Source organism: Myotis yumanensis, unplaced genomic scaffold, assembly GCF_028538775.1.
Source record: "Myotis yumanensis isolate MYYU_CA2020_CCGP unplaced genomic scaffold, mMyoYum1.0.hap1 SCAF_11, whole genome shotgun sequence".
NCBI classification, from domain to species: Eukaryota; Metazoa; Chordata; class Mammalia; order Chiroptera; family Vespertilionidae; genus Myotis; species Myotis yumanensis.
Genome location: NW_027223762.1, coordinates 18,575,149 through 18,647,237, shown reverse-complemented (window position 1 = coordinate 18,647,237; position 72,089 = coordinate 18,575,149). Strand labels below are relative to the sequence as shown.

Sequence of the window (72,089 nt, the reverse complement as noted above, 5' to 3'; positions counted from 1 at the left end):
TGCTACAAAGGGGCGTGTTGATTGGATTACTTGTAGGTTATAAATCATGCTGATAAAACAACATTCGAGTTCAGTGGGATCTCAAGAGGTCACTGGGCAGTTTCCTCTTTTACAGATAAGGAAACAGAGCATCACAGAGGCTGTGAAACCAATTATGATCTCACCACATCCTCCCCTTCCATCTCCCTCCAAATCCTTAGTCTGGTGGAAGAAAATGGAAAAGATTTCTTTCCTTAGGAGTTTACTTCTTAGACTATATTGACTCTATGAACAGGATTCCAGAAGCAACTCTTAGATTCAAACTCTTTTTGCTTATTCCCACCATCGTACTCCACCAGCCATGTGACAAGAGTAATGTGCAGTAGGAAGAAAAGATAGAAATGGGTTACAACAGCCTCTCTACACTCTCCTGCCCTCACCCCCTTGGGTGGCCTGCAAGGTGGTGAGTGGCCACACTAGACAGTACCCCTGTCTCCAGAGGTGCCTGTGGCCAGGATGGCTGGGATTCCTCATCCTTTTCTATCTGTAGCCCGGATTCTTCCCTCTCCCTAACTTCCGCGAGAATGCAATTGTAGATCAGAACTTCTCCCAGTGAACAGGACCACAGTCCACCCGGAAAAGGTCCTGGGAATGGTGTAAATCCTACCGTGGGCGAAAACCAAATCCAATTAAGACATGAAGGGCAAACTGGAAGGGAGTACAGAAGTCACAAAGCAGTGTGGGTGGGGAACTGGACTAGTTACGCCAGTCATTTTCTTCCTACCACATTCCCTTCTTTGAGAACCTGAGGGCAACCACATGACCGATGCCCTTGGCCATCAGTAACTAAACCAGGAGTAGACATCTGGCCCAAATTAGAACTTGGTGTTGGGACACCGAGAAGCAGGCCTGGTAGTTGTCTGTGAGTGCTGGACTCATAAGATCCTGTGGCAGAATCATGTAAAGCAGGCAGTCACGTGCAAATGAAGCTTGATTAGAGGGAGAAGATGGGACAGATGCTCAGAGGCACAGACAATTGAGAGAAGGGGGAACTCAAGCTCTTCAGTGACTCAGGAATAATTCTCAAAATTGGGTTTCATAATATTACCTTATACATAAATGCACAAGCAATCCCATTTACTTCCGTTAGTCTGAGTGGGTTTCTGGTTGTAGCAACTGAAGCTCCGCCATCCTAAGATGAAATGTCTGGGGTGGAGGTGTGAGGGCTGGGGGTGAGAGAAGGAGCCAGGAGAAAAGATAACTCTGGTCACTTTTTAAAAAAGGCTGACAGATTAGACTACCCATCTTCACATTTTAAAAAACCTTTGACAAAACTCAAAGTGAAGGATCTATGTGACAGTTGGGAACCCCCTGCACTGGTGTAGATTCCCTCCAGCTGAAGATCAGACACTCCATCAAGGCTGCTAGATGGGGGTCCACCCATCTGTGGCTTTGTGGTTGCCATGACTACTGAGAGTGTCACGACCATGGGCAGCAAGACTATGATCTCTCACTGTCCCAAAATGAGAAAATAAAAGGGAAGAAGAAGAAATGGGGTGTAATGAAAACTGCATGAGAACAACAGGGAGGGGGCAAGAGCATTGCGAAAGATGAAAGAAATGAGCGGTTTATCTCTCTTCTGTTCCTGGGCCCTCTCCTTTGTGATTTCAAGGTGATGCATTAGCTCACAGAGCTGTTATGTCAGTCATGGGCTCACTGGTCATGCATTAACTCACGGAGCTGTGATCTCAGTCATGGGAGTTGCGGGAACAAGCATTAACTGAGTGGTTATGGTGGTGGCTTAGGAAGGCAGCCCTCTCCATCTGATCCCCAGCCCAAAGGGTAAATTAAATCTATTGATTATCCAAAAGGCTTCTGAACACAATCTTTAGGTCTAACATTTCCTTCCCATTCTTATAATTTCCTCTTCCCCTAAATTCCCTTCAGTCTTACCACCCACCAGAATGGAGAATTGAAATTAGGTTCTTTTACTTAATAGCTTGCCAAACGATAAACAACTCTCTCAAACTAAGCCGCATTTCATCTAGGGAGAGGGCAATAAAAATAATGATCTATGTGGTCAAGAGTCCTCTGAGACATTTTTATAGCATCGCAGATGGCTTTCCAAGTTGCAGAGCAGCTTTCTTTCTTTCTGTATATCTCAATTTCTCAGGCGATAATTTGAAAATAATACTAGCTGCCTATTTCTCGGGTGATTAGATCTTGAGGGTCTCCATATAAAGCACTTTGAATTTTAGAGAGAAGGTGGAAAAAATCATATGGAAGCCTCGTATAAAGAGAAGGCTGGGCATATTGCAATGTTTGGGGGGAAATGATTTGGCCCAGAGAACATTTAACTCCATGCAGCATAAGGTGCTTAAGAAGACTCAAGTCTAAGCAGTGCACTGTCATTTCAGATATGTCTTGGATAGTTTTAGAGCTTTGATGGTTAAAGGAAGTGCCTGTTTAGTAAGAGATGGGTGGGGTGGTAAGAGAAAAGAGATTTGCATTTACACCCAAATCCTATCAGTATTAAAAACAAAGCTGCTTCACTTAGGTTTTCATCTTGGTGACTTTCTGGCGTTGGCCTCTGCACAGAGTCTATGTTCCAATTCAATCCTAGGTCTCTTTATAGCATACCACCTTTCCTTCTCCCCAAACCAAGGGCACTGGGTCCCTGAGCTTTGACAATCCAGATCAGAGGTAGCACCAATAGTGTTGAGAACAGCAGCCCCAGGGAAAGCCTGCTTCTCTGATCTGGTCCATCTCCTCATCTGTAAAATGGGCATGATACTAATAAACACACTCAGGCTATTGGGATAATGACATGAGATAGAGCCCCCCAAATACTTCAGCATACTGCTTGGTGTAATAAAAAAAAGCCCAATTTTTATAGGCACATTGTGAAAAACATGGTGGAGATGGGCAGGGTATAAATAATTGAGCCTGGCCAGTGTGGCTCAGATGGTTGACCTATGAACCAAGAGATCACAGTTTGATTCCTGATTGGGGCACATGCCCAGTTTGCGGGCTTGATGCCAGATTTCATGCTCGATTCCCAGTGTGGGGCATGCAGGAGACAGCCAATCAATGATTCTCTCTCGTCACTGATGTTTCTATCTCTCTCTCCCTTTTCCTTTCTCTTGGAAATCTATAAAAATATATTAAAAAATAATTTGAGTTGACCACTGTAGAAAGCAGGGTGGCAGTTCCTCAAAAAGTTAAAAATAGTATTACCATAAGATCTAGCAATTCCCCTTCTGGGTATCTACTCAAAAGAATGGGAAGCAGGGTTTCAAGTAAGTATCTGTGTGCCCATGTTCATAGCAACATTGGAAGCAACCTAAGTGTTCATTGAAGGATGAATGAATAAGCAAAACATAATCAGTATATATATATGATGGAATATTATTCAGCCCTAAAACGTAAGGAAATTCTGACACATGCTACAACATGGATAAGAGGGCATTGCGTTAAATGAAATAAACCAATTGCGAAAACACAAATACTGTATGAAGTACTTAAAGTAGTAAAAAATCATAGAGACAGAAAGCAGAATGTTGATTACCAAGGGCAGTGGAGGAGGGAAGAATAGGCAGTTTTGTTTAATGGGTACAGAGTTTCAGTTTCACAAGATGAAAAGAGTTCTGGAGATAGATGGTGGTGATGGTTGTGCAACAATACGAATATACTTAATGCCACTGAACTGTACACTTAAATGGTTAAGCTGGTAAATTTCAGGTTGTATGTATTTTACCAGAATTAAAAATTTTTGAAAAAATATTGTTAGTGATTCTTCCACAGATGGCATTAAATTTTTTTTTTGCTTTTTTTTTTTTTTTCCTTGCAGGAAATTTGCTCCTTTAAGTTGAGGCCAAACAAAGAATTACTACTCATGGTTTTACAATTTGCATGGCTGAATGAATATACTTTTGATAGTTTTATCGTGTTTCTGATTGTTACCAAAAATATTTCTTTTTTTCTGGGATTCAGGACATTACAGTAGAAAATAGTTATTAAATTGAGATATGGCAGAGATCATGGCATATAGCCTCTAAAATCCATCTCCCCTATGCTTTTATATTATACTAGAGGCCTGGTGTATGAAATTCAGAGTGGGCGGAGGAGGTGTCCCTCAGCCCAGCCTGCACCCTCTCCAATCTGGGACCCGTCGGGGGATGTCCAACTGCTGGTTTAGGCCTGAAACTGGCAGTCGGACATCCTTCTCACAATCCAGGACTCCTGGCTCCCAACCACTCACCTGCCTGCCTGCCTGATTGCCCCTAACTGCTTCTGCCTGCCAGCCTGATCACCCCTAACCACTCCCCTGCCAGCCTGAGTGACACCTAACTGCTCCCCTGCTGGCCCGGTCACCCCCAACTGCCCTCCCCTGCAGGCCATCTTGTGGCAGCCATCTTGTGCCCACATGGGGGCGGCCATCTTGTGTGAGGGTGTCACGGTCAATTTGCATATTACCTCTTTATTATATAGGATTTACATTAACCCATATCTTTGAACTTGGAACAAATCATAAGATCCTCACATCTCAGAGTTCTCAGGAAAAGAACATACTAATTAAATATGTATTAAACATTGTCTGTAGCTGTGTATTGGACAAAGTGCTTTCCATGCACTGTCTCATTCAATCCCCAACCCTTTGAGGCAAGTACTATCATTAGCTCCAATTTACAGATGTACAAACTGAGTCTTAGAAAAGTAATTTCCATAGGTCACACATCCAGGAAATGATGGAGTCAAAATTTGAACCAAGGGCATCTCGATATAGAGCTCATGTTTTAGCACCTTTCTGATGCTTTAATATGGCAACTGCAGGCCTGCATGGGCTAGCCTTGAGCTCTGAGTTGCTGCCATCCCTCAGTGATTGACAGGTTCATGTGAGGCCACTGGCAGCTGGTGCCGAACAACCAGGTGCGGTATCTGTTCTGAGTCTGAAATCAATGGCATGTGGGATAGATGAAGAAAGATTGTATCAGATGGAATGTGCATGTTCAGAATATATCTATGCATTTAAAAACATACAATGCCTAATTTAAAAATTTTTTTAAATCATCACCTGAGGACATGTTTACTGATTTGAAAGAGAGAGGAAGGGAGAGAAAGAGAGAGAGAGAAAGAGACACACACAGAGAGAAAAACATCGATCAGTTGCCTCCCATATGTGCCCCGATTGGGGATTGAACCCCAAACCTAGGTTTGTGCCTTGACCTGAAATCGAACCCACATCCTTTCAGTGTACTCCAACCAGCTGAGCCACACCGTCCAGGGCCAATGCCTAATTTTTAAACAAACTCCACATGCAGAAAAAATGCATGTGGGAACATAGGTTAGCTAAGTCATTCCTTTTGCTTGATAAAATGGTTAGAATTTGCTTAGAAATGCCTTTTATCATAAAATAGAAATTGTCAGCATTAACTTTCTCATTCATCACTTACTCTGTTTCTTCTTTGTTTCTTATATTCTCATCCAGTTCTTCTCTTCCTTTGCCTCTTCTCTCACTCTACTCTTCCATACGAATTTAAGCTACTCATTTAAATGTTGAATCAGATGTTCTCCCTCTTGGATAAAGATCACTTCCCTCCCCTCCATGACTGGCTGGGCCTGTTATCCTTGGGTAACAATTTTGCCAGAGATGGTGGAGAAACATTTCTACTTAGAAATCCAGCCTGTGTGACATTTATGATCCCACAGTGGTTTTATAGAGGCCTGCAGGCTAAGCTTATTGAGCGCTCACTAGTTATTAGACATGGTGTACTTGCTTGCCCAAGGTCGCTAGTATGTGGCAGATTCATGTCTGGCTGACTTCAGAGCCTACACTCTTAACCACTGCACTATAGTATTTTTCTAGTCAAGATCAGGCTCAATATGTTCCTCTAAGGAAACTTTCTCTAGCTGGGTAGACAGTCATGATAGAGTCACTTGGTGTCACCTGCTTCTGGCTCTTGGAGAAGGCACCAGACTGTGGCTGGGCTTTCTGCTTCTTGGGCAAAAAGAAATGAGGATAGTGAGGAAGGTTCCATTTGTACAGGCTGGAGGAGACAGCAATCCCAAGACTTAGGGAGAAGAATGTGTTCAAGTATGTGGAATCTGATCATCGTATTTTAGAGCTGAGCTGGACTTTAGAGACGATCTCTATTTTCAGTTGAGGATGTTGAAGATCTGAGAGGTTAAGTGAATTGTCTAGGGACACACACCCAGTTGGTTAGATGGAGTGCCAAGACCTATTTTTTTTTAAATTCAGAATATACTGCTTTTCCCACTCTACCTTCACTCTGCTTGTTATTAAGAAGTCCCAAAGATCAAAAAATTAAATTGCTTTTAGCAATATAATTTCATAGTATACCGTTTTGCTGAAAGTAATTGTAATAATACTTCAAGCAGATCTCCAAATCCACGGGTTCCAAAATGTTTCTGCCTTTTGCTAAGGTAATATATAGAATTCCAAGGCCATATTTATACCACACAAAGTTTCCAAAGAGCTGGGCAATTTCCTATAAAAACTCAGTTGTGTCCTGATTAACTGGAAAACTCAGGGTTTCTTGGCAATTCCCACTCTCCTTGTGCTCAGGGAATGCAAACTCCTCAGCAAACAGACGCTCCTGTCTTCCTCCACTGCGGCCCTTTCTGATGTTACTGTTTACCTCTCTCAAGAGCCTACAGTCTTGCCTCAGACACTCGTTAGCTGAATAGCCTTAGATGGTAAATGACTGGGATGAAGGCTTCACATGCCTCTCACACCAGAAGGATTCTTGGACTGGAACTCAGGCAAACTCACTTCCGGTCCTGGTTCAAAACGAATCAGTACTTTCAACTCCCTGGCCCATAGTTTCTTCATGGATAAAACATGGGCAAAAATCCCTACCTATCTACCTTACAGGGTTGTTCTGCAGATTATGAAAGTTAGAGATTCCCAGAATCATGGGGACAACTGGGGCCTGAGTCTAGCTGCTCATGTTAGAGGTGAGAACACGAGACTCAGAGGTTCCTCCCTCCCCGCCCCCTCACTCAAGGTCACCAAGGATGTGGTTAATGGCAAATCAGGACCAAGCTTCAGTCCTCCCCAGATGTTCTTGTACTACTCAGTGCTGCCTGTGATGATAGATATGAAAGCATGCTTATAATTATAAAGCATGAGACTGCCAACATGTAATTATTGAGGTATTAATTAATAGACTGTGTACAGAGTCAGCACTAATCAATTTTTTTTTTTCATGCCTTAACAGGGTTGTAGATTGTCAGGAATTTTTAAAGATGGCAAGAACATCATGTCCAAAGACAATTCCTTCCTCTTCCAGTAAATACAAGAAAAGCAGCAAGTTTAACCAGAGATATTTACTCTCTGCCTCTTCCAACAGCCATCTCTTGTTGCTGTTTAAAAATTTGATATTATTGAGATGAATTCACATACCATAAAGTTCACCATTAAGGTATACACTTCAGTAGTTTTTAGTGTATTCACAAGGCTGTGTCCCACTATCGAATTCCAGAGCATTTTCATCATCTTGCTATACTCATCACATGCCAGTCTGGTCGGGTTGAGTGTAGCTTCGCTGACTTGGCTCTTGGATCAGCCATATAACACCCAGCTGTCGTGTCTGAGGTGATCAGATATCCCAAGCTTGCTCTGTGTTTGGAGAGCTCCGTGTCTACTAAAGGGCTGACTCCTTAGAGATGGGCCAGGAGTAGGAATGAGGTAAGCACCTAGCCTCCCGATGAAACTTAGCGATGAGTCTCAAGACTTGAAAAGCGAAACTCAGCCATCAAGGCTGATTGGCAGGTTGAAATAGAGACCATTTCTCAGGCCTACAGTAGACCCGAAGTGGGAAGAGTGATTGTTTTAAAGAGTCAGGGTTCAGGTGGTTCATGCCTCAGGCTTTGATAGGTGCTGAATCATCCGCCCCGCTCCCCGTCTTATTACCTGATCTAAGCCTCCTGGGATCCCCGAGCACTTCCCCTGCCAGAGCCCTTCTTGCCCTGTGTGAAGTGGGATTACCAGCTCACATGTCTGCGTTCCTGAATAGACCATAAGCTTGGAAAGGGAAGAACTCCTGTCTTTTTTTATTACCTACCCAACCTGTGCTCAGCATCCTCTGGCACCATGCACACAGATATCTTAAACAAACTATTAATTTGTCCACAAACGCAAATCTCTCTTTCTAGCTATATTCCTCTACTACTCAAATTAAAATTGAGTGCCAGGAATGTACCCAAATGTACCATGATTTTTTAACATGGACATGCATAGCGTAATGATCCTGGGTCGAAGCGGCCTTAATTTTCACTGAGTAGCCCTCATTCCGGTCCAGTGAACAAGAGGGAATAACTCTGCTCTCTTCTCTGCGATAGCACTTCAAACATTTGAAATGAGCTGCCGTGCCCTATCTTTTATTTTCCATTTTAAGCACCTGTGCTTACATCAACGGTTATGCATAAAATATGGATGCATTTACTCACTCATTCACTTAACAAATATTTCTGAGTGTGTTCCATGCAGGCACTGTGCCAGGGGCGGTGGGTACAAGAGAAGACAAGACACATACCCGGCCCTAAAGGGGTCTGAAGTCCATGCAGGTCACAACATACTCCCTAGGGTTTCTCTAACAGGTCAGCACCCCTTTCCAAATGTCCAAATGTGGTTTCCAGAACTTGACACTATTTTATTACTTCATGATAAGGACACTCTGCTTCCAAGAATTTTGATTATTTATATTATCCTTAAGAAGTGCTCAGGTGTAGTAATATAGTGAGAGAGTTAGAGAGAGAGAGAGAGAGAGAGAGAGAGAGAGAGAGAACTTTTGTTAAAATTTTTTAACGCTGTCTGCTCTTTGTGATTAAAACCAAGTGTGTGGTAGTATTTCTGATGATAAAAGTTCAAGTGAAGCACATTCCTATCCTGAAAACACACACACACACACACACACACACACACACAAACACACACAGGAAACACCACCCCAGAGGAATAAGCAGATTGCAATCTTCGTATCAGACTGAACTCATAAGGATGAACGAATTTTTTTTTTTTAAGAAAAGGACATTTCACACCGTCACTAATGGTCCTTTATGATGTTTCTGAAAATAATTGAAAGGGAAGCATGGACATCTGGCATGCGAATAAAGCTGTTTCCAATTAGGGGGAGCTGTCTGCCTTCAAAGCAGAGCAGACAGTGGGGTACCCTTGGATGTGCTCCTTTAATGATACTAGCTCAGGACCTGGCAGCCTTCCCCAGTCACCTATTTGAAGAATGTGGGGTGGGTGGGCCACTTCATTTTCACATCTGCATTTGGTCCTTAAATGCCTTCAGGCTTTGGGATTCTCCCCCCACCCCACCCCTCTTTCTTTTGTGTTTTGCTTTGAGGCTGAAAATGTGGGGTTTTGGTTGTGCTGTTGCTTGGGTATTTTCCGTACGTACAGGACACAGAATCACGGGGGGCTAGAAGGTAAACAGAAAAGAAAGTACTTCTTGTCTGTGACTACTGGGATGAATGTGGGAGAACGCCACAAGACTTGGGTGGTCAGGAGACCCAGGAATGATTCCAGAAAAAGCAGAGTGTCTGAGAGTCCTTCTGGCCTCGACCACAATATAATCTGTAGCAGGCATTGTGCTGAGTCTTTATAAATTGCTAATTTCACTGTTTAATATTTTGAAATCCATTTTCTTGGCCTAACATCTCTCCATTAACTCAATATTTATTAGGCACTGAATATGTGCCAGGAACTTTAAACTTCAGAAATAACTATTGTCATGAGTGTTGTATTAAGAAGAATCTGTAGCATTGTGTTGTCCCCAGGATTCCTATGTAAAGCTCATACTTGTGCCTCGCTCATCGGCCACAGATACAGTGACCACTCTTGGATGCAGTTGAGGGTAGAATTTCTAGAATACTCCCAAGTGATGTTTCTTACCCTAAGATTTCATCAGCGTTGAGGATACGTCTGAGGAGGCTGTTGCAGGGGCCATGGTGAGGGCTGTTGCCATTCCCCCTGACTCTGCTTCCAGAAATCTTTCGTGGAACCCTCTGGGACCTGACAGCTACGTCTAAAAATCAGTGTTCTCGTGAAAAGAAATTATTTAATTTAAAAAATATTTTTACAACTAGCAGACAGTTTTTCTGATGATAATGTTCTCACCAAAGAAATCCTTTGTTATATATTCTCACTGAAGAAATTTGGAAAATAGAGATGAGCACAAAGTAGAAAATTAAAATCATCTATGACTCCACTGTACAAGGATAAGCACCAGTAAAATGTTGGTGTACATATCTCTTCATCTATCCAGGTCTGCTTTCCTTTCACAACAGTTTTCTAGCCCAGCCTGCGTTTGTGTAACAATATATTGTGAACATTTTTCCAGGTCACTGCCTTTTCTTCTACAATATAATGGGAACAGCTGCATGATATTCCATTGTATGTATGTACTATCATTAGTCTAACTAACTGCATATTACTGGGCTCTTAGATTGTTTCCACTTTTAAGGATAGGTAGGTAGGTAGATAGATAGATAGATAGATAGATACTGGAACAAACATTCTTGTCTCTCTTAATTCTTATTTTCCCAATCATTATTTTCTTATAATCATCCTCAGAAATAGACTTTCTGGATAAAAGGATAAGTCAACATTTTAAACCTTTTGGAATGTACATAGAGAAGCCCTGGGCTCTGAGTAGTAAAGTCTTTGTCCTGAGTTCTAACCCAACTGCGTGACCTTGAGCTTAATTACCACATCTGTAAAATGGGGAACATGGTCACACATTCCATTGTATTTCAAAAGACAATTTTAAAAAGAATGCGGTTAAGACTTTTGAAATACAGCATAGGGTAGGCACACTGATGATTGTCTTCTCAGCAGCCATTCTTAGTTCATTCCAACAAATCTTGATTTTTTTTTTTTTTTCAGGTATTCACCTCTCCCTCATTGTAGGCCTTGTACCTTTTGGGTAAGCCTAAATTGTCTAGGCATAATGTCATCACATCTGCCAGTGGCAGATTCAGAAACAAGGCATTTAAACCAATTCGGCTTCATGAGACTCAAGGGGAAATTTGCTGGGGCTTCTGGAAAATTCCCCACCCTTAAAAGCGAGAGAGCCTTAGAAAGGGAGAGTCTCTCTTCTTAGACACTGTCATGTGTCAATGTCAAGCTTGGCAACATTGCTGCAGTAGCCATATCACCCCTAGCCTGAACACAGGCATCATGGGGAAGTGGGGCTGGAGCCACTGGATTAGTCAACCTTGAAGCCTGCCCCACCTCTAAACTTTCAGTTATGAGCCCCAATTTTAGTGGTGTGCACTCTTGGAATCAGTCCAACTTGAATTATAACTCCAATTCTGATGGCTGTCCTTTTCATTTTGTTCCTTAATTATAGGAAATGTTTTTTAGTATCTTACAGGTTTCCTCCCCATCCCCATTTTCCAAAAAAAGAAAAAATTAGGCCTCAAGGGAATGTTTGAGTGAAGAGGATGGTGCTTATGCCAACAATTCAGAAATGACTCATTTCAATCTGCTGAGCTGAAAGAGCCCAACCCTGGCCTCCCATTTGGTCATGGAATTCGATTTTCGAGTTGGAAGGAACCTTGGTCCTTAACACAGAAACTGAGGTTCGGAAAGATTTATGATAATTTGGTACAAAGTCCATAGCAGCTGATGCTCCCCAGATAGCAGCTGTAGGAAACTTACCTGGAGTGCCAGTTTGACTGCTGCTATATTTCAGTAGGGAATTCAAGCCAAAACATATCACACATGGCTCTTCCTACTCTGTGTGTCTTGGGAAATCAAAGTGTCCCATTTGTAGCAAGAACCCAAAGAACAATGCTTCTCTCCACCATATTGGAAATCCAGTCTTTTAAAAAGTCCAATGATTTTTCTAGAAGCCCCAGAAGAGGTCTCATGAATAAATCCAGACTTCTGCATGCAGCTCTACAGTGCCTCTGCTCTTGGTCTTCACCTCTTGCTGCTCTTCTGCTATTTTGACTACTATTTCTCTCTACTTCTGGGTTACAATCCGTTCTTCAGCCCAACTCTCCTGCATGTCATTTTTGTTCAACACATGAGTCATTGTCCATGCTCTTTTGGACTGTCCCTGGATTGCCAACTACTCCGGTTCTTCTTCCTCTCTAGCCAATAGGACGACTCTTGCTTTTCATGGCTGCTGATTCTGAGTGGGTTACCCTCAGAACTGAGATCTCTATTGGGCAGTTCCTTTGCTCTTCTCCTCTTCCTGATCCTCCCTAGACAACATGTGCACTCCGGGAATGGGTTTTGCCAGGGCTGGTCCTGACACATCATCACACTGTGTGTGGGACCACATCTCCCTCCAGCATCCAGCTCTGTTAGGCTGCTTCTTCACATGTAGTGTTTCCCAGAAATATCACTTCCAAATTATGGGGTGGGGCGAGAGCAAGAATTCTCACTCTATGAACTTTGGGGTGGGCATATGTTGGGCATCCACAAACCCTTTAAAACTGTATTCAAAATAATATTAGATAAGACAAAAGCCTCTAATTTTTATCAGAGTGCCAAGGGGTCTGTGACTCTATAATGGCAAAGAACCACTGGTCTTCAAACCAGCTGGTCTCTAAAGCTGTTTAAGTTCTACTACTCTTGACCCTGTGATTCCATAACGCAGTCTTGTAGCAAACACAAAATCTTTGTGACATTATTCCAAATGACTTTATTACATTGCTAAGTGGGTACAAGAGTTTATGAGATAATTTTTAGCCTTATTTTCACTGGAGATGTTACGTTGTTTAAAGATAGTAACAAAGGATTAGGAATTGAAGCTTTTATTAGCAAAGTATTAGTACGCTATCCCATAAAAAGACTATTTATTTTAACCTCAAGTGATATGAATATTGGGAGATCTCTCTTTTCATAGCAGCAAGATCCTGGAAACTGTACTGATTGGAAGAATTGTGGGAAATAGATGGTGCTTGGAATTGCCTACTTTTCCAGGATCTCTTTCTCATTAAGGAGTGGGAGATGTGTTAGCCAGGGGGCCTTCCTCCTTCTCCTCTGCGTGGCCTGTAGTTCCACAGTTGACCCCTAGGTGGTGTTCTAAAGGGTCATGGGAACCCCCTTATAGGAGTGCTTGTGGTGATTGATGGCTGAAACTGTCAATTGGTCATATAATAATAAGTGAAATATAGGTGATTTTTAACCATAACTGGAAGACAGAACTGGAAAAGTGACACACAACTCTTCCTAAACTACTTATTTGGAAACAGCCTTAGCCCAGGCGTGGAAAATATGATTTAAGTGTGATAGTTAGAGGAACTTGCCAATTTAAAAATTTTTTAAATTGGGCTAAAATACACATAACATCTAATTTGGCATGTTAACCATTTAAGTGTACAGTTCAGTAGTTTTAAGTACATTGTACAACCAGTCTCCAGAACTCTTTCCATCTTGTAAAACTGAAACTCTATCCCCATTAAAAAGCTCCCTATTCTCCCCTCCCTCCAGCCCCTGGCAACCTCCCTTCCACTCCCTGTCTATAAACTTAATCACTCTAGCTACCTCATATACTAGTAAGTGAAATCAGTAGCAAATTTGCCCTTTTCTACTTGCTTCTTCCACTGAGTACAATGTCCTCACGTGAAACCTGTCAACGTTCATATACAAATTATTTTTAGATTTGTAAAGAGAAGTTGGTAATTTAAAAATATGACTGGACTTTGGACTCGTGCAGATAGCTAACAGAAAAATGTTCTTGTTCAAACTACTGAAAGTCAAAACATCACCTGCTACACCCACCAGGGTCTTCTAAGGCCCTACCACACATGGAGGCTCGCAAGACTGCCCTGCCACACTGGGCACCCTTGGACTCAGAGAGGTCAGAGGCCAGGATGCAAAGTATGCCAACAGGGCACATCTGGCATTGCTCTTCTGCAAGACCTTGAAGTCGGAAGTTATTGTTGTCGGCTCCCAAGTGATGACTCAGGTGTGAAGAAATGAGATTGACACCGGGAGGGTGTGGAAGTCACTCTGGGTTCATACTCCACAGCAATTCATATCTTTTGGAGAAACTCCATGGGCATAGCTTCTGTGGTCCACACTGGATCATATCAGTTACAAGAGCCACCATAGTAAGCGAAATCCAAAGACAGGGCTACCAATGTGTATTCACAGTTATCCCAGTCCATATAGAATTCCCTACTTAGGGCTATTTTTACCAGGTTTCTAGGGAAACAGAGCTAGAAAGTTAATAAAAAATCAAATGGTTATACCAAAAGGGAAAGGGCGTTGTTCATCCTTTACTTGTAGCCCTTCAAATGGTTACATTATAATTTCGGACAAAGCATCTGTCTGGTTAAACAGCAAGGTGTCAGAATGGCAAACTTACATGAAGAACTAATTTACACAACAAAACTTGTCATCTTTATTGGTTATGGTTCTGTCCCCGACTCATAGGTTGATAGGGATGGAGCTATAATTAGAATTCAGGTCCCTGACAACATACCCGTCAAATATCACATTCTTTCCTAAGAGAAGGGAGAGGAAGCATGTGAGAAGGGAAGAAAGGGGATGCTGATCTATGGAGAAGACAGTAGAGAAAGGGAAAGGCACCCAGGCATTTCCTCCTGGTGGTGATGCTCCTGTCCAGACACCCTCACTCACGAGGGGAACCCCACAGGGAAAGACGTTTTCTGCTTTGTCACCCCAGTCCCTGGAGGTGCTTAGCATTGAGTAAGTTATTCAACACGGCTGAACAAAGATGGTCGGTAGGGAACACTGCTTGATGCCTCACATTAAGAAACCAGTTTCCCCCCAATTTTTCCAGAATATTCTTAACTTCTGACTCATGGCCAACCAATGAGCCCTCATGTTTAGTTTAGAAAGTGTTCTTGCTCTAGGGATGTAAAGAGTCATGGAGAGGCAGTCATAGGCCATGTGAGGGGCCCACAGGGTCTTTGTGTGGTGAAAATACATGTGGCATTGGAAGGGAGCAGGAATCTCTTGCCGTGTGTGTGTGTGTGTGTGTGTGTGTGTGTTGTGTGTGTGGTGTGTGTGTGATTGCTCGCACACGCAGATCTTCCTGGGACCCTGTTACATTTGTTGTTTTAGCTCGGTGACATCTGGCAGCGTTCAGTCTCTCCTCCAAGCTATTGCTCAAAAACACTAAGGTGACCCAGTGTCACTAAATTGCCACCAGCTGTGTCTGGCCTTACAATCTGTTATTAATATCAGAGCTGAATGTTACTTATTAACCAAACACTGCTTATTAATCATTTGCAGGTATGTGGTGATGGTTAGAGTGGCCCCCAAAGACAATGCCCTGGCAGTTACAGAATTTATGAGCTTTTACAAAGAGAATAACAATGGAATGGCAGTTAAAAGGATGCAAATGGAGAAGGGCATGGGAGAGTACAACCCTTTGCCTCATACACTGTGCTATTTATTTATTTATTATTTTTTAAAAAATATATTTTATGGTTTTTTTACAGAGAGTTAGAAACATCGGTCAGCTGCCTCCTGCACCCACAACCAAGGTACATGTCCTTGACTGGAATTGAACCTGGGACCCTTCTGTCCACAGGGTGACGCTCTACCCACTGAGCCAAACCGGTCAGGGCTACACTGTGCTATTTAAACTGCCCTTTAAAGGGCTTGCGGAGAGGGAAGGCACTACCCACTGAGGAAAGGAAGCAGTTAAGAAACCCAGGCCTCTGCCACTGCAGGGTCAGGCAGTTGGTCCTGGCTTCCTCCCTCTACGGGGCGCCAGAAGCCTGAGGGTGCTAGTCAGACAGTCTCTCCTTTCTCACAGTTTTAGGGGTCAGCTTAGAGGTGTCATCTCTAAAGCCTATAGAATGTGGCACCCGTGAGCCTTTCTGCCAAAGGGCATATAAACAGAGCTGCAGGTCAGCAAATCATGGTGCTCCTTCTCTTTCCCCTCCTCCATCCCCAGAGAGCGACAGTGGAGACCAGACACAGTCCTTGGGGGCCCTATTGAAGGTGGACTGGGAGGAGCCACGTACTAGAAGGCTGGGGGGACAGTACTAGGAGATTGTCCCTCCAGAAGTGTGGTCTGAGGTTGCACAGGATTTGAGGGCCAACCAGAGACAAAAAGGATCCTGGTTGAGAAGGAAGGAACAGCCCAGAGCACTGGAACACACACACACACACACACACACACACACACACCGTGTTTTTATACCACCTATGGTTGTGAATGGACATTTGTGGAGAAGTGTTCACAACCAGGGAATCAGCTCATCTGACCAAACTGTGTTCTTGCAGTTCTTGAGTTCTATTGCTCAGATTCCAGTAGGACAGTGGTCGGCAAACTGCAGCTCACGAGCCCCATGCGGCTCTTTGGCCCCTTGAGTGTGGCTCTTCCACAAAATACCACGTGCGGGTGCGCACGTACAGTGCGATTGAAACTTCGTGGCCCGTGCGCAGAAGTCGGTATTTTGTGGAAGAGCCACACTCAAGGGGCCAAAGAGCCGCATGTGGCTTGCGAGCCGCAGTTTGCCGACCACTGCAGTAGGAATATGTGATCGTTGTAGAACAAACAAATTAGAAAAGCGCAAAGAAAAAATACACACACACACACACTAGGAGAAACATTTGGCTTTTTGTGTCTGGCATTCTGGTCTTTTCATTTGACACACTGAGAGTTCTTTATTTTGTTTTTCAAAATTGGGATCCTGCTCAAATACCGTTTCATTCATGTTAGTGATGTAACTGAAACTATTGGAAGTTCAGGACGTATCGTGACCATTCCCCCATGTTCTCATGAGTTCCAGTGTTGGTTTAGGATTCCATGCCTGGTTGTACCTAACCAGACACTTTAACTACAATCAGGCTATACATGTTTAGTACTCTTTACCTTGGCTCAAGGCATAAGTAAAAGTGAGTAGCGCTCTCCTCAGGCCCTATAACCTCCAAAGTCCCACAACACCAGTATTTTCCTGAGGGTGGAGTGCAATCTTTCTCGTGAGTGTTTCTGGGAAGAGAGATCGTTTTCTTCTCTCCTGTGACTGGATTTGTCTTCTCCCCCCCCCCCCCCCCCCCCCCCCCCCCGCCCCCTTCACTTGGGGTCTGCTGTTTGCCAGACACGCCCCCAGGGGCACCCTGTCTGTTGTTTTAGCATTTCTGAGTGGTTTAGAGCCATAGGGGTGATGGGGTAGCTTCAGGACTTAGGGAAACACAAAACCCTCCCTCCAAGCGCCTGTCAGTCAGCCTGCAGGCATCCTGGGTCTGAAAAGCAGCCTGGCCCTTCCAGAGCTGGTGGCAGGGAAAAGCAATAGTGAGCCAGGGCGGCCTGGGGGTGGGGGTGGGGGTGGGGAGGGGTAGAGGGTGGGAGCCTTGACTCCGCCTCCTATCTGCTACCATTTAAAATCATCTGGGGGCAGGGAGGTAATTTGCTCAGCCTTCAACTTGTGTGACCACACATGTTCTTTAAAGAGATGTTTACTAGCTTCCCAGGAAAAGAAATTCTCCTTAGAAACGTCCAAGAAAATACTCTGTTTCCTCTTCTTCCCCTGGTCTGACTCTTACAAAGGGAATGTTGGCCTCTCAGACTCTCACCTGGGCTTTGACTTCTCTCTCACAACATCCTCTCCTTGCAGTGAAATTCTGTTGCCCAAGGTGGCTTTCCTTTCTTCCCTGATCTAGTTCCAAGGTTATCCAGGGGCGTGTCTCAGTGGGGAGAAGGGAGGAAGAGAGGGCTGGAGTCCTTCAGGGGGTCATTCTCCTGACTCTGGCAGTCCAGGCTCCTCAGCCCTGGCCTGGGGGAGGGAGCCCAGATCTCAGCGAGCGGACAGGGCCCACTGCGGAGTGTGCACATGGCCAAGAAAAGCACCAGCCCTTTTCTTTCTTAGAACCAGAACCTGCTTTTCCTTCTTGTTTCTCCCCTGTGTCGATGACCCAGGAATAGACAGATGGAGAAAGAGAAAATGTGACTGTTCAGGCCTAAGGAAGGTGAAGACAGGCCGGTTATAGCAGATAACATAATGATGAATAGCAACACATTGCAGCCCATAGTCCTTGGGTTTACAGAACAATGTCATCCCCCTGCTCTCATTAGCTCCTGAAGAGGAACACACAACAGGCATTACCAGTGTGGTCACCTCTCTAACTATAGACTAGCAACTGCAGGACTGTGATGGATGCTGTGATGTGCCACCCAAGGACCCCTCAGGACAGAGGCCCTCACTCCATCAGCTGTGGGGAGTGTGGGCTGCTGATGCCACCACTGCGTCCCTCACTGGGGATTGCCCTCCACTGAAGGGATCTGCCCCACTCAAGCTCTCCCTCCCTCCTTGGGCCATCCCAGCTCTAGAACACCCTTAGAGTCAACTGAGAACTCTAGCAACTGCTTCAGAGTTCAACAGATGGGGTTTTACTCTTTATACTGCTTTTAATACTGCATTTTTTTTTTTTTACTCAAGTCATCATGTCATCAATCCATATCAATGAATGTAAATATGTAGTCTTTAATAGCTGCAAAGTATCTCATTATATGGACGTCTCAATTTATTTATCCAATCCCTTATTGTTGAATATTTAGGTATTTTCAATTACTTGCAATCATTTATAAATACTCTGTTGAACATCTTTGTATATACATCTTCTCAAATTCATCCACCCATCTTTAGGATGAATTCCTAGAATGGGATTGTTGGGTTGAAGGATATGGCCCTCCAGAAAAGTGGTAACAATTTACATCCCCTCCCCCCCAAGTATTGGAAAAAATCACCAAATTCATCTATCTTAATTCACATTGATGATGACAAAACTCAAGTGAAATGCTTAGCACTGCAATTCTACCATACATCTCCACTGTTTGCTTTTTTTCAAGATGATTCTTTTAGATCTCTTTATTTCTCCTTAATTCTGCACTCTGCCTCCAATTCTTCATTGCCCATCTACCCTCCACTGACTCCCAGTGAGTCCCCATCAGGGACTCCAACTGCTCTTGTCTAGATCATTGATTCCTTTCATGTTGCAAATCTAATGGACATATTCCGGTCCTCATCTTAATTGATTTTTAGAGGCAGTGGCATTGTCTACAACTGACCACTCTTTTTGAAACACTCCCCCATCTTTCTCCTGAGATAATACACTCTGCTGGTTTTCCTTCTACCTTACAGGTTTCTCCTACTCACACTTGCTTGCTAGTTCCTCCCTTCTACAGAAACCCTGAACCCCAGGGCTCAGTCCTTGGCCCTCTAAGTCCATCCCCTCATTCCCTCACCTCTTCTCCTTCTCAGTAATTGGCACATAAAACCAAAACCAAAACCTGACACAGAAATCCCAGAGAGAAAAATAGAGATCAATGTTGTATCATTTGTTCATTTATTCAACACATATTTATTGAACACTTTCTATGTGGCAAGCAATGAGGGAAGAGAATGGTGAAAAAGACACACAAGATGTCTGTTCTCAAGAGACTTAAAATCTAGTGACAGAAACAGATACAATCAAGAAACAAGATAAGCATATTTTAATGGATGCCGGCTGGGAAAGAGAGGTGATAGGATTGATAGCAATGGAGTGGGGTGCGGCCCTGCCCCAGAGAGGAAGGGCAAGGAATGATGCACTGAGAGGACATACATGATGAAGCCAGCCAGGCAAAGATCTGGAAGAACTTTTCAGGCAAAAAAGAACAGCAAGACCCGGAACTGTGATGTTTGAGACCCTGTAAGGAGACCAGTTCTGCTGGCTCGTGGTGCAGGAAGCAAGGTAACAAGGGTCCAGGTGGGGTAGGCCTTGGTTAGGGGGTGGGATTCTATTGTAAGTCCATTGGGAACACATTAAAGAGTTTAAAACAACATGCTTGGAATTTCGTTTTTAAAAGATCTGTTGAGCTAACCTGAATTGAATTTTAAGGAAATTCAAACTAATTGGAAAATGGTCTTATTATTATTATTTTTATATTGAGTCATATGAAACTTCAATAATACAATGCTATCTTCATTTTTAAAAAATAGGATCCACCTAAAAGGAACATACCATGAAGTGCAAAAAATGATTTAACTACACATGAAGGCCTTTTTCTTTTTATTTAACCATTTGGCTTTATTAGCTTTTTTTTTTTTCAAGGAAAAGGGAAAACCAGGCTTATGCCTCTGTAAAAATTTTTGGCATGGGTTCTAAATAAACACACTAAAGATTCTCTAATCTTCTTAGATTCATAAATGGGCTATTTCCTTACTTAAATACAATTAGGAATGGCTTATTTTCTCAATTTTAAGTGAGTTTCTGAAACGTACCATATGACACAGCAGATGAGTGGAAATTAGAAGCTGTTGCTGCTCTTTCTAGGTCATCAATCATACCATTGTGCTTTTCCTCTATGCCTGGCTGCGAATAATGCCTGAAATCTAAGACTACCGCCATGAAGTAACTTACAATTCAGAGTTAAAAGGACATTACCCATCTCAGCGCTATAGGTGATTGCTTGCATCATGTGTTGGTGATAAGCTGGGAAATCCTTTGTGTATTTAAGATCCTCCTCTCAGAACATTTGCTGTCCGTGTAATCAGTGCTTTAGGATAAAAATGAGATGGGGGTAGGGATTGATCTGGAGCTGTTTTCAGATAACTTCATTCACCTTTGCACTAAATACTGGCAACTGTTTTTGAAGTGTGTGATGGTGTGTCATCATGAAGCAAAATTACTTTGCCGTGTGTTCTGGCCCATTCTGGTGGTTTTATGATCAAAGCCTGGTTCAAATTGACTATTTGTTGTTGGTAGCGATCAGTATTAACGGTTTCACCTGGTTTTAGAAGCTCACAATACCACACCTTCCTGATCCCACCAAACGCAGAGGATTGTCTTCTTTCCGAAGCACTTTGGCCTTGCAGTCAATGTTGATGGTTGACCTGGACCAACCCATGATTTTGTGCATTTGGGATTCTCAAAATAAATCCACTTTTCATCGCCAGTCACAACTCGATGTAAAAAAGACTTTTTTTTGTGCTGTTGAAGCAACATTTTACTGATGACTTTTCAGTTTTCCATTTGTCTTTCATTGTTCAGTTGATGTGGCACCCATTTTCCTTCCTTTAAAATCGTTCCCATTGCTTGTAAACGATCGAAAATTGTTTGCTGAGCAATGTTTAATCTTTCTGCAAGTTGTTTTTGAGTTTGACAAGCATCTTCATCCAATAATGCTTGTAATTGTTGGTCTTCAAACTTTTTTGGTTGACCTGGACGTTCTTTGTCTTTCACATTGAAATCATCACGTTTAAACTGTTTAAACCAGCGTTCACACGTATCTTGAGATGGAGCATGTTCACCATAAGCTTCCCGAAGTATACGATAACTTTCAGCAGCACTTTTCTTCAAAATAAAGTAATGAATTAAAACTTCCCGCAAATGCTCTTTTTTTGGCACAAAATTTGACATTTTTAAGCGTAAAAATATCTATGATGTTAATCAAGTATGGTAGCAATCATTTCAGATTGAAACTGTAGTTTAACTCTAACCCTGTTGTTTGGCTTAACAGTAGAAAGGTTACTTTGATTTTCTGAATTGTATAAATCATCCCATTCGATTGAATGACTATCCCATTGATTGTTATCTTACTAGTTTTAGAGAGCACATTCCTCTGTACCTGGGAACCAGGACAGCACAATTATCCCAAGACATGAGGGTTCCAGATAATGTTTCCCTGTCAACTCAGTGGTCCCAAGACCATGACAGCACAATTACTCTAAATTGCCTCGATGGCTCTAGATAATGTGTTCCTGTCAACCCAGCGGTCCCAGATGATGTGTTTCTGTCAACTCAGTGACCCCGAGACCCAAAACTATAATTAACATGCTTAATTCTGCTTCTGTAAACTGCCTTTTTGCAAACCAGGTTCCTCATTCCAAACCTTGAGATGTAATCAATACCTTTGTGATCTTTGCCTATATAAGTCTGGTTTTGCCACCATCTTATCACTATGAGATTTGGGGAATGGCCCCTCATAGTCCCGGATTGCAATAAATGTGACTCTTTAATTTTACTTCTTGAGGCGTCCTTCTGTGATTCGCGGGGTACGTTACAACATTAACACCTTCAGAAAATTTGAGATATGAAGTGGGTTTTTTTGTGTTTTTTTTTTAGACTCTCCTAGAGTACATGCCCTTGACCAGAATCGAACCTGGGACCCCTCAGTCCGCAGGCTGACACTCAATTCACTGAGCCAAACCAACCAGGGCGACATATGAAGTTTTGAAGTTTGTTCTCAATACAACAAAATAGCATACATATCAAATCGCATATATATCGACATATGTGTAACTCCATCTATTGAAAAAAATCCACATTATTAACCGATACACCTAGTATGTAGACAAATATCATGTATTTATACATGTATAAATGATTCCACCCCCAAACAGCCACGGTGATGAACGTGTTTGCATGTATGCACACTTAGTCTACTGGCTTTCTGGCTTTCTCTTTCCCTTCCCTTCAGACTTTGTGGGGCCCATTGTGTGGACACCTTGACTCATGAATTTTCTAGACTGATTATTCCAGCAGATCCAAGCATTGGGCATTGAGGCTGTGGTTGGTGCTATTCTTTCCCTAATATAAAGATTTTCTCCCATTTCCCTATGCTCAAGGTCTCTATGGAAAGGTTTTGAACTTCAAGAAGTGCCTCCTCCTTCAAACATATTCGAAGAAGAATCTGAAGTTTTTAACTTCAAGAAGTCCTCCTTCTCCCATGTCCCATACACCCTAGCAACCTCCCATTACTGCAAATTGTTTTGCAGAAATTTGCAGACAGAGCCAATTTCATATAGCGTTGATGAAACAGACATGTATCTAATGGCATTTTTAGAGCTGAGGCAAGGGACCCTTATGCACACGGTGTCACAATGTTGTAGAGATCATTGTGGGACGTTATAGGGTCGGATATCACATAAACTGTTGACATTCCTGGTGGCTTTACTTTTCCTCGCCCACAAGGAAGTTCCCTTCTCAGATTCAGAAAGGAAAACGACTTCCCCCCCACCCCCTCCCATGCCCTTTCCCCAAAGTTGTTCTGGCTTCACTTGTATTTCCCTCTCTGATCTATTGACCTGAACGCTTAGCATCCTTCCACTCCAGCCGGAAGTTCTCTTTCTTCCTCCAGCTTCCTCCAACTACCGGCTTCGAAGTGCCACGACCTTTCCCACTCCCCTTCTGCCATGTTTGCCATCATTTCTAAGATGTCTTATTAAGAAATAAAAAGCCCTTACCCTTCCATTTTGTCTAAGCCAGCATCCCTGCCTGGCTGGGAGGGGAAAGGTCAGTGTTTAGCTGCCTCACCCCTCTGGGACAGGAGATTTTAGTCACTTCTCCTCCATTTGAGGAATGTTGCTTCTCCAACTGCATTTTTGGTAGCAAACAGGTTTTATCTGCTTTGGGTCTCAAGCATTTATGTAACTTGTCTTGGTCTTCTGTAGCTCTCTTCGTCACTCTCCGAGGATGGTTTGTGAAGTTGCCTGTGCCATGCTTACCCCAATTATTAGAGAAAAAGGACACAGCTACCATCCATTGGATTCCCAGCGGAGCCTCTCCTGGTCACACAGCCTCCTCTGGCTCTAGTGAGCCTGGGAGTCATGAAATTCCCAACTCCCTTTTTACTATTGACAACTGCATGCTACAACCACACAGATTCTTCTTCTTCAAATATCTTTGGTGAGATAATACACATATTTTAAGAGAAAAAGCACCTCCAAGGACACAGTTTTCTTAGTGAATAGTTCTTTCAATATTTTTACTAAGGTGATCAGCTTTACAATTAATTTGATCCTTTTCGGAAGAAATAGTTCAAAATTTGCAGCATCCATGACATCTTTCTTGACAGGGCAACAATCAAAGATGAATTTTAGAATCGGTTTTTGTTTGCTTGTTTTTGCCACTTTTCATGACAATGTTCTTTTGTTTGCTCCTTTCCATTGAAAAAGCTTTGCTGAACCCAAAATCACCTTTCCAATAAGATAGCTCTCCCAGTGTGTTTAAAAGCACTTTTCTTCGGTAGGCCTGAGTTTCAAATCCTCATTAGTTTTAAATGAGAATCAAAGTTTTTGCAAAATCTCTACCCAGTAAACATCAAGGAATTTGTTTGAAATTAGAATTTACCTTTAGCAAGAAAAAGACAAGCCCACACAGGGCTTGAGGGCTCCAAACATGAATTTACACCAAAGGCAACAAAGGCATAGATGCATTCAAGGGTCTGCCTTGGGGAAAGGGTAGGGCAAACGGAAGTGTTCGTAAGGGAGGTGCCATAGGCTGGAAGGAAGAGCCTGTGACAAATAAACTGAGTAGCAGTTTTTCAAAAAAGTTTCAGAAATCCTCCCAACTAGTGTGAGTTGGGTGCTATTTATAAAACAGGAGGGTCACTGGGCTCTTTCTAAGCCTGGCTAAGGAGAAGAGAACATTTAACTCCTCTTATCAAGTGAGGCTGGACCAACCTTTGCCTCCCACTGAAAAGCCATCTTTCTCCAGGGCCCCCCAGTGTATGCTCCTGGGACCCCAGAACAGCAGCGCCCCAAGCCCACAGCCTCCTCTGATCACCAGCCTAACAAGGCTGCCTCCAAGGGTGAAGATCAGTGCTGCTCAGCCCTGGCTGTGAACTCCTGACCCAGAGAGCATTCTTATCCCATGTGATGCAATTCACAGGGTCCAAAAATTCAATGCTTCTATGAACAGTGAATGTGTACCAGGTGCTGGGGGAGGGAGAGATGGAGGAGAACAGAGAAGCTGGGTTGTACAGATGACCCAGTCCCCACTTTCCAGGTCCTGAGGGTCTAATTGAGCAGAGATATATTGAAGAGAAAACAAAAATAACACCAGATAGAATGAAGTCAATGGAATAATAGTGCAAAGGGCTCAAGGGATCCAGAGGAGAAAATTCATTGCACAATGGGGAGAGAAAAGGAAGAGATTTTTCACGGCACAGAAAGGGAGGGGGGGATTTGGGACTGTGGGAACAGCTTTGACATGCAGGCGGTGTTTAGAGACCCTTTCGCTGTCTGGTGTGGCTATGGGGCTAATTTGATAACTCAGTGAAGAATGAGATGGACACAGACCTCCACCTCAGATCCTTTCCAATGATGTAGGTCTTGTCTCCCTCTCTCTCTCTCTCTCTCTCTCTCTCTCTGTGTGTTTAAAAGCACTTCATCTAAACACTTCTTCATCAGATGAACTTTTCAAATTCTCATTCATTTAAAAAAGAGAATCAGGTTTTCAAAAACGAGAATCAGGTTTTCAAAAATCTCTACTTAGTTAAAAAAAAAAAAAATCAAGCCCTGGCTGGTTTGGCTCAGTGGATAGAGCGTATGCCTGTGGACTGAAGGGTCATGGGTTCAATTCTGGTCAAGGGCACAGGCCAGGGTTGCAGGCTCAATCCCCAGCAGGAGGCGTGCAGGAGGCAGCCAATCAATGATTCTCTCTCATCATTGATGTTTCTATCTCTCTCTCCTCTCCCTTCCTCTCTGAAATCAATAAAAAAAAAATTTAAAAAAATCAAGGAATTTGCTTTAAATTAGAATTTACGTCCAGCAAGATAAAGACAAGCCCACACAGGGGAGGGCTTGAGGAGGGAGTGGGAGTGGTAGGAGGGTGGTAGTGGCTAGAATCCTCCTTGTGTCACGTGAGTTAAGCAAATAAAAGTATGTTTGAAGAAGAATATTAAAAGAATTTGCCTGGCCAGCGAAGTCTTTGGGATAATGGCAGAGAATCACAGATAATAATAACAGTCATAGTTATAATAATCATAGCTGTTATGATCATTATTTTGTCAAACTGGAAGTGATTTGGGACACACATCGTCTTTTAGAGCTGAAGGAACTTGAAAGACCATCTCATTCAACTCGCTTATCTTACCGAGGACAAAATTCTCAAATCCACGGCTAGTTAGGGGCAACGCAGGGTTGGAACACAGATCTCTTTCTTTCCACAAATCACTTTCCACTAAACTGTGACCATCTGCACCTCTCCCGGCTGTTTTTCAGAGGAGAAAAAGCAGTGGTTGGAGGTTTAAGAGGTTTGCCTGCAGTCCCAAGCTGAGATGGAACTCCAACCCAGGGCATTAGGGAGATCGGGGCAAATTAAACCCATTCACGAGGGGCGAAGCACGAGACAGAAGAGCGAGCGTGCGGTTAAAGCTCATGGGGCACGTTCCTCTGCTCATGACCTGGGTGAGACACCCAGGGGCGGCCGGGAGTCTGCGTTGCCTCAGCTGCCACCCAGCCTACCGCCGCAGCAGCCAAGCTGCAGGCAGCTCTTTCCTCACCAGAGGCTTAGCTGCAATGTGGTTTAAATTAGACATTTCTTGCCTGAGTAGAACAAATTACTTAGGTTATATGCTGACAAAGAGGGAACAGTCTGCGTGCTTGGAAAGCTTAGGGGGAATTAAATCATGGGCTGTCACTGCCGGGTTGTTGCTCTGTCCTCTCCACCACCACCTCCTCTCAACTGCCCTCAGGAGTCCTGCAGCCTTGCGTGCAAGCCGAGCCATAACCCAAGGCTTAACATAACCGTCGGGCTCACAGGTCATTGGGAAATAACAGGTATATCCGGTTGAGCCTTTTGTACTTGTCTGCACGCAAATGAAAAGCTTGTGCGAAGCTGAACTCCTTAGAGCCTCTGGTTAGGGAGAAGGGAGGATTCCTTGGAAGAGAATTGTCACACGATGTTTGTTTTCTCAGGGAACAAGGGATAAAGCCTCTTTATGGGACGTTCGCACCTCTGGGAGGCTGAGCTCAGAAGGGGCAGAATGTGGCCTTGGCCTTGTGCCCGATGGTCTGCTGGGAGCAGGGCTCCAAAGGACTCCAAGTCAGACCTTTGAATGAGTGTCATTGTAGACCTTCAGAGAGGGGCTGGAGGTGGCAGGGCCAGTTCCCAAACTTCCTGGCTGCTGGCAGCAATGGTAAGACAGCTTGCAGGACAGAGCTGGGTGGGGAGGAACCTGAAACCAAGGGGCCAGGCACTGAGAACTGTCACCTCCCCGAGTCTTGTGCTGACGCCAGTACAATTCAGCTCTGAAGTCTTCAGAACACCCTTGGCAAACGAGAGGTGTGTCCACCTTGTCCCCATGTTTCATCCAATGGGAAACAGTAAACCTGAATTCAAATTTTGGCTGAGCTGCCACAGAAGCTGTGTGGCCTTGGTTAATAACTCCAACTGCTCCTGCCTTGTTTTATGTGTGGAAAAGGAATTATGGTAATAGTTACCTCAAAGGGTTGGTTGTGAGGGATTAATGGAATGATTTACATCGAGCGCTTGGCACGTTGCCTGCCTCAAAGTGCTCAATAAATGGTAGTTCTCCCATTATTTGTGGTGTATGATTATTGTCACCATTGTTATTACTGGCAGAGCAGCCATCCAAATAGCCACTGCGATTTCAGGCTGTGGATCTGATGCTCTCCTGGCCCCACCCCTGAGCAGGACACCCCCCCCCCCTTCTCTTCCACTGAGTCCGGTTCTCCCAGCCAGCCGCCCCACCCAGACACTGCCTGGGCTCTGGGCAGCAGTGAACTGGGTACCACTCTGTCTCTTCCTTCTGGCTCGGTTTGAGCGTGAACATGCATCATCCAGCCAGACACCTGGAGGCGGCACCTGCACAACAGGACCCACACTTGTCTCGGGGTCTTTGCTCCTAAAATCACTCCCTCTGAAACCTACCCCTACTCCCACCAACTTCCTACATCAAGACTATAGCCCTTTAAATATATCTTGGCTGGAGAGACTCTCCAAGAGGTAAATCGCAGTTTTAAGCTTAGAGAGTGGTACTCAGAGTGTGTTCTAGCGACTCCTAGGGAGGGTGATCCCTGCGACCCTTTTAAGGGATCCAGAAGGTTAAAGCAATGGTCGTAGGCTTTTTTGTCTCTCTCTCTCCTTCTCGCCCAAGTTTACCAGGGGTCTCTCAGGGGCTACATGACATTTGATATTACTACAGATTGCATGCAGAATCAGATATGACTATTCAGCTGTCTTCTATTAAGTCAGAAATTAAGGAAATTTGTGACAATGTAAAACAATGCCACTCTTACTATTTGTGGTTTTGGAAAATATAATTTTTCATAAAATGCTATGTATGTCAACATGTATTAGGTTTATTATTTTAAATGAATAAATATTTCAAATGTGTTCCATTTTCATTTCTGAAATTGTAAATATTGACAGATGTGAGTTAGGTTAAGCAATAGCTCTCTGGGTTCTACAGTCATCTCTAAGAGTGGAAAGAGGTCTTGAAAACAAAACATTTGAGAAGCATTGAGCTCAGATTTTGGCATAGGGGCCTATGAAATCATCGCTTTGCTCACTTCTAAAAAAAAAAATCACAACACCCTATTATTTCTGGGGATTTGGAATAGTGTGAATTTTATAGTCATTTCAATATAATGGGCTTGAGTGCAGCAGATCTGGTCACGAAGCTCGTGTGGAGGCTTCACTCCAATTCTCTGCATGTTGCAGCCACTGTTTTAAAGGAAAAGGTTCTAAACTCTCCCAAGACTGGGTGATAAATTACAGAGATTGACTTGTGCTGGGCAGATACCAGGGTCCTCTCCACTGGGAGGAGAGGGAGGGCATGGGAATCGCATCCTGCAGGGGACCAGCGGCTTTGCCTGTTGGGTGCCTGGCCCCTGGAGGGAGTCAGCTCTCCTGGCCGGGGAGAGCCTTGGTCGCCTGGACCCTTACCAGGCATAATGGTACCAGGGAGGCCTATTCTTAGTGTAGATTAGAAGGAGGGGCTTCTGTAAGATTCACGACCACAGGCAATAAGTTAATGAGCGTTTACTGGTGTGATGCAGGTGGGCTTTGGAGTCTGCAGACCTGAGTTCAAATCCCCTTCACTTGCAACTTATATGACTTTTGGCAAATAGTTCACCATTTCAGAACCTTAATCCCCTTACCTGTATTTAATGGAGGCTACTGGTAAAAACACCCATACTTTTAGGATGATAGGGAGAAATAAATGCAACACTAGGTGTAAAGCATAGAACACAGTGCCTGGCTGATGGCAAGGAATATCAGTCCCTTTCCTTCCTTGGTCCTGACTTGCTCTGTGGTGTCAAGCACCCTCAGAGAACAAAGGAGCAGCCCCTGGCCCTCTGGTGATAACAGCGCGGAGGCCCATCCTCCCATTATGCTGGGCACAGAGCTCTGCACAGGGCACTCTAAACCAGCGGTTCTCAACCTGTGGGTCGCGACCCCTTTGGGGGTCAAACGACCCTTTCACAGGGGTCGCCTAAATACATTTTGCATATCAGATATTTACGTTACGATTGATAACAGTAGCAACGTTACAGTTATGAAGTAGCAAGAAAATAATTTTATGGTTGGGGGTCACCACATGAGGAACTGTATTAAAGGGTCGCGGCATTAGGAAGGTTGAGAACCACTGCTCTAAACTGTCATTCCCTCTGAAGGGACATGTGGAACTAGGTTCTCATCTCTCCGCTCTGCTTCCAGGAGCCCCAGGAAGTGTACTCAGAGCCCTGCAGTAAAAGAGAACAGAAAGGAGGGCCCCTGCTCGTCCAGATGGGAAGTGGATTTCCATTTTGCCCCTTGGCACTGGTGACCTGGGAGCTCAGGGCGCAGTCACATCCTTATGAGGAAGTCCCTGAAAGAGCGGACAGGGAGCAAGGGCCCTGAAGACACAGCGGGTGGTAAGAGGCCCCAGCTGCGCCTGAATAGGCCAGGGTGCCACGCTTTCAATGCTCAGACACTGACAGCCCCTCCTTCCTTCCGCATCCAAACCACTAGAATGAGTGGGCCACCAGGGACCGAGTCAGCACAATGGATATGGAAAAACGAAGGCTAGTCACCACCAAGTACAGACTATTGAATTTCACTTTTCATGTTGGGTGGGGGAGTATTCTGGACAGTTTCCTCCTGGCCTGCAAGAAGGGAGAGCTGGGAGCCCCTCTGCCTTGCCTCCTGGTCCAGGCTCCCGAGATGGCCTCAGCTTCCTCAGTGGAGCTGTTAGATGTGCCAGAGGCCCCGGGTCCAAGGCCGCAGTGTCCTCTCACCCAGTCCTGTCCTGTGGGAAAAGAAGGCGGTGTCTTCTGGGAAGCTGGGCCGCATTGCCTCATGTGTGCAACTCACTGGGAGGTCCCCTGACAGCGCTCCCTGATGTTCCCTCACATTTGCACTGTGTAGCGTGGTGTTGTCTCCACTCCCCTTGGCAGGGCATTGCATGAGCGCTGTCCTGCAGCCTCATTACCGCAGGCCTGGAAAGCTCTCATGAAAGCCGCAGAGGGACTGGCCCAAAGCCTCGCGTGGAGGAAATTACCCCCGCCTGGCCTCCTCCAGGATCTTTCAGGAACGTGGCACGCTCCTGCCTAAAGAACTGCCTCTGTGCTGAAGGTCCGGAGGGAGCACGTCCGGGCGGGGGGTAAAATGAGGTGAGGAAGACGTGCTGCCCGCTACCTCCTGGGAATCAGAGGAAAACACAAGTTGGCTATTGATGTTGCGCCCTTCTGCCAAGAGCAGATGGCTCTGAGGCGACAGCAAATGGCCGTTGAGCTGATGCTGTCTGAGCCCCTATCAGGTGGCGCTGTTCTAACAGCTTTACATACTTTAGCTCATTTAGTCTGCACCACTGTGGGTTCTTGGCTTCGTGCAGTAAAGAGTCCAATTCGAGCTGGCATAGAGTTTAAAATAAAAGTGAGATTATTGGTGAAGCAGACAGAGAGTGGGCTACTCCACAGGAAGAGTAGAGCCCCTCCCCCCCCAACAGAATTTGCTTCCTTCACTGAGATTTATTTAATCGAGGATGAGGGGCGGGGGTAGGGCATTCAATGAGGGGGAGGAATAGTCAGGATCTTTCTGGAAAAGGGGTGGAGATTTCTCAGAAGAGCTCCATGGGCCATTTTTTGTCCTTATATGGGCTTTCTGTGGTTCTGGGCGTGTCGGTTAGCTTGCTGATGTATTGCAGTGAGCATATAATGAGGCTAGGGGTTACCATTGGATGAATTCGTCTCCATATCGGATGGAGCTGGTCTCTGCCAGTTTTACACCATAAATCCATAGTGGGTGGGAGGTGTCTTCCTTCTTGACAGCTCCTGTCGATTTTACCGATGGCAGCTGTTCTGCCACATCCCCCAACTCATCGGTATCCTCTCCATTTTACCTGGGCCCAGAGAAGTGATCTGCGGCAACTGAAGTCACTCAGTTATGAGTAGTGGAGGCAGACTCACACACCCTGGCTGGCTCTGGAGTTGTCTCCGTTAACCACTCAAAGAGTCATGGGAAAAGACAAGGAGAAGATGATTGGTGTCACCTTAGGCTCTCGGGAGCCTGCAGGTGGGTAAGGGTGTGTCGCCCTGAGAGCCATCACAGTGAACCAAGCAGGCCAAGTCTTTATTCCTGTGAGGTCCACGTCCTTGTGAGACTCCGATTTTACTGGACAGGAAGAAGGACTTAGTAGTAGAAGGAATAATAGTAATGACTGTTATTGAGAGCTCATGCTTTACCATCAACGTTGCTAATTGATTTCCTGACAATATCTCATTTAATCCTCACAACTATCCTCTGAGGTTAGGGTATTATTATTCCTCTTGCATGAATAAGGAAACTTGGGCTCAGAAGAGTTAACTAACAGGGCAAAGGTCACTGCTTTTAAGTTAGAGCTGGTTAATGGGCCAAGAGTGCCTGCCCCCAGAAGCCAAAATCTTAATGGTTGTGATATGTTGGCTTCATTGCTTTCAGTCTCCTCTGGAGGTTTAGATGAACCTGAAAGGCATTTGGGCCTGTGGCCAGGGGCCTGTAAAGAATTGCCATCATCTCAGAGGGGATATCCAGAGCCACTGAGGTCATTCTCCCCGCCCTGGCTCCTGTGATGTGCTCCACAGGGATGTGGAGGTCCGGAATGTACCCCTTCTAAACTCTTACAGACTTTACTCTGGGGTTTTCCCTCATTTGTCAAGAAGAGGAGCCGAGAGAGCGGGACATCTGGATTGCGAGTGGGGATCTCAGTGTCACGCGCGACTAATAAGCGATTTAAAAATGGGTGATGTTGAGAAGGGCAAGAAGATTTTTGTTCAGAAGCATGCCCAGTGCCATACTGTGGAGAAAGGGAGGCAAGCACAAGACTGGGCCAAATCTCCATGGTTTCTTTGGGCGAAAGACAGGTCAGGCCCCTGGATTTTCTTACACAGATGCCAACAAGAACAGAGGTATCACCTGGGGAGAGGCTACACTGATGGAGTATCTGGAGGTTCCCAAGAAGTACATCCCTGGAACAAAAATGATCTTCGCTGGCATTAAAAAGAGTGCAGAAAGGGCAGACTTGATAGCTTATCTCAAAAAAAGCTACTAATGAGTAATAGTTGGCAACTACCTTACTTATTACAAATGTCTCAGGACTTTTTTTATGTGTACCATATTTAAGTTGATCTCATACACCAGAATTCAGATCATGAATGGTGAATAGAGCATTGCTTTCCAGCAGTCCTGATTTAAATAAGATTGGCTTGTGGTTAAATGAATATGGTCAGCTTCTTGAGCTTTGATGGTGATTTGGGTTCAGCAAGCGCTGTCACTGTCCTTCCTTCTAAAAATATGATTGGACTTGATTCCTAGTGTTCAACTTTTCACAGAGGTGGTGAGAGCCATCTCAGAACTTGTAGGAGATTGGCTGATATTTAGATTTCTATGACTGGTTGTATTACCTTGTTTAAATTCTGAAGAAATCCTTCACCGTCTCTTAGACCTGCAAGACTTGCTTGTGTTTCAAGTTGTGTTCATTAGCCTGTTAAAAGGCAGGGCTGCAGATGGGCTGACAGTGACCATTTTATCTCCTTGGTCCCAACTATGCCAATTTAATACAATTCCCTGTATCTAAACAGTTGCCTTTTACTGAATAAAAGGCATTTTAGTGTGGTTTCTGTATAATATCAAATAAAGAGTATTTAACACTTCTACATTTTATAGATGATCTTTAAGGTCAGGTGCTTGTAAAACTCAGTGTGACAAGATATAGTAGCAAACGTTGTGAATTCTTTAAGTCAGACTAAGTTATAATTCAGGGTTGTCTGGAATCACTATTCATTGACTATACATGTGTGTGATTGGTAATGGTGCTTTTGCCAGTTCACTGGGATTAAAGTAGAGAATAGGTCATCTACACAAAATTGTAAATTATGTCATCATGAGGCTTAAGATAATTAAAAACAAAGTCGCAGATCAGTAAAAAGAAGAAGAGCCTATCTGAATACAAGCATACCCATTCTTTAAAGTAAGGAATAGGTCTGAAAGACAAGTAATATTTTTGTTTTGTTTTGTTTTCATTCCACATTTGCAAAGTTAAATTAGAGCACCAGTTCTTTAAAGAAGGAAAGGTATTTTTGGCACAGGCTACATAGTACAAAACCCCTGGTTCATGAGGATGCAAACTGGCATGCCTTTTTGGAAGATAACAAGGTGGTCTCAACACCCTTTAAAATGCATATTCCCTTGGTTCAAGTATCTCTACTGGGGAAACACTTACAAATGTATGTAGAATTGCACAGAAAAGTGAAGTCATTAGAGTGGAGTTGGAACAGCACATATGATCATCTAAGAGAAATGGTTCAATAAATTGTTATGATCAAATTACACAATAGTTTAAAAGCATGAGGCAGATCTGTACCTTCTGTGTGGACAACAAGGCAATTGTTAAGTTAGAAAAAAAAGTCACTGAACAGTACTTCTAGTGTGATCTCATTTGTATTAAAATACATACATATGTACAAACATATGCACATGCATAAATAGAAGGCACATGGTTCCCCTCGTCATGTTTGAGAAGGGCTGGGGGTATGGGTTTTCCCACTTTTCTGCATATTCTTGCATACTGATTGAACCTTTTGCAACAAGAGTCTATTCATATACTATATGTGTGTGTTTTAAGAATTTGTATCTTACCAAAACAGAAAATGATATGTATAATATTGTGGTTGTAGAATATAAACCACAGTCCGAAGATTTTTTTTGGCTTTTAAGTAGTCCAGAATGGTACGGGGTCATCTGATCACTAGACATGCTTTCCCTATATTGCTTTCCTGCTCCTGTTATGGTCTCTGGCCTTCCATGGTCTGTGACACTGTCCTAAAGCCCCAAGATGCATTTAATAAGAATAAATATAGCCAACTTTAACTGAAAAAAAGATAAATGTAAAAAAAAATGTAAAATCTCATATTTATTTTTTAAAAAATCAATGGCCAAAGTCCAATTAAAGACTCAGAATGGTATCAAGTCTTATAATAAAAGATGAAGACTTCAGTTGATCACAGGCTTAGTATGGGTACAACAGTGGAATGCAAATATTTTAAAACTAGAGGCTCAGTGCATGAAATTGTTCACGGGTGGGGTCTCTCGGCCTTGCTGGTGATTGGGCTGATTGGAGCCATCTTGTGCAGTCCTGATTGGACTGATTGGGGCCAGCCAGCCAGGGGGAGGGACCACGGGAGGTTGGCTGTGGGATGCACTGACCACAAGGGGGCAGCTCCTGCATTGAGTGTCTGCCCCCTTGTGGTCAGTGCACATCATAGCTACTGGCCGGTTGTCCAGTTGTAACAGTTGCTTAGGCTTTTCTATATATAGATAGTCCAAAAACTTAGTTTGCGTTAAAGAAACTCTGTGTGGCTGATGGGAATTAACTACATCCCTCTGGGCTAAGCAAGATGTCACCTTTGGGGTACTGTGCTCGGTTTTAGGTACATACTTAGGCACATTTAAAAACTACATGGTCTAGAAGGCACAGAAAGCCTGGGTACAGTTCTAGAAAACAAGTTATTTAAAGAACTGGAGCATTTCTTAGTTGGTGGGCTGATGGCTCGGCAACAGCACAATAGCCATCTTCAAACAGGTGAAGGGCTGTCATGTGAAAGGGAAATTGTCTTGGTCTATGTCACTCCAAATGGTAACTCTAAGTTCAGCAGGAAAGAATCACTCCAAATTTTTTCTTAATGTTGGGAAGAACGTCCTAACAACCAGAGCTTTCTAACCAGAGCAGTCCAACCATGGGACAGGCCACAGTTGAGTCATGAACCCTTCCATCATAGAACGGAAAAATCCTGTTGGAGGCTGATGGTCACAAAACCAGTGTATAATTACCCAGCCCTTGTGTTCTCTTTTGGGAATGTGTAGGGGAGGAATAGCCACTTAAGTTATCACATTACCAATTATTTTCTCAAGCCCTGGCTGTCACTACAGTTTTTGACCTGAATTTTTGTTCCTTTCTGCAAAGAGAAGAAAACCAGTGATAGAATACAGACCTACCCCTAAAAGCTAAGAGGTTAACGGAGAAAAAGAAGATTGGAATCTGGATTCTCTACCAAGAACCCATCCCAAATCTGAAAAAGGTATCAATCAACATGCCCATGGCTAGATACTGTGATTTAGCTGAACCCAAATGTGCATTCTGTTTTGTTTTTTATTGTTGTTTGTACTTTACTTCTTGTTGCTTTATGCATTTTCTTGGTAACCTGGTAAATATTTATTTTTAGGAAACAAAAATGAAAAACAATATTCTTCATCTGCCTAAAGATTTTCTGTGCCTGATCAAAGAATTAAGAAAGTAAAGTTTTTCTCTGTTGACGAAAGTAGTAGACAGAAGTCTCCTGGTTCTACTGTGAGAAAGGTGAATTTCAGGAACCAGATGGGGTGGGAGTTGAAGCACCAGGAACAAACTTGCAGAAGCAACCACAGGCCTTTCTCTCCTATGGAATCATCACTGCTTTGCGTTAGTAAGACCTTTAGCTCATACTCAAATACTGAGCAGGAGGCACTCGTGGACTGACTGTGAGACTAGACTAAATGATCACCAGTGTTACCTTTGATATTTTGCTCCTTTTTCTTTTCTTGGTTGTTCTATCTCTTTGACCCCTTTTCTACTTTCTTCACTCCCACTCTTCCTTCTCCTCAGCCCCTATTCCTTGCTCTTCTGTGAGAGAGGAAAGGCAAACAGGAGAATGTAGAGAGAACAGGAGAGAAAGGCTAGCAGGGATGGTGGCAGCAGGAGAAAAGAATGGTGGTCTGCTGAGGGTGAGGAAGAGATAAGAAGGTGAGATGCGTGGGAGAGAAGGAGAAGGAAGAAGGAAGAGGAAGAGAAAAAGGAAGAGGAAGAAGGAAACTAAAGAAAACGGGAAGAAGCCATTAGAGAAACGCACCGTTTACTACATTTAGGAAGCACAGGAGACTTTAAGTGAATCATCTCTTAGAACAGTGGTTCTCAACCTTCCTAATGCCGCGACCCTTTAATACAGTTCCTCATGTTGTGGTGACCCCCAACCATAAAATTATTTTCGTTGCTATAATTTTGCTTCATAACTGTAATTTTGCTACTGTTATGAATCATAATGTAAATATCTGATATACAGGATGTATTTTCATTGTTACAAATTGAACATAATTAAAGCATAGTGATGAATCACAAAAACAATATGTAATTATATATGTGTTTTCCGGTGGTCTTAGGCGACCCCTGTGAAAGGGTCGTTCGACCCCCAAAGGGGTCGTGACCCACAGGTTGAGAACCACTGTCTTAGAATAACACAGTGTAACTGAGGGCAGGTACTCTTTACATAATATATTTCTTCTATTTTCAAAAGGAATTGCAGGAAGGTTACCATAAAGACCACAGATACATTCAAACCATTCAAAGAGCAAGGTCATATCAGACCCTGCCGGGGAGAAGCGATTGCAGTTGAGCACAAACTTTTTCTCAGCCCTGAACTCATAGTGTTATGAAAATATTTCTCTCTCATGCTCTTAGTTTTTTATTTTTAGTAACTTTTCATTCTGATATGATTTCGAACTTACAGACAAGTTGCAAGAACATCATGAAGAACTCTCATTTACCTGGATTCTTCAGTTAGGAACCTTTTGTCATGCTTGTTTTATTATTTTCCTCTCTCTGGTTTCCTCCCTCGCTCCCTGTCTTTTTTCCTTGAAACGTTTGAGAGGAAGTTGCAGGCATTGATGCCCTTTGCCTCTAACTATGAATGGAAGTATTTGGTGAGAAATTAGAATAATACAGTGTTGCTCTGTGGCTTTCACAAATACCAGACGATATGGAAAGAGCTTGGTGGGCAATCAAGTTGGAAGGGGTGGAGGGTTGAGAAACTTGTCTTAGGCAGCACTGATTTAGCAAGTGACTATCTTTTTCTTAGCTTTAGTAGGTTGATAAAATTAGCAAAATCTTCTAAAGCAGTTTCTAGCCACACTTTACATAGGATTGGAAAAACATCAAATAATATTAACGGAAGGGTTGATGGTTTAGGAGGTAACATTCCTGACCCCAATTGCGCCATCTATGAAACCTCAGGACCACCGCTGCTTATTGCAAAGGCAGAGGGTCTTGGCTAGCATGCACAGGGCTTCATTCTAAAACACACTTTAAAAACAACATCTTAACATCTTTGAAATCCGAATATGTCTTAAAATCAAAGGCATAATTACAGTTGGCCGCCTGCAGCTTTTATATTAATTAGCATATAAAACAATGGTGCAGCCTCAACCGGTTTGGCTCAGTGGATAGAGCGAGTAGGCCTGCAGACTGAAGGGTCCTGGGTTTGATTCTGTTCAAGGGCACATGGCCGGGTTGAGGGCTCAATCCTCAGTAGGGGGCATGCAGGAGGCAGCCGATCAATGATTCTCTCTCATCATTGGTGTTTCTAGCTCTCTCTTCCCCTCTTTCTTCCTCTCTGAAATCAATAAAAAACTATATATGTAAAATAATGGTGCATCCTACAAGGATGGTTTCTTAAATTAGATGAAATAAGATCTACTTTTAGCTCTGTGGTTCTCAGCCTGTACATTACCAGTGGGAGGGAAGCAGCAGCAAGTCAGGTGGACACAAGGTTTTGGTACCAGCTCTTAAGAATCCTCTCAATTCCCAGCTTCCCCCCCTCTGTCATACTCTCGGTCAACTTGGACACTTGGTTTGTCTTCTTGGCCCTGCCTACCAGCATGTGTCTGATTGCTGATTCCTGCCCACCCCACACATCAAGTATTTGCCAGAGATTATGCTTCTACCACACTAAGCATGTCAAACTCAAAGGCTAACACAGGCCAAATAAATGAGGCATGTGGCCCTCGGGTCGCGAGTTTGACCTGCTTGCACTACACTGTCTTTTCAGAGCATGTGCATATGTGTGTTTGAAGGAGGTTCGAAGAGTTGGGTTTTATTTTTTTACCCATAAAATCAACACAGAGATTATTCTAGAGAGAAAGCCCAGGAAGAAAAGCAACTTCTAGCCTGATGACATAAGGGCTGAGCTTTCTTGGCGATTGACTCCAAGAGCAATGCATCTATCTCACTTGCTGACTGAAACTAATAAAAATAATAATAGGTTTGGGCTATCCTCCAACCCCAAAAAGAGCAGTGAACAGAAGTGGGATACGTGTGGACTAACGGAGCTGTTGTCTTGGCTTCTTAGCATGTTCCCCCCATCCGGTCTTTCTTTTTCTGATAACAGTCCTAGCCTCAGCCCCAGACAGGAATGGCCTGGTGCAGCCTGGCATGGCCAAGTCCTTCCAGGGAGCCACATAATGACTTTGGGAGAAAGATGTTCTCTTTTCCTTGGGGTGGTTCATTTGAGACTGCCCATGGCCAGCTTTCCCACCATGTGGAGAATCTGCAGAACAGAGCCCCAGCAGGTACCAACATAGACAAGAGGGCAGGGAGAGCAGCCCAGGTCCCTCCATCCTGTGAGGTACCACTGTTATCACTCCCGGCACATGAGCCAGCACATTCCTGGCCTGCTTAAACAAGCTTAAGCTGGGTGTCTGTTCTTTGAAATCAATACAATACAAGGCATTTAAAACCTCTACTTTAAGCTCTCTTCAGCTTACCTGCTCTTTTGAAAGTTATTTGCAGCAAGCAATTCAAGTTTCAGATTTAGGAGGGTGAAATCCCCATATTCTGTGCTGCTGCCTAAAAGCAGATGCATGGATCTTAGATACTGTCTTTGGTCGAGAAGTTGTGATGATAAATAAAGGGCTTGGTGTGAATTCTCACTAGAGGGAGGGGACCCACCTTGAGCTGGATCAGGGGTACCCACTGGCCACTTTGGATTTACCCTATCTTTTCATCAGGTACCAGATGGGCCCTGCAATAGAGCCTGGGAGAACCTGGGGCCTGCAGATTCCGAAGAAGGTGCTACCACAGCCAGTTATTTTCGTTTTAGTTTGTCATAACTAATAATGGCTTATCTTTCTGATGGCATTTCCTTAAAGGGCTCCTCTGCTTTTTTTTAAAGCATGTCCTAGTACAAGAGCTAAGCTCAAGGTGCCACTGTAGCATGGAGGACATGCCTGAATTATGTGCTGTGGCAGGAAGACATGCACTGAGTTTATCTAAAAACTCTAAGACATTATTCAGAAATTACACAAGAGGTCTTAGGGAACAGCCTTGCTTTATACTTTTTAAGCCAGGAATTTGCTTGGTTGCAGTGGTTCTCAACCTTCCTAATGCCGTGACCCTTTAATACAGTTCCCCATGTTGTGGTGACTCCCAACCATAAAATTATTTTCATTGCTACTTCATAACTGTAATTTTGCTACTGTTATGAATCGCAATGTAAATATCTGATATGCAGGATGCATTTAGGCGACCCCTGTGAAAGGGTCATTCGACCCCCAGGTTGAGAACCGCTGGTAAAGGAAACCTCCATCCACTCTGATTCTGGAGGAGACACTGTGGTAAAGGCTTTCAGGAATGTTGATAGCGCAGAATTGGCATTAGCCCACAGACAATTCCCGTCCACCAAATGAAAGTCTAATGAGAGACTGACACATGCAGGAGCTTGCAAAAGCTGGACATTGTAAGGTCCTTATGAAACTCATTTCAAAGGAGATGTAGGCAAACATGGCTCTGGGAAACCAATGCTCTTTAAACAGTTGCTCAACTGATGAATGGAGTGGACCCAGAGACAGGGAAGCATGAAACAGAGTGCAGACTCTCAGAGGGAAGGTGGGGGACAGTGGGTGGGCGAGAGGTGATCAACCAAAGAGCTTAACCCATGGACACAGACAATAGGGTGGTGAAGGCCTGGGGCAGGGGGTAGGGCTGGCTGGAGGGGCGTCAGTGGGAGGAAAAGGGGGACATATGTAATACTTTCAACAATAAAGATTTTTTTTAAAAAAATAAACAGTTGCTCAAAAACCAACTTCACCATGGATGTGAGTACTCCACTCTGATTCTGGAGGAGATACTGTGGTAAAGGCTTTCAGGAATGGTGTGTGAAATCATTTCTAGAGGATCTCTCAAAACCTACCAAATAAGCCCTAGCCGGTTTGGCTCAGTGGGTAGAGCATTGCCCTGAGGACTGAAGGGTCCCAGGTTTGATTCTGGTCAAGGGCATGTACCTAGGTTGCAGGGTCAATCCCCTGGCTCTGGTCAGGGTGTGTGTGGGAGGAAACCAATGGATGTGTCTCTCTTACATCAATGTTTCTGTCTCTTCCCCTTTCTTCCACTCTCTCTAAAAATCAATGGAAAAATATCCTCTGGTGAGAATTAACAAAAAACAACAACAAAAACTACCAAATGAAGACTTTTACAAAAAGGCATTTTCTTATCAGGTCAGATATTTATCATTGGTTTCAGTCTCTCCTGAAGTCTTTTTATTCAAAACCAATTTAATTGCAAAAGATCAGCATACGATTTCTTCTGTGTGACCCTCAGAACCCTCAATTCTGCAAACAAATACAACTATAAAAAATGTCTTCCGGAGTGATCATTTCCTATGGTATATACTAGTAAATATCTAATCACTATGCTGTACACCTGAAACTAATGTAACATTGTTTGCCAGCTATAATTGAAAAATAAAATTTTTAAAAATTCTTCCAGCTGTTGGGAGAGCAGACAGGCAAGAAGGCATTTGTGCCTTTTATCTGACGATTTCCTTTCGCATAAACTTGTATGATGGATCTGGAGTGTGACTTCGTGGGTTCAAATCCTGACTCCACCCCAGTTTAGCTGTGCTACCTTGAGTAAGTCACATAACCTCTCTGAACCCCAGATTCCTCCTCTGTAATCGGGAAACAGATACTCGAAGCTCCAGTAAAATGCCAAAACACAGGGTTGTCACATGGTAAACGTACACCTTTTACATTTACACTTGACGACCTTGGAGGCCTAGAGGTACACTTCCTACCTGATGAACTAAGACATCCCACCTTTCCCACGGGCTTGCCCTCCCCCCAGCCTTGCTGCGAAGACCTTTCCTCTCAAAAATACTTTGTACCAGCCGGTAGGAGCGGGTGCAGCCAGCCCGAGGCCAGCGCTGGCTCCTGCGCCTCCTGCCTGCGGCTGCCCCTTTGAAAGAAGCGTTCCCACCTCCAGCGCACGCACCCAGATCTGGCCTTCGGGTGGCGGCCCGACCTCGCGGGCCCGGCGGGCGCGGCTGTGCGTGCGCTGCGGAGGGTGGTGGCGGCCAGCACCCCGCCCTCAGCCGCCACCCCCGTCGCCGCCCCAGCGTGTCAGGTGCCGTGAGAAGCGCCGAGGGATATGACTAGAGCTGGCTTTCCAGAAGCGACGCACGCAAGGCACAGCTCTGCACGCAAGGGGGAGGCGGCAGCGGAGGAACTTTTCAACCCGATCAAGTTCTCCGTCTCGCTGCGATTTGCCTCTCCCGCCCCTTCCCCCTCCTCATCCCCCCCCTTCCTCCGGGAACCTTCAGAGAGCCCCCCTCCCCCTCCTCTCCAGCCCCATGGTTTGCCCCAGCTTGGCTCCGGGCCCAGCGCCCCAGGGCTGCAGACAAGGCCTGCGCGGCCCCGCGCCCTCCAGTGGGCGGCGCCACCTGGAGGAGTTTCCCCGCGGGAAACCTCGGGGCCAGCGGCGCCCCGCCCCTGCTGCCAAGGACAGTCGGGGCCCGGAGGCAGCGGGGCGGGCGTCGCTCCAGGATTCTTGATATCGCTGCGCGCGGAGAACTTTGCGCGCACGCAAAAGGGCTTCATTGGGGGGCCATCTGTTTACAGGAACGTTAAGATAAAATAACCAGGGAGGCTGTCGGGCAAACCGCACCACAAACCACACTTTCCTCTTTTCCAGACGGACAGGTTTCCCTTCCTGGCCGGGGCGCCCAAGTACCCCGAGCAGTGTTCTCTCGGGCCCGCAGCGGAAGTCACTGGAAGGGAAGGGAGTTTCGGGGAGCTCTCAGCCGTAGGGGCAGATTCTGGCCGCAGCGCGTCCCGCGGAAACCGTGCGGCCACTGTCGGGGTGACTGGGATGAAGAGCGGTTTTCGTGTGCATGAAAAGCTCAGACCGCCGCTTCTAGTCAAATCACCAGCCCCTTCTCCAAGGCCGTCGGGGCGCGCCGGGGCCGCCTCGCGTGACCACCTGCGTGCGGCGACTCCAGTGGGAGTCCGAGCCTCGGGGACCGTCCCACGCGCCCCGCCCTCTGCCGCGCCCCGCCCCCGCCAGGTCCAGCTGCCTCCTCCCTCGACTCAGACCTTAAAAACGGGATGGCCCGTTTGGACTCTGCGGAGTGGCTGTGGGCAAACGGGCCACGCCTCTGCGACTCCAGCCGTCGGAGCCACCAGCTCGGGGGGTCGTGAGAGCTGGGCATTGCCTCCACTCAGACACCCCTAACCCCAATCCCCACGCTGTTAGGAAACCCCGGCTTTGCCGAGGCGTCACGTGCAGCGGGGCTTGGCCAAGGAGCCACCTTTCTCGGTCCCCATCCCCATCCCAGCGCCCCGAGCTCTGACAGCGCCTCCTGGCTCCAGAGTGAGCGCTAAGGCTCCCGCAGCAGGTGTCCGGGGCGGGCGTCCCGCTTTCTGGAGACGCTCGGGTTGTCGTCTTGCCCCCGCCCCTTCTCGGAGCCCGCGGTCGCTCGCCGCTGGAAACCGTGCCTCTTCGCGCAGGTCAGTGTGTCCGTGGAGCTGCCTTCCCGCGGCCTCTCCTGTTGGGTTCCCGCAGATGGGGGTAGGGGAGTGGGGTGGGGGGCAGATCGGGGAGGCGCAGGGCTGGGGTGATAGTCACTTAGAGGGAACTGAGCGCCACCGCCTCGATGCCCGCCGTGTTGTCCCCGAATCGCAGGGGCAGGGACCGTTAGGCGGCCGCGGAGGAACGGGGAGGCTGAGTCGCGGAGCAGCAGAAACACGCCCCCTTCCTTTTCCTGCGGGGAGTGGGTTTGGGATGAGAAAGGGCGTCTTCAGCTGCTTCTCCAGCGAGGCAGCCCTTCCTAACCCACCCGCGGCCTCCCTCCCCGACAGCGTAGGGTTTAGCCCGAGGCCGCGGACAGGGGCACGGGGCGCCCGCCCCTCTCTCCTCACACCTGCACGTCACGCCTTTGCCCTTCTCTCTTCAGCATGGCCACCGGGCTCAGCCTCGACGACCCCCTGCTGCCCATCGCGCTGTCCTCACAGCAAGCCACGCTCCTGCTGCTCCTCTCGGTGCTGGCCGCCGTGCACGTGGGCCAGTGGTTGCTGCGGCGGCGGCAGCCAGGGTCCGCGCCCCCGGGGCCCTTCGCGTGGCCGCTGATCGGCAACGCCGCGGCGATAGGCCCCGCGCCGCACCTCTCGTTCGAGCGCCTGGCGCGGCGCTACGGCGACGTCTTCCAGATCCGCCTGGGCAGCTGCCGGGTGGTGGTGCTGAACGGCGAGCGCGCCATTCGTCAGGCCCTGGTGCAGCAGGCCACGGCCTTCGCCGACCGGCCGCCCTTCGCCTCCTTCCGCGTGGTGTCGGAGGGCCGCAGCCTGGCGTTCAGCCAGTACTCGGAGCGCTGGAAGGCGCAGCGGCGCGCGGCGCAGGGCACCATGCGCGCCTTCTCCCCGCGCCAGCCGCGCAGCCGCCGCGTCCTCGAGGGCCACGTGCTGGGCGAGGCGCGCGAGCTGGTGGGGCTGCTGGTGCGCGGCAGCGCCGGCGGCGCCTTCCTCGACCCGCGGCCGCTGACCTTGGTGGCCGTGGCCAACGTCATGAGCGCCATGTGCTTCGGCTGTCGCTACGGCCACGAGGACGCCGAGTTCCGCGAGCTGCTCAGCCACAACGAGGAGTTCGGGCGCACGGTGGGCGCGGGCAGCCTGGTGGACGTGATGCCCTGGCTGCTGCGCTTCCCGAACCCGGTGCGCACGACCTTCCGAGAGTTCCAGCAGCTCAACCGCAACATCAGCAACTTCGTCCTCGACAAGTTCCTGCGGCACCGCGAAAGCTTCCGTCCTGGGGCCGACCCCCGCGACCTGATGGACGCCTGCATCCTCTCGGTGGGAAAGGAGGCGGCCGAGGGCTCGGGCGACAGCGCCGCGCGGCTGGATGAAGACTACGTGCCGTCCACTGTCACCGACATCTTTGGCGCCAGCCAGGACACGCTCTCCACCGCGCTGCAGTGGCTGCTCATCCTTTTCACCAGGTAAAGCCTCCAGGAGGCGTGGGTCGGGCCTCCCTCTCCTCCTATAAAAGGTGCATGAGTGTGTGTGTGTGTGTGTGTGTGTGTGTGTGTGTGGCGGAGGAGGGTTGGGGGCCAATGGGGAGATAAGGACACATATGTAATACCTTAATAAAATAAAATAAAATAATAAATAAATAAATAAATAAAATAAAATAAATAAAATAAAATATAAAATAAAATAACAACAAAAGGGTGCAGTGAGACCAGCGTAGGCTGAGATAGCGACCAGCGCGCAAGGAGGGTTTGAGGTTTCGCTCCAGGCCGCCACCTCTCAAATCTGATGTCTTGCCCTCAAACCGCCAGGCAGGCAACAGGGGGGTAGCGGGACCTCTCCGAATCTCTGATCTTGTCGCTGCGTCTCCAAGTAGGCACACATTTGTGAGAAGCCCCCTGGAAAAACAAGACTTTTTTAAGTGCCCGCAGATCAGTCCAGATCTCTTCTCCTGCCACAGGAGAAGCGTCATTGGAACGGTTGCGGGGCGGGGGGGGGGGGGGGGGGGGGGGGGGGGGCGGGGGTAGGGGGGGGAGTGGAGGTTAACGCGGTCAATACGGTAAATAAACACAGCAGCCTCCTCCGATCCGCCAGTCCGCGCAGATCCGAGGCCTCCCAGGCCGGGCGCTAAAAGCCAGCGGCCGGTCCGGGCTTTGTTCCCCGGGAAAGGAACCCTCGGAGGCCGGTCCGGAGGCCCTCAGACTTGGTCCCGGGTTGGTTAGCCCACGTGGAAGTTTTAGGAGGGAGGTCAGGAACCAGCGGTTTGTGCTGGATTTTGTGAAACAGTCGCGCAAGGAGTAAGAGAAGTGTCTTCCGGGTAAAGAACTGGAGAAGCAGTCACTTTTACCCAGCGCAGAACAGCATCCAGAAAGGCAATCAGGGCACCCAGGAGGCCTCTGCGGACCTCCTGGCCTCTGGGCCCCTCTTGGTCGGTTAGCTGGTCCCCAGAGACCACCTTGATTAAGGTCTCAGACAAGCTCCGTAAACGCACGAATCAGACAAATTCTAGGTATCACTTGGTGCCAGATTTAGCAAATAAAAAATAAATTTTACATAGGACATACTTATACTAAAAGATTAGCCATTGTTTATCTGCACTTCAGATTTAACTGGGCAGCCTGTAGCTTGTCTGGCAACTCGACCCCAAGGGACAAATGTCTGGCTCAAGGCGAATCTTGATGGCCTGGAGAGACCAGAAATCCTGGTTGTGACATTTCTTGGTGGCACAAGTTAGCTGTGGGGAATGCTGAATTTTCTGGTGCCTCAGATACTGAAAGGCAAAGACAGCTTTTTACAAGAATCCACTGCAACTCTGCAACCCTTAGATACTGTACGGCCACTTTCACAAATTGAATATTTTGTATATTTAAAATCGCTTCTCCGTATTATGATCACAGAAACTCATAGTGGGGGCAGGTAGGTCAGAAAGAAAACATCCCAAAAGGGGATTAATAGATCTTTAGCATTCTCAGATAAACATGTTATCTTTTGAAACAGACTTTCTTTTTCACTCAGAAACAGATTGGGCAGAGAAAGGAAATAAAACAATGTTGGAGTCGCTTTCAATTCAATATAGCTGATAAGTACATTTTTCTTCTTTTGGGTGAAAAGACAATATGATGGGTTGGCACATTACACTAGCCATTTCTGTATATAGGTTGTATCAAAAGGAAGAAAATACATTTACCTATTAGCTATGGCCGCTTTCATACTACAGCATGGGCAAAGTTGAATAACTGGGACACAGAGGGTTTGGTCTGCAAAACCTAAGATATTTACTCTCTGGCCCGTTATGAAAAAGCTTGCAGACCCCTGAAGTAGAGTGCTAACAAAGCAATATTTTCAGATCACCCCGGATTTCATCACATACATGCTTATATATTTTTTTCAGGGCTGCAATAATTATTTACTTTTTTTTTTTTTTTACTTCTGACATTTCCTCTTATTGTAATGGCTATTTCCCCATCTTTTAAACTTTATTTTGACAATTTAAAAAAAATCATATTGATAGATTGCTAACATGTCCACTTTAGTAATTTTTGATGGTTACATAATATTTTGCCCTAGTAATATAATCATTGTATAGAACCATTGCTTGAGCTTTACTGTTGTCGTTTACATTTTAAAAATTTCAGCCACTGTTGTGGTTATATGTTTTTGTATTTGTTATTTCCTGAAAATACACCGCAAGGTGGATTACTGGGTTTACAAAGAGTGGGGAGAGGTTACCCTTTTGGACCTTGCTTTGTAGTAAGATTTTGTTTTCCAAAAGGATTATGCTAGTTTATGTCACCAACAGTGAATGCGTATTACAATTGGTACCATAATCTCATGAACATGGGGAATTTACTTTCACATTTAGAAGCCATATTGCTTTACCTATCAGCATACCAATCACCTTTGTACAAATGAGAACAGTAGGGAAATGGGGGGGGGGGGGGGGAGTTAGAGGGAGGGGGGAATGATCTTCTTTCAGGGCTACATTTTAACTTTTATGGGCCTTCGGTGCTTTTGTCTTTGTAGATACCTTATTCCATGAAAAATAAAGTTATATTTTATGACTATATTGGTATAAAGATAAATATATTAAAATTATATGCTAAAACATTTTCTTTGACCGAAAAGTTCATTTTTCCCCTCTTCTGATTTAAAAAAAAAAAAAGAAGAAAGAAAACATTTCTTGGGCCTCTGAAAAGTATTGTGAGTCCTAAGCATTGTGCCTGCTTCCTCTATTGGAGAAGTTGGCCTTGTCCGTTATCCTCCTTTCTCAGGCTGAGAAAACTTAGACATATTTTGACTTATGACAGGAAAGAGAGCATTAGCCATGTGAGGCCTATTACAGGAAATGTAACTACCAACTTATCCATCTTGCAATTTAGTGAGAAATGAAGAAATTGTTTTAGATTATTTTGGAGGGAGGCACGGAAAAGTTAAGACAGTCCCTGATTCAGATAAAGAAAGTGGGATTAAAACAAATTGTAATGTGCTTTCTACGTGAAAGAAGAATGAGTTTTCCTCACTCATTTTCTCCCTCTGCATTAAAAACCAAATAGGTACCCTGACGTGCAGGCTCGGGTGCAGGCAGAACTGGATCAAGTCGTGGGTCGAGACCGTCTGCCCTGCCTGGATGACCAGCCCAAACTGCCCTACATCATGGCCTTTCTTTATGAAGCCATGCGCTTCTCCAGCTTTGTGCCCATCACCATTCCTCACGCCACCACTGCCAACGCCTCTGTCTTGGGCTACCACATTCCCAAGGACACGGTGGTGTTTGTTAACCAGTGGTCCGTGAATCATGACCCCGTGAAGTGGCCTAATCCGGAGGACTTCGATCCCACCCGGTTCTTGGACCAGGACGGCTTCATCAACAAGGACCTGGCCAGCAGCGTGATGATTTTTTCAGTGGGCAAACGGCGCTGCATCGGGGAAGAGATTTCCAAGACACAGCTGTTTCTCTTCATTTCCATCCTGGCTCACCAGTGCAATTTCAAGGCCAATCCCGACGAGCCCGAAAAAATGGATTTTAATTACGGCCTGACCATTAAACCCAAGTCATTTAAAATCAACGTCACTCTCAGAGAGTCCATGGAGCTCCTCGACAGGGCTGTCCAAACATTGCAAGCCGAGGGAGACTGCCAGTGAGAAGCCAGAAGCAAGCTGGAATTTTAGAAGGACTCAAGGTTTGGGGGATGGGGAGTAAAATTTTCCAGCTCCTCTGTGCCACTTTCTCAGTTCGCCTCTAAAGTGAGCCCAGATCCGCACTGGTCTGTGCAGGAGCTCTGGGAAGATTTCTTTTCAGTCCAAGAGTGAAGAGGCCCAAAGAAGTTTTATACATACATCAAATGCTGGTAATAACTTCTCCAGAGAGCATTCTTTGGAGATAAAACACATTTGGGCACACATGCAGAACTACCTGATGAAGAGGTACTTCCAATGCCATGCTTTTGTGGGTGGGATCGCAGATGGATGTTCTGTGTGCTGAACAGCAGTAGAAAACCGTATTGAGCAAAGTTTTAGAATATATTGTTGAATATGCAAAGGCACATAATTTCAGTGAAAGACATGTGATTGAGGGTGAGAAGGAAAAGATTCAGACCGGAAAGTTCCTTCTCACCTTGTCAATATAATAGCTTAGTTAGGCTCTGGTATCTGTGGATGGATTTATCTTTTGGCCTACTGATGTGCTTTCTCGTATTTTTTTTGGATGATTCATAAAGTCATTTGCTGAAAATGAAATTAATAGTTGGTTTAATGATTATAATGGGTTTCAGTGATTTATCATTAATTATAAAATGTAAATTGTTAAATTGTAAAACATTTCAAGTTGTGTTGATTGCCAAAGTACAGAATTTCAATTATAAGCAACATCTGCCTCCCCCCCGAAAAAAAGCAAGATTTACCAGTCCAGCTAAGCTTTAAATTATGTAATTGCAATGCACTGAGTTCAATAATTAGCATAGCTTTAAAAAAATCACCCAATAGTACTCAATATGTATACATTTATAATTATTCATAGGTAATATGTATTAGTTATTTTATTATTAAATTCTTAGTATTATATTATTTTGATCAAGAAAAGGTTGTATAACATATATCTTTTATATTGTCATAGAAAATTGAAAAGTATAACCAATTCAACTAATTCTGGCTCAAATACATGAAATGAGTTAGATTAAGTCAACTACCTATTTTTGACATGGAAACCAAGTTGAAGCAGTCTTGTCTTTCATCCAAAACTCAAAAATCTAAAAATTGGGTCTGCAAGATGTCTTCCTTATTACTTTACAATATATTTATTAAAATTCTATTCATAATACAGGATCTCTTTTAAAAATTGATCAAGTTAATATGTTATAATTCCCAAACTCTTGGCATGCTTAAATTTTAATTTAATTTTAAAGACATTCTAATTATTGAGAACCAGTTGAAGTTACTGGAAATCTCACCATTAGCCATTGGAACGCAGAGAAATTTCACCTGTGTTTCCTGATGAACAGCGAACAATGCAACAAATTACCTGAATGTTATCTTTATTAAGAAAGAAGAGGGGAAATTTCCATTATAACAGACCTAGTTTTCCTTTTAAATTATTTTTAAAAAATAACATTACTATCAGTGTTTTGGAAAGTCAGAGTCAGAAGGTAGTCTTGGGGGGCTGTTTTGAGGACTGCATTGTGTATCACTGTAGCTGATCAGATAAATGGTGTAGTCTAAGATGGGCAACCCAGTGAGCTGTCCCTTTGGTAACTGTGAAAACATAAAGCTTGAACAAAATGCATACATTTAGTTTATACAAATAATCTGAAAACCTTAAAAAAAAGTGATGGAAGATTGTAAGAGTACAAAATGAAGTTTGAAGATTTAACTTCCATCAAAATTATAAAGGAAGGAGTGTATCATGGTTGTGTGTGTAGGGGTGGAAAGAGAAAAGAGTGAAAAACTGAAAAGGAAGAAAGATGGTTAAACCACTCATTCCAAATTAATTAATTTGAAATATGAATATTTAGAAAAAGGATGTTTTTCATGTACCTATATTAAATCTCAAGTAGACTTTAAAAATCCACAACGTATTAGATCTATTTTGTAACTCAAAATTCTTTTTAATCCTCACCTGAGAATATGTTTTTATTGATTTTTCTTTAGTGAGAGGGGAAGGGAGAGAGAGAGAGAGAAAGAAACATCAATATGAGAGAGAAACGTCGATCGGTTGCCTCCCATATGCACCCTGACCAGACTGAACCCACAACCTAGTTACGTGTCCTGACCGGGAATCAAACTCACAACCTTTTGGTGTACAGGACGATGCTCCAACCAACTGAGCCACCCGGCCAGAGCTGTAATTTGAAATTTTTTATTAGTCAAAATGTCACATAATTTTAATTATAAAATCTCATAGCCGTTCATCTTGAATATGAAAAACTGTTTGTGCCAGTATTTTTAAAGGCTCTAAAGTCAACTATAGAAATGAGGCTTACCAATACATTTAAAATTTTTTGGTACTGGCAATTCCAAAATATGATTACCTTCTCCCTTTCCCCCCTCCTCGCTCCCCACTCCCTCCAGCAGGGCTGAGAAATTGACTTTGGGTGCCTTATCTTACTTATGCTGGGAGGTGTGTGGCAGCACAGTAATCTCGTACTAATCTGGATGCCTCGTTAAGTAAACCAGATCTAGATGTGCTATAATCTGTTTTTATGCAGTTTTTATGTACGTGGGCTCAGTTAATGTGGTGGTTTCAGCAGCAGGAAAGCTGTGCTTATATAGAAGAAAGTAAGGTGGATGCTTAGAGGTTAGCTGGTTTATTTAATATGTTGCTAACCTAGTTAAAGGAAGGAAAGCAAACCCCAAACCAAATAAAAATAATCAAATTTGGGGGCTGTAGTAATCATGTTACTGGCGAATCAGAAAACCTCATTTTATTTCTGCCAGAGGAAAAGAGGCACTTGCTCGTCACCATTATAGTCAGAACGTCTACTCCAGGTAATTGCAGTAAAGTACAGTTAATATATAAATGCTGCATTTATATATTAAAGCTTTGACTTTGTAAGAAAATTGCTTGTTTTCCAAAACAAAAAGAAGGTGTCTCAGGCTTGTTTTGTGGGTTATCTAAAAGCCTTCATGTCTCAGAACTTAGCCTTTACCTGTGAAATACTATTATAGCCTTAATATTTTCATATTACATCTATATTAGATCAGATAGTTGCATAGCATTATATATTCATTTGTGTGTTTTTGGGTATGAAACAAATGTGTAATAAAAAGCTATGCTTCATTAGATGTTTATAACTCAAGGATAACTTCTTATTTAACCTTTTATTATTTTTGTATTTTATCATGTATGCTTTTTATCTGTACATAGTGACTATAATGCATCGTTGTACCTAAAATAGGTTTTGGGGACACAGCATCAATATGTAGCTTTTACTGTTCAATATACCAAGTTAAAAATTCTGTATCTGTAATTACCTATAATAGGACAACATCACAGAAATAATAAAAAGCACTTTCATAATCTTGTTATGAAGTTTTACTTTATGTGGTAGCAAATATAGCCTAATGCATCTATTCATTTCAACTACTATTTTTTTTAAATATATTTTTATTAATTTCAGAGAGAAAGGGAGAGGGAGATAGAAACATCAATGATGAGAGAGAATCATCAATTGGCTGCCTCCTGCATGGCCCACATTGGGGATCCAGAATCTAACCATGACCTCCAGGTTCATAGGTCGATGCTCAACCACTGAGCCATGCTGGTCAGGCCCTCCTATCAACTACTATTTTTAAGTGCTTGACTTAAAATGTTGCATTGTAAGCATTTTATTTGGTCATTCTACATTTTAGGTTGCTTCCTTCCTTTCCCCTTTTTTTTTTTCTTTTTAAAATAGACTTGCAGTATTCAGTTTCCTACCAAATTCCTGACTTCCATATTTTTGAATTTGTGAGAACCAACACAGACGTTCAGTTTGAATGGCAAACAACAATACCAAAGTCAAAATTGATGGGAATTCATTTTAATTTTGAAAGATTGAACAGAGTGGGACTGTAAGACTCTGGCCTTATATTTCTGCTTCATCTAAAAAATGCAGGGCACATTTTTTCTTTGCAACAGCACATCAATCTTTTCCTTGAGTATTTCATTCATTTCTTGTGTTTTTTTTTTTTTAACATGTTTTATTTGGTTGATACACATTCATTCATTCATTTTAAAAAGACATATATTAATAAGTGCAATTAATGTCCAATAAAATAGAATGGATGAGCGTATTCTGTAATACACTATATGGGAATATTTTTCTGATGCCTTATTTACCTGGGGAAAGACTTGGCTTCACAGGGCCCCTCTGTGGTCTCCAAGCCTTCACTGCCCCACCCTCCTCGATGGCAGCACTGTGCAGTGCCAAGGGCTCTGATTTCTTCCAGACTTTAGCTCCCATTACTGTGAAAACAGGAAGAGAAATTGTGAAGTAAAATTGCACACCATGTTATTGATACACTGGCTTGAGAACATGACTTTAGCAGCCAAGGGTATGGCTATGAATTGGTTTAACAGAATAGTCACTTATTTTCCAGATGTACTGACATAGGATCTTGGGAATGGTCATAAAGTTTCAGGACAATTGAAGTAAATATTTTCAAAGGAAAACACTTCTTTAACAAAATCATAATTGGGGTCAGGTATTGACAAAAATGTCAAGCAGAGTTGGGTTCTACCCAATCAATGCGCTAGAATAGCAGACTGGAGCTCAGGGTAGGGAATGAATGCAGTTTGGGACATAAGACAGGCGTGGTTGTCGCAAACTCATCAAGGTCATTTCTATAACCTCGAAGCCCATCAATCGGACTGCACAAGGGCTACAGAAGTTTTCGCTGCTAACTCTCACTCACTTTGGTTGAATGACTCACATACTCTCTGCTCTCCAGTTCTGACCTATGAGTTATAATTCTTAGAGGGGGAAAAAAGAAATTGATACATTCAAATACATTCGGAAGCAATTATTTTGGATGCAGAAGACTGGAGAAAAATAATCTAGTTTAAATAAGTATGGGCAAGCTATAGGCAAACAACAGCCTATGTGTGTGGCTCCTTTATTCACTCACATGTGTAGGCTTCATGAAGACTCTTCAGTATGTGTCAGGTATGAGGGGAAGAAATGGAACTAAAGTGTATTGAGCACTTACTATGTACGAATCACCATGCTGATCACTGGAATACATACCACACAATCCTGTGAGGAGGCAGGAATGGATCATGCCAAAAGTATACATTTAGAAGTGGCAATGTTGGGATTTTCCCTAGAGATGAACTGACTCCAACACTGCTGTCTTCCTGCTATATAGCTGCTCACTCCCCAGTCTGCCCATGTTGAGTACATAGTCTAGTTGGTCTCTATTTTAATCCCTACGATCCTTGGAGTTTCACAAGCGATGTGCCTCCTTGGTCTAGGGCGCATTCCACACCACAGTCAGGGAGTAAGTGACATTGTGAAGTGCCAGAAAGATTCACAACACTCATCTCTTCTGAGAAAAGCATTATCAAGTTGTTCCTTATGCAAAAAGAAAAGAAAAAAAAGGGTCATGCTTTATCTTAGAATCCCCAAACCTCTGACCTATAATCCATCTGAGCCAGGGAGCCTTGCCCAAGCCAAAGACCTTCCATAGGTTGGACCAATTGCCTGTGAAGTGGCCTGATCCGAGAACCCTCTCTGATAGGACTGCACCACGCTGGGTACTGTCTCATGTGACCAATCGGAGCCTCGTGCTCGCAGAGACCTTGAGTAGGGTAAAGGCTGAGAGCACTGGCCAGAGAAAAAGAGACAGGACCAGGGCATGAATGAAAGAAGCGTGTTGATGGGAAGCCTGCCTCTGAAAAAGCGTAACCGGAGCCCCTGGAACTGATGTTGGACCACTTGCGATCCGTGATCGACTGGCCAAATAAACTAAATATTATACTAAATACACACACAGTGTTACAAACGACACAGTATTACAGCACAAACCCAACAGCCACTGAGATCCCTGCAGGTCAGGGCTAAGATTCTCTCCGCAACCCAGAAAAACCTTCCAGCCTCTTTTTACAATTTTTAATTCTGTTTTTTTTTTTTTTTTTTTTAGTTATTTCTAAAAATTAAAACAAATTCTATTTTGTTTCACTCCTTCTCCCTCCCAATAGTTTCTGTTCCTTCCAATAGTGCTCAGTGTGCACTTATTATTTGTATGTGTTCCAGCAAAATTTGTATTATTGTTTTGTATACATGTGTTTTTAATTTGTACAAATGCTGTACATAGCTCATCCTGACGTTTCATCTTCTCTTCACACAATATTTGAAAGTCCCATTGCTTTAAATCTCTTGGCTTCTAATTGCTGCCTCCTGCCCCATGGTATTCATCTATCACTTTTCCTCCATCTACTCTGTTGGGAATGGGCACCCAGATGACCTCCAATTTTATGCATCCCCAAATAATGCTGCCAGGAGCATTCTTGTATGTGTTGTTTATAATCACCCCAAAACTGGAAACAACCTAAGTGTCCTTCAACAAGAGGTTGTCTAAACAACCGTGATACATCCATACAAAGAAATGACACTCAGCAATAAAAAAGTAAACTACTGATCCATGCAACAACTTGGATGAGTCTCATGGGAATAATGTTGAGTAAAAGAAGCCAGCCTCAATCAGTTATATGCCACATGAATCCAGTGATATGGTAGTCTCTAAAAAAGAAAACTAAAGTGATAGAGAGCAGATTGCTGGTTGCCAAGGGTTAGGGGTGGAGGGAGAGTATGACTACAAAGCATGATGAAGTTCTGGGGGTTTTCTGGTTATAATTAGCTAGTTATTAATAACTAGAGGCCTGGTGCACGGATTCGTGCACTGGTGGGGTTCCCTCGGCCTGGCCTGCACCCTCTCACAATCCGGGAACCCTCGGGGGATGTCGGAAAGCCAGTTTCAGCCCAATCCCTGCAGGCCAAGCTGAGGGACCCCACCAGTGCATGGGGACCTCTAGTATGCATATAAGATCTTTGGTTAATCTCTTTCCACCCTCCACCCTCCTCCCTTCCCTCTAAGATTCATCAGTCTATTCCATGTTTCCATGCCTGTGGTTTCTGCTCCTGCATTGAGTGTCTGCCCCCTGGTGGTCAGTGCACATCATAGCTACCAGCCAATCGGCTGGTTGTTTAGGCTTTTATATATATAGACTAGATGCCTGTTGCACGAAGAGATTCGTGCAATAGGCCTTCCCTTCCCTTGGCTGCTGGCACCAGTTTTCCTCTGGCACCCGGGACCCAGGCCTTTGCTCTGGCTGGGCTCCGGCCAGAGCCCGCCCCCCCAGCCGTCAGGCTTCACAGCTCCACTGATCCCGGGGCGTGAGGCCTTGTGGCTCCGCTGATCCCAGGGGCATGAGGCTTCGTGGCTCCACTGATCCCAGGGTGTGAGGCCTCGCAGCTCCGCTGATCCCGGGGCGTGAGGCCTCGCTGCTCGGCCGGCTTCGGGTACGTTTGGCTTCGCTCCACCGCTTGGAGCCTACGTATGCAAATTAACCACCATCTTTGTTGGTGGTTAATTTGCATATCACCCTGATTAGCCAATGGGAAGCATAGCGAAGGTACGGTCAATTACCCTTTTTGTCTTTTATTAGATAGGATAGGAAAGAAGTAAAGAGAAAGCCAGACATTATAGGCATGTCACTTGGGCAGCTTCATCAGGAAGCTGCAATTTTGCACTCCCCAGGGAATCACAAAGGAAAGATAGATGCATGTCTAGTAAAGTTAGAGTGATAGAGGGAAGGTACTTGCCTGTCAAGCATACCTGGGAACAGAGATCTTTGGCCAGAATGGGCGTGGCCATTGCAAGTGTGAAAATTTGGGAATACATAATCTTCCATATAAAAAGGAGTTTGTTCTCTTAGCTCGTGGCTCATGCTTAGCTTCCTTGCATTTGCCCATGTTTCCTTCATAGCCACGTGGCCCTGTGGACCCCACAAACAATGGAATAATGGATAGCAGTGGGAAACATAAGCTAAGCTAGCCAGATGCTGACTAGGACATGATAAAGAAACTTCGGACACTGTCTCTGATTTTAGTTCTACTGAATCCCCAGCTACACTTCTTCTATGACTGGACTAAGGAAAATGGAAACTCAGAAATTTAATTCCATGCAAATAAAAGCCATTCATTCTCCTGTACAAGTCTCAGAAAATTCCTTTTCTTAGGATATGGCAAGAATTTCACTCCCACTAGCAACCAGGGGAGACAAGGCTGTCTCCTGTCCATAAACAGTTACATGGATCAAGATGTGTGTTAAAATTCATATAACTGTATATTAAAGTAGACTGAAAAATACTTTTTCAAGGAGAGTTGATAGAAATGAGCTTAACTAAAGCTGAATTAAGGTTGGCAGATAATACAGCAGCTGCTGGCAGACAGAGAAAAACTGAACAAAGAAGGTCAAGCCCAGATGTGTGAACCAAGGTCATGACCTGTGTTCAGTCCTTGTAGACTGAGGGAAAAGGTGGGACCAGGTCCTCAGGGCAGAACAGGAAGGTAGAACACCAGCTTTTGAAATGAACAACAGCAGCTATGGCCATAGGTGGAAGCTGCTGCTCAGGGCAATTATAATTCAATGCTCTAAGTGTTCATTGAGCGCCTACTAGGTGACAGGCACTGTTCTGGACATTGGGCATCTATACTAATAAAAGGGTAATATGCAAATTGGCCACAACGCCCTCGCAGTCACGACTGGATATGCTAATTAGTCATAACCAGTATGCAAATTGACCATCACTCCAACACACAAGATGGCCGCCCCATGTGGTCAAAGATGGCCACCACAAGATGGCCTGCAGGGGAGGGCAGTTGTGGGCAATCAGGCCAGCAGGGGAGGGCAGTTGGGGGCAACTGGGCCGGCAGGGGAGGGCAGTTGGGGGCGACTAGGCCTGAAGGGGAGGGCAGTTGGGGGTGACTGGGCCGGCAGGGGAGGGCAGTTGGGGGCGATCGGGCCAGCAGGGGAGCAGTTAGGTGTTGATCAGGCTGGCAGGGGAGTGGTTAGGGGGTGATCAGGCTGACAGGCAGAAGCAATTAGGGGCAATCAGGCAGGCAGGCAGGCAAGCAGTTGGGAGCCAGCAGTCCTGGATTGTGAGAGGGATGTCCAACTGCCAGTTTAGGCCCCATCCTAGGGATATTGTGGTGGCCATCTTTGACCACATGGGGCGGCCATCTTGTGTGTTGGAGTGACGGTCAATTTGCATACTGGTCGTGACTAGCATATCCAGTCGTGACTGTGAGGGCGTTGTGACCAATTTGCATATTACCCTTTTATTAGTATAGATGCCCAATGTCCAGAACAGTGCCTGTCACGTAGTAGGCGCTCAATGAACACTTAGAGCATCTACACTAATAAAAGAGAAACATGGTAATTGGCGTACGACCGCTACCCTTTTCATTGGATAATCAGTAAGTATATGCAAATTAACTGTCAGCCAAGATGGCGGCCGGCAGCCAGGCAGCTGGAAGCGAACATGAGGCTTGCTTGCTCCAGTGACTGCAGACTCCAACGTTCCCCGCCTGCGCTGCCGGCCTCTCAGCTGGCAGTTTGAAACTTTGTAACAAATATAGCTGGCTGGGATCTCAGAGGTGAAGTTATACATTGTTTCGATTATAGAACGCAAACAAACCAGCAGCGGAGGCCTCAGAGCTAGAGCCAGAGCTAAAGCTGGCCCAGAAGAAAAAAAAAGAAAAGAAAAAAAGGAGCGGTTGGGAGCTTCGGTCAATCGCCAGCCTGAAAGCAGCCCTCAGCCCCTCACCCAGACTGGCCAGGCACCCCAGTGGGGACCCCCACCCTGAAGGGTGTGTGACCAGCTGCAAACAGCCATCATCCCCTCATCCAGGCTGGCCAGGCACCCCAGTGGGGACCCCCACCCTGATCCAGGACACCCTTCAGGGCAAACCAGCCGGCCCCCAGGCCTCTATCCTATATAGTAAAAGGGTAATATGCCTCCCAGCACCGGGATCAGCGGAGCCGGGAGGCCTCCTGGCACCGGATCAGCGTGACAGGGGGCAGTGCCCAAACCCCCTGATCGCCCTGCGGCTCTGTGTGTGACAGGGTGCGGCGTCCCAACCCCCTGATTGGTCCTGCTCTGTGTGTGACAGGGTAGAGCCATAACCTTCCCATCCGCCCTGCCTTGAGTGTGACAGTGGCGGCACCCCAACCCCCTAATCTGCCCTGCTCTGTGGGTGATAGAGGATGGTGCCCCAACCCCCTGATCTGCCCTGCTCTGTGTGTGACAGGGGGCAGTGCCCTAACTCCCCTATCGGCCCTGCTCTGTGAGTAACAGGGGGGAGCTCCTCAACCCCCTGATCGGCCCTGCTCTGTGCGTGACAGGGGTTAGCTCCCCAATCTCCTGATGGGCCCTGCTCTGTGCATGCCAGGGGGGAGCTCCCCAACCCCCTGATTGGCCCTGCTCTGTGCGTGACAGTGGGTGGCGCCGCAACCTCCCCATCGACCCTGCCTTGAGTGTGACAGGGGGCGGTGCCCCAACTCCCAATCAGCCCTACCCTGAGCGTGACCAGGGGCTGCACCTAGGGATTGGGCCTGCCCTCTGCCACCCGGGGGCAGGCCTAAGCCAGCAGGTCGTTATCTCCCGAGGGGTCCCAGACTGTGAGAGGGCACAGGCCGGGCTGAGGGACCCCCCCCCCCCCCTCTCCCCCCCGAGTGCACAAATTTTTGTGCACCGGGCCTCTAGTTGAATTATAATTGCCCTGAGCAGCAGGTTCCACCCTATGGCCAGATTGAAGAGGGTGAAGGCTGGGCTAAGGGACACCCCCATCCCCAGTGCATGAATTTTGTGCACCAAGCCTCTAGTATAACAATAAACAAGGCAACCAGCTCTTCGAGCTGATATCCTAGTGGGGTGGGTGGAGAGAGAGAAAATTAAGAAATAAGATTTTAGTTCATTCTAAGTGTGCTATCTGTAAAGACAATAAAACAGAGTGAGGTGTGTGTGTGTGTTGTGGGCGGACTCTAGAATGAGTAGTCAGGGAATACTTTCCGAAGGAGGTGACATGAAGGGGCAGGATTAGGGACAAGCATCCTCTTTCTCCTTCCCTATGTGAAATAAATAGGAGCACTGAGTTATCAGACAATAAATTAATTACCTGAAGAAAAACAAAGCTGGTTGTAAGTCATTACATTTAATTTATGGTCACTAATGAGTCACAGGCCACAGTCTAAAGTAAAATAATCTCAGCACGCCAATGACAGATGTTCTAGGCAGGCCCTTAATCCACCCTGGCTTTTGGTTTTGCCAAATGGCATCGGTACGGTCCAGACTGTTTCCTGCCTGAGACTCCCAAGTTCATTCCGGATCTTCCCCTGGGAGCTCTGAAACCATTCCTGAAGAATTATGAGAAGGCAGGCTCTCTATGTCCCAAAGTATGTTGGACACAAGTTAAAATGGCCTGCTGAGTCCTTAATTTTACATGCACCAAAGGACTTCAAATTGATTCTTTGAAACTCATAACAGATCTTCTTCTGGAATACTTTATCGGTCTGCCTCTGGCCCTTGAACGGGACGTTTATTATGTCTGATTAAAAGGATTTCTGCCCTGGTCTCAGTGGGGTTGCTGAGCAGCCTTGGGTTACTGTTCTGGGCTCCCACATCCCAGAAGTGCTTGCCTTGCTGTGCCTTGGTTTACTCTTTTACCACATTTATGACAGCTCTTGCTGTCATGTAGGCCTTGGGACACCAGGGCTGGAGTCACCCCCGGCTTTGAGAGAGACACACAGTTCCATCCCCTCACGTAGAGGAAGCTGCTAGTGCTGCCCTGTGTCTGCCAGGCTCGGTACCCGCCCTCCTGAAGCTTCCTCTGGTGTTTACTCCCCCTGCTCACATTTCACTGCTGCTCAACTTCAGGCCAGAGGGCACTTCGGTCCTCTCACTGCCCTTCCCAGCAATCACCATTTTAATCTAAGACTCTGCTTCTGCAATTTCCACAGCCCCCAAGCAAATCCAGTTGGCACTTGCTTTCCTACGTTTGGCACTGACCTTGAGGAAAGAAGTGGGGAAATACAGGCTGGACAAAGAGGTAGAAGAATAAAGTTGATTTTTTTACTGTTGTGTTTTCCAACGTGGTTTCCAGAAATGTACTGCAATAAAAAAAGGAGAACGAGCCTGCCTGCCACTTAGTTTTAATTTCCAATTTCAAGAGCTGGTTCTGGAAACATCTACCGTGGCTTTGTTAACAAAATCAACAAAACTGTCCTCCTTCCTCAGTGCCCCACAGGTTCATTTTCTTTGTGACAACGTGTCAGTGAGTTCAGTTCATGATATAGACCTGCCACCGGCTCTGCGGAGCCCAGCATCTTTCTCATTGTCTTTGCCCCTCGTCCCACCTTCCTCTAGTCTGAGCTCAGATCCCAACTTATTAATGAAGCTTCTCTTGACCACTCTGTTTAATATCCAGTCTGCCCAGCACCCCCTCCTCACGTCTGTCCCACCCCAGCACTCTCAACTTGCTTTGCCTCGCTCTACTTTTTCTGTTTTTCTCCCTGTCTGCCCCCCTTCCCATAGCAGTACCTCCTTTTAATCTCACATAAATTTAAACTTTTAATCTTGTGTATGGCTTCTTGTCTGTCCCTACCAGACTTAGCTCCCAGAATATAAACACCATAGAGGTGAGTATCTTTCTGATGCTTGATAACTGGAATATCCAATCATCCTGCTGGATTTTCTACACAATATCCAACAACTGGTTTGCATTATATTTTCAATTCACATGGTTTGAATTCACTGCCCAAATAAACAATCCACTCACAAAAGAAATTAATTATTTGCCCTAGAGCCATGTGCTATCCGACAAGGTAGTCATTAGTCACACATTGCTATTGAAATGTAAAGTAATTAAGATTAAATAAAATTAAAAGTGCAGTTCCTTAGTCACACTAGCCATATTCCAGTGGCTACTGTTATGGGCAGCACAGATCTAACCCACTTCCATCATAGCAGAAAATTCTGCTGGACTGGACAGTCTGCTATAGGTGAATCAGTCTGTCAGCTTACTGGATTTTTTGGTCAATTTATTGAATTTTTTTATTTGACTGGAAACTATGTATTTAGCATCTACTTAATTAGAAATGTGAGCTGTGCAGGGAGGACTCAGAGACTTTGCTTCTTTCAGCAAGTGGGTCTGTAGATACAGATAATATGAAGATATGAACCAGGAACCTTGAGGTAAGTACAGATAAAGTGCTGGAGAAATTCAAAGGAAAGAGAGACTTGTGTTTTCCAGTTCAAGATAGGCAACCAAGGCAGGCTTCTTGGAGGAGGTGGGTCTGAAACAGAAAATTGCCCATTATCACAGTTATGAAGCAGAGAACACTCAACACCTGATAACTGAAGGAGAGAAACTGTATAAAGTAATAATCTGGTGGGAAGGTTAACTCCAAACAAGGAGACTCAAAGTTGTGGTTCCCAGGGCTCAGTTGGAGCTGTGATTTTAACCTCTCTGCCTTGGGCTCATTCACTCCTTGCCCTGAGCCCATAGGGGCTGACCTCATTGACCTGGCCTTCACCCAGAGTTGAATCCAGTGCTCCCAGTGGAAAATAAACTCAAGTTGAAGAAACAAGGCATGTGAGGAGAACAATTATTTTCAAAGAAAAAAATTAAATATCCAAGAGCTAGTGTGGCTTTCTAATACCACTATTTCCTGAGTATTTATTCTGATGCTGTTCAGATGGACTCAATGAGCTCCAATGCTACCAACCATCTCGGTTGGTGAATCTTCTATGGTTTACACCAGAGGTCCATGGGCTATGGGCCAAATATACATTTTTATTGGTTTCAGAGAGGAAGGGAGAGGGAGAGAGAGATAGAAACATCAGTGATGAGAGAGAATCATTGATTGGCTGCCTCCTGCACCCTCCCCCCCCGCCCCCCGCCCCCCCCCCCCCCCCCCCCCCCCCCCGGGGATGAACCTGCAACCTGGGCATGTGCCCTGACCGGGAATTGTACCATGACCTACTGGTTCTTAGGTCAATACTCAACCACGGAGCCACACCAGCCAGGCCAAATTTCAGTATCTTTAAGTAAAGTTATGTGGGAACACAACCATACTCGCTTATTGTCCATGACGGCTTTCCTGCTACAGTGGCAGAGTTGAGTAATTGTGACTGAGACCACACAGCCTGCAAAGCCTGGAATATTTACTAAACGGTCCTTTATAGAATAAGTTTACCAACCTGGCCTATACCATCAACTTCTCGAGGCACCAACTAATAATGGTGATAACCTCCTCATGCATCTCAAGCACTTTGTGGTTAACAAAAGCACTTCCCCACGTATCATTTCTGCCTCTGCCTTGAATCGTTCGGGACTGCGCCAGAGCCCTGGCAGCTGCTGCTGCTTCTCAGAGAGACAGGAACCCCCAAAGCCAATACCCCAATTGAGGTAACTAGGAATCTAGAAAGAGGTCAAAGGCATTTTTCATGAAGGAAATATTCCAGATGGTTTGAAAATGTAGGCGTTTTACTATAGACTCGAGAACACAGCAGTTAAATTCCTGCATAATTCAGACCCATGCAGTGTAATAACATAACTAAAATGAAATCTAAAATCTAAAATCAGATTGTGGCTTCAGGACATGAAGTCCTTGTTTAATTATCTTCTTCTTCCTGAACTATTTGGTCTCTGTAATTTATATCATTTGAGAGTGTGCCACAGTTTCACAATTAGTACACATAATCTAAGATAATGTGGCAATCAAATAAACTAAGTTCTTCCTCATTATTATCACAGGAGACACTCTGACATGTATTTTTGAAGAATTCTCATATATTCTTACATGCAGAGCACAGTAAAATCAAGTGTAATTTCACATACATTCAGATCAGTTGAGCCAGAATTTATTCAGCATATACTTTAGATTTCTAAACATTAAATACTATTAGATCTTGTAAAATAAAGACATTTCCTGATTCAGAGGTGTTCATTGTCTATTCCAGGAGACACACTCAACGAACACCCCTCACACAGTGTGATGGATGGTGTAACAGAGATGCATACAAAGTGCTATGGAAATAAACTTTAGGAAATACCTCCTTCTCCTAGAGCAGGGGTGGGCAACCCCTGGCACGCGTGCCAAACATGGCACACTAGTAACTTTTGCTGGCACACAAAACCCTCTCTTATAATCTTCCATTTACAATTTTTTTCTTAATATTGACTTTTTTATTTTTCAGATAAATTCAGTGTAGGTGCATCTTAGATAAATAAATAATTTTACATAACAAGTTATCTTAAAGACCATAGACATGGATTGACAAGAGAGGGGAAGAACAATTTCAATAGTGTTGAAAACGAACTATTGAGGACTTGGAATGCCATTCCAGAAAATTTTTTCTGTTTAAAAAACTTTGCAACAGGTGATGAATTTTGTTAAGTCTCGTAATAGGAGTAGCCTGACGGATGAAAGTAGTAGCTCGTGCATATCTCTGAAGGTCACGAAATATAAACCTGATGTAAAATCTCTGTCATCAGTGATGCAGCAGCAAAAGTCCCACTGATAATATCAAACAGAGTCATAAAGTTTTCTGTTGGACTATCAGTATACATTAAAAAATAAATGTACTTTTCATCATCATATACTGTGTTTTTGTCGCTCGAATGAATTTTATTATTTCTTCAAGGTTCTTCACATACGTACACCTTAAGAGATATCAAGTAGGCGTAACATGTTCTCAAAAAATTAGGGTTTGCATGCAGAAGAATTTTGAGTCAGAGATTTTGCTGGTTTTGGCACACACTCACAAAAAGGTTGCCCACCCCTGTCCTAGGGAATGTGGGGAGATGGGGTTAGAAAGGAGGTGCTATGTGAGCTAGGCCATGAAAGATGCTTAGGAGTTGACCAGAGAGACGCAATACTGAGGAAGGTGGATGAAAAGATCCTGGACAAGTCCCTGAGGCATGGAAGGGCCTGGTCATGTGTCGTGCTCCTGCTGAGTCCCCAGGGCATGGCACAGTGCTGGCATCTCAGATGTGCTCAATAAACACCTGTTGAACGAATGGATATGATGTGCTTGTGGGGTGGCGATAACCCAGATGGAGTAGGGGAGTGTGTTATATATGCTTAACACACTATTTGGGGACCATTTTAGGGACTAGATGAGACTGACTTTTAATTTACTATTTCAAGTATTTGTGGACCAATAAATGGTACTTCTTGGAGCCCTTGGATAGAGCTTGAACTCTTTCTTCAGCAGCATTTCTGAAGCTCTCTCCTGCTCTGGCACATATGGTCAACAGCATATGTATGTTTGACATGCCCATGAAACTCCCAAAACTTCCCAGGACATTTAAGGTAATAGCACTGAGATACTCAACTTTTGATTACTGAATGGCCACTTGGCATCAAATATTCGGTCTTAGGTAAGACGGGCTGTGGGTCTTTGGCAACTACATTTGGGAGACGCTATTTTTTTTTTCTCACTCAGAAAAGCTTATCACGATTCAAGTGAAAAACGTTATTATAGGGAGTAATCTTAATTCAACCAGTCACTCATTTGTTTTTAAAGAACATTATTTGCACTAGCTGTACTTTACTTTTAGTAACACAATACTGTCAATCTCACAATGAATTATGATATAATAACTGAGATTCAGAATCACTACTTTGAATGACAACTGAGCCTTGAAATTTGTAGATTGGGAAGCCATGGAGTGAGTGGCTGAAGATCTATCCTGCATGGTGATTTTGCTGAGATTTGAATCCCACAAAAAGTAAGGCCAGAGTATGGGAGTAAACTGCCTACCTTCTCATGTCAAAGTAGCATGAATGTTTTCTATTTGACTTCAGAGTCCCTCTAATTCTTGGGAACTGATTTTTTTTTTAAGTTTGTAGAAAACAGCCCCAGGAAAAAAAAAACAGCAACTGCTGATAATGGCAGTTAAAAGAAAGAGAAATAGTCCTTAGGAAGAAGGCTCCTTAGGCAGGTTCATAAACGTCTATGAAAAATCATCAGGAGTATGAAGGTCACTCAGCATTCTCATTTCCACTCCGCTGCACTGTACAGAAGGAATTTAAAGTCTCATCACCACTCACAAATGCCTCCAGACATAATATTCTGATTGAATGTGAAGGGTTGACTGTATCTTCAACACTTTCCCCCCAAATTTTGTTTTCACTGTGAATTTGCATGGCCCTGAAGAAAGGATTGGCAAATCAAAGATAAACACCAATCCACACTTTGTCTAATTGCATAAATTCCAGATTAATGAAGCCTGAGCTAATGAGGTGTCATGCCCTAGAGTAAATCTTAATCCTTGTCACTGGAGTTGGTGATGTATTTCCTGAACATGCTCTCTCCCCCGCGGGCACAGCCAGCCTCACCAGGCCACGTTACAGCTTGTTCTGCCCTCACCACAACTCTGATTCAGGTGTTATAAATAATGTGCCCTTTGTCATACTTTTCAGGTAATTTTTCCAGGTGGAAGGTTCACAGAAGCAAAGGATTACCCATGAGCGTTCTCTGTATGCTACTTCTTCTGTCTCAGCTCCTTCTGAATCTTAGGCATTGAGACCATTCAGGAGAGTTCTAAAGGTCAGTGAATCGCTTTTATAGGCAGGAGGCTAGATTCAGAGTAAGAATTACTATTCAATTTCAAATCGTGATGCTTCTGTTAGAGCACATTGTGTGTGTGTGTGTGTGTGTGTGTGTGTGTGTGTGTGTGTCAGGGACGGGGGGAACCATAAATATAAATCATAGGAATAATCACCCCAAATTAAATAAGAGCCCATTCCAATTACTTAAACTCATGTCTTTCAAGTACTGTCTTGTATTCCAGAGTGCTTACCTTTTAAAGATCTTTTTATAGTTATTGCCTAATTTTCTGTTTACATAGATCCTATAGATAATAACATCAATCATAATTTAATAGAATAACACATGTTATTACACCAATTCAATAGATGAGGAATGAAAGTAATCACTTAGAGCCATATAGTGAAATCGCCCTTTGTTCTTACTTTAAGAAATATATGTGGAGTTCACAGAGAATCATGTTTTCTTTCGATTCCAAGTTCTTAATGAGGTGACCGGGGATTTTATTAGAAATTGAGGCATCGTAGGATATCCAGGCCAGCTTTTGTTCCCAAGTGGAAACTAGATGGCATCCAGTTAGACAGGGCACAGGCCCAACGAACTTCGTAAGGCTCCACAAACACATCTGAGTTGTGAAAACAATGTGATGGGCTGGTCACATGATTTGCTTTTTCAGCAACAGGAGGGGGAAATCAGAGAAATTAGTGCTGTATGTGGGGATATATAGAAGGAGATACTATGGTCAAGAAAGGTATTTTTTCAAAGGAAGTGATGCTTAGGCATGTGCATATGCTGGCCACAGTGGTCCAACAGGGAGAGGAACGGAAGAGGCAGGACAGGGAGGAGCCTATTGTAGGAGTCAAGTCCCTGAGTAGGCACTGGGGGATAGGATGCATGCCACATGGGCTAGGGGGCTAGGTGCACGGAGTTCATATAATGTGGGGTTAAGAGCTTTCTTCAAGTCTTGGGTTCAAATCTTATCTCTGCCAGTTTGTAGAAATGTTTGAATTGGTGCACATTAACCTCTTAAAGTGGTCATCCCCTCATATGCAAAATGGAGAAATTAAGGTCTCAAATTCAACTATTGTTGTGAATATTTAAGTGAATCATACCTGCTACCTACCTAGCACAGTACTTGGAATAAAGAAAACATGCCGCAGAATGTTAGCTACAATCATCATCATCATCATAATTATTATTGTTCATATTAGGCACTGAGGCTGGGGAAGCAAGATAACAAGATGTATAAATCATGGTCTCTGCCAATGAGGAGTTGAAAATTCAGTGTGAGAGAGCAATGTGTAAACAATGGTAATTCAAAGAATTGAGTCATGGCTTCCACAGTCTTCACATCCCCCTCCCTCAAGAATTTAGAGGATCATGTGAACCCTGGAGTGTTATTCATGAGGAGATAGGACTGGGCCCCTAGGTGTTTACTTGATCTTCTTTACCCCTTCAGGATGGTCCAGTACAATGCAAGGACTTTATAGCTCTTGCAGCATAGCTTTAATGGCCCCAATTTCCATTCCCATTCCCCTTCCAACCCCCTTATTCTATCTACAGCTGCTTCTAAAGAGGCAGGCTTTCCAGGTCTGATTTGCTGGAGCTCTAGGGGACAGAATAATAAGCAACAATCTCTCACACTTTGAAGAAACTAACCTCGTTTGATAAACAACTTTCTGAGAAAGAGGATGGGACCATGTTCTCTATATTTACAGACTGGAGGGAAAAACCCACAAGATATTTTATGTCAGTGAGTAAGTTACTTAAGATCATCAGCTAAATTTTATTCATTTCATATCCCTATTACCTAACACCAAGCCCGAGGGAACCCTTGTGCACTGTTGATGGGAATGCAGATTGGTACAGCCCCTGTGAAAAGCAATATGGAATTTCCTCAAAAAAAAAGGGGGATAGCCTATGACTCAATAATTCTACTTCTGGGAATATATTCTAACAAGCCTGAAACACTGATTCAAAAGAATATATGCACACTTATGTTCATTGCAATGCTATTCATTACAATAGCCAAGATTTGGAAGCAGCCCAAGTGCCCATCAGTAGAAGAGTGAATAAAAAAGGGGCGGTACCTATACACAGTGGAATGTTACTCTGCCATAAAAAAGAAGGAAATTTTACCTTTTGCAACACCATGGATAGACCTGGAGATTATTATGCTAAGTGAAATAAGCCAGCCAGAGAAAGACAAATACCATATGGTTTCACTTGTATGTGGAATCTAATGAACAAAATAAACAAACAAAACAGAACCAGGCTCATAGATACAGAGACTAGACTGACAGCTTTCTGAGGGAAGAGGGTTTGAGGGCCTAGGGGAAATAGGTAAGGGATTAAATAACAAACAAAAAACAACTCATAGACACAGACAATAGTATGGTGATTACCAGAGGAAAAGGGGGATGAGGGCAAGTAGAAGATGGTAAAGAGGGTGTAAATGGTGATGAAAGGAGACTTGACTTTGGGTGGTGAACACACAATATAATATACAGATGATGTATTATAGAATTGTACACTTGAAACCTATATAATTTTAACCATAATAAATTCAATTAAAATATAAAAAGACCACAACAAATTCAATTAATATATAAAAAATAAAATAAAATTATTGGTGAGATTCAAATGAATCTCAGGCCTGCCAACTAATAGCTTCGTACTTCTCTCTGAATTTAAGTTGCAGTGGGTTTGGTGCTCATAAAAACTCCCTTTCTCATCACTTATGTGCCTTGGCCAGGGATAGTCTAAACATGTCTACAACTTGCTTCTTTTGCAGATTAGCCCCAGAAGAAGTACCTTTCACTCAGGACTTATAGCTTCCTGGTATCTGGTGGTTCTGTCATTTGTGAGAGATTCTTTGCCAGATGTCTTTACCCAAACTTTGAGTCATCAGCTTTCTTTTAACAGGGGAAGCCCAGTTCTAGGCTTTTACAAATCAGCTCTGTGTTTTCTCAGTAGTTCATTCCTTTTTATTGCTAAATAGTACTCCATTGTATGAATATACCAATTTTGTTTATCACTTCACCAGTTGATGGACATCTGGATTGTTTCCACTCTTGGGCTATTATAGATATTGCTGCTATGAAAATTCATATATAAGTCTTTATGTGGACATATTTGTATAAACCTATTTTTACTTAAGGAATTTGCCTTTTCCAGTGCACTTTGTTTCTTCATATGGATTTAAGTTTCCACCTGATGTCATTTCCTTTCTGTCAGGAAGATTTATTTTAGTATTTCTTGCAAAAAAGTTCAGTTGGCAATGAATTCTTTCAGTCATTGTTTATCTGGGAATGTCTTTATTTCATTTTCATGTTGAAGGATATAGACTTTTGCTGGATATAGACTTCTTGATTGACAATTTTTTCATCTAAGACTTTGATTATGTCATCCTACTTCCTTCTAGCCCTGCCGTGGGCAAACTATGGCCCGAGGGCTGGATCCGGCCCGTTTGAAATGAATAGAACTAAAAAAAAAAAAAAAAAAGACCGTACCCTTTTATGTAATGATGTTTACTTTGAATTTATATTAGTTCACACAAACACTCCATCCATGCTTTTGTTCCGGCCCTCCGGTTCAGTTTAAGAACCCATTGTGGCCCTCGAGTCAAAAAGTTTGCCCACCCCTGTTCTAGCCTGTATTTTTTTCATATGCAAACTTAGGTATTAATTGTTGCTCTGTATATAATGAGACTTTTTTTCTCTTGCTGCTTACAAGATTTTTCTTTTTGGTTTTGGTTCTTAACACTTTGACTATGATGTTCTTAGATGTGGATTTCTTTGAGTTTACCTTGAGGTTCTTAGAGGTGTAGATTGATGTTTTTCATTAAATTTTGGAAGTTTCTGTCCATTATTTCTTCAAATGTTTTTTCTTTTCCTTTTTTTATTACACATATTTCTGCTTAGTTTTTTTTTTTTTTTTTTTAAATTGTTATTCTTATTCTTAAGCCTGGTTCCCTTAGTGTTTTCCCTGTGACAGCATAGGTTAGTGGTCAGCCAATGATAGGTTAGAGGTTGTGCTCAAATACTTTGAGTCAGATGGTCTTATATCCTTTGTCAATGAATCTTTGTATGGGTTGAAAAATGCACTCAAAATTCAGACAGTTTACAAGTCTACCCCAGACTTACTTTTTTCAAGCTCATCTTTGTTTTACATGTGCAAGGACTCATGTTCAGCCAAGGATGTGTGAATAATGAGGGCCCTCTCTGGTCTCTCCTAAGTGGGTTATGTGGCCATGGGCATGAGTGTAGCTTTTCAGACTACCAGGATATGTGGAACTCACTACTTCTACCTCATTCCCTGGATTATACTGTTAAATTTATAACTAGTCTGTCTCTCTGTTGCTTGCCTTAAGCAGAATCACAGCTTCAGGCTGTGATGCTGGCCTTTCCTGTTTGTTTCTCACCGAGATTGCTACTGTTCATTGCAACACCCACTGGCATTGGGTTTTTCCATGCTTTGTTCCAATCAAGTCAGCAGCCCTGGCAGAGAAGCTACAAGATTTCACTACTTGCCCCACCCTGGTATAATTACCACACAAACTGAGTTAGGGGTAAGGAGGAATGAGAGCAATTCCAGGAAAAAATGCTAATAGCTAAGGTTCAGTGATTTTTTTTTCTTCAATTAATGTTCTTAATTTGTTACATGCCTTTGACCAATTTCCAGAGAACAAAAATAGTTGTTTTTAACAATTTTGTTTAGTTTTATCATAATTTTGGAGGGAGAGAGTTTCCAAGCTTCTTGCCCCACCATTGCAGAAGTCCTGCTTCTGAGGAATCAGGGTAGATGAGAAGCTCAAGCATACATATAGAATTCATGAGTCTAGTAAGGATTGAAGGTAATATAGATAACAGCAATCAACATTGCTATTTGTTAGTCCTGTTGCTAAGTGTGTTACAGGTATCATTTCTTCTCATCCTCACAGAAATATAGAACCTGGTTTAAATCATGAAGACCCCTTACTAATTTCCTCCCCAAGGGATACAAATAAAAAGAAAAACAATGACCCCAAATTTGATAACTTACATGAAATGGCCAAATTCCTTGAAAGAGGCAAACTACCAAAATTCACACAAGGAATAATCTATATAAGCCAATATCTACTAAAGAATTGGAATAAGTAGTTAATAGCTTTCCAAAAAAAGAAAGCATCAAGCTCAGATGGTTTCTCTGGTGAATTCTTTCAAACATTTATGGAAGAAATTATACTAATTTTCTATAATCTCTCTTAGAAACCAGAAAGGACACTTCTTAACTCATTCCAGCATTATTTACTCTAATATCAAAATTAGAAAAAGAGGATATAAGAAAGGAAAACTGTAGGCCAATCCCTCTAATGAACATAGATGTGAAAATTCTTAAAATATTAACAAGTCAAATCATAAATGTTAAAAAAAATTATATACCACAACCAAGTAGAATTTATTCCAGATTTGCAAGGCTAGTCTCACATCTAAAAATCAATTAATGTAATCCACCACATCAACAGGCTAACGAATAAAAAACATGTCAACTGATGCAGAAAAAGCATTTGACAAAGCCAACACCCATTCATGATTTTTTAAAAAACACTTATAAAAGTAGGAATGGAGGAAAATTTTTTTAACTTGATAGAGAAGGTTTACAAAAATCCACAGTTAACATTATTGTTAATGGTAAGAACCTGAACACTGTCTCAAAGGATAAGGCATGCATGTCTCCTTTCATCACTCCCGTTTAACACTGTACTGGTCACCCTAGTTAGTACAATAAGATTTTTTAAAAGAAAATAAACTTATATGGATTGTGAAGATATAATTAAAACTGTCATTGTTTGCAGATGACATGATAAGTCTATGTAGAAAATCCCAAAGAATTGACAAAACCCCTTAAATCATTAAACAATTAGAACAAGATTGCAAGATACTTTCTTATGTGTCTGCTATTAACAATTGGAATTTAAAATGAGAAACCATAACTTTTATAATAGTGCACTAAAAGGAAGTACCTAGGGCCCTGGCCGGTTGCTCAGTGGTTAGAGCACTGGCCCAAACACACGGAAGAGGCTTGGGTTCGATTCCTAGTCAAGGGCACCTATGTACCTGGGTTGCAGGTTCAATCCCAGGCCCTATTTGGGGCATGTGAGGAAGTCGACCAATCCATGTGTCTCTCTCACATTGATGTTTCTCTCTTTCTCTCTCTTCCTCTCTCTCTCTTCCTCTCCCTCTCTCTCTCTCTCTCTCTCTCCTCTCTCTCTCTCTCTCTCTCCTTCCCTCCCTCATTTCCAGTCTTTCTAAAAAAGAAAAATATCCTCTGTCAGTATCTGTCTTTTTAAGCGTTGCTCAAAAAATATCATTCTTTTTCATCGTTACTTACAAAACTCAAGGTAAAGCTGGACACAAAGGCACTCAGGCTTGTTCGGCTTCCCGGGGGCCTGCCTCAATGGGAACCACATGGACCCCAGAGCCAGGCCTCCGCCTCCACCTGTCCACAGTATACCTGTTAGTACCAGCCCTGTGGGCTGTGAGAAGCACCCAGTGTAACCCACCGTCCTCTGTTCTGATTCCAGAGGATTTCTACTGTCGCCTGCTATGTGGCAGTTTATTCCTGATGCTGGGGACCCAAAGACTGAAGATGTGTGGTTTGTCTGGCTGTACGCCAGCTCAGGAAGACGAAAGGACACAGGCCATGTCCCCA

At 44.1% G+C, this 72,089-nt stretch overlaps 1 protein-coding gene and 1 pseudogene across 1 annotated transcript; both read left to right on the top strand.

Moving 5' to 3' along the window:
• Positions 1 to 31,939: 31,939 nt before the first annotated feature.
• On the top strand, positions 31,940 to 32,259 carry LOC139019393 (cytochrome c-like; annotated as a pseudogene).
• A 10,130-nt stretch (positions 32,260 to 42,389) lies between these two features.
• On the top strand, positions 42,390 to 51,318 carry CYP1B1 (cytochrome P450 family 1 subfamily B member 1). The gene is made up of 3 exons (XM_070429034.1): positions 42,390 to 42,787; positions 43,234 to 44,271; positions 47,356 to 51,318. The coding sequence occupies exons 2-3, from the start codon at positions 43,235 to 43,237 to the stop codon at positions 47,942 to 47,944; spliced, it is 1,626 nt and encodes a 541-aa protein (XP_070285135.1). The 5' UTR covers positions 42,390 to 42,787; position 43,234; the 3' UTR covers positions 47,945 to 51,318.
• Positions 51,319 to 72,089: the final 20,771 nt, after the last annotated feature.

What these genes read in the sequence shown, in the direction of transcription:
- CYP1B1 (XM_070429034.1), top strand. Translation starts at nt 43,235, where the DNA reads ATGGCCACCGGGCTCAGCCTCGACGACCCCCTGCTGCCCATCGCGCTG. An exon ending in CTGCTCATCCTTTTCACCAG is followed by an intron (nt 44,272 to 47,355) that starts GTAAAGCCTCCA and finishes AAAACCAAATAG; the next exon opens with GTACCCTGACGTGCAGGCTC.